The sequence below is a fragment of the Cynara cardunculus genome (assembly GCF_001531365.2).
Source record: "Cynara cardunculus var. scolymus isolate 2C chromosome LG 5, CcrdV1, whole genome shotgun sequence".
NCBI classification, from domain to species: domain Eukaryota; kingdom Viridiplantae; phylum Streptophyta; class Magnoliopsida; order Asterales; family Asteraceae; genus Cynara; species Cynara cardunculus.
The window spans coordinates 14,368,383-14,422,762 of NC_037532.1; the positions used below are offsets into that span (position 1 = coordinate 14,368,383).

General features: G+C 36.5%; 2 protein-coding genes across 5 annotated transcripts; one reads left to right on the top strand and one right to left on the bottom strand.

Annotated features, from left to right (window-relative positions):
• Positions 1–26,056: 26,056 nt before the first annotated feature.
• Positions 26,057–42,777, top strand: LOC112512635 (peroxisomal nicotinamide adenine dinucleotide carrier-like). 2 transcript variants are annotated; one of them, XM_025118698.1, is made up of 12 exons: positions 26,057–26,212; positions 26,294–26,380; positions 26,593–26,667; positions 27,302–27,432; positions 30,606–30,660; positions 31,213–31,365; positions 32,235–32,303; positions 32,387–32,494; positions 32,818–32,886; positions 42,320–42,374; positions 42,455–42,670; positions 42,707–42,777. In XM_025118698.1, the coding sequence occupies exons 1-11, from the start codon at positions 26,132–26,134 to the stop codon at positions 42,643–42,645; spliced, it is 1,074 nt and encodes a 357-aa protein (XP_024974466.1). In that variant the 5' UTR covers positions 26,057–26,131; the 3' UTR covers positions 42,646–42,670; positions 42,707–42,777. The 2 variants fall into 2 exon arrangements, with proteins under 2 accessions (XP_024974466.1, XP_024974465.1); XM_025118697.1 differs by having other exon boundaries at positions 42,455–42,666; positions 42,703–42,777.
• A 2,983-nt stretch (positions 42,778–45,760) lies between these two features.
• Positions 45,761–50,423, bottom strand: LOC112512520 (UDP-rhamnose/UDP-galactose transporter 2-like). Of its 3 annotated transcripts, none has more exons than XM_025118524.1 (6): positions 50,295–50,423; positions 49,990–50,193; positions 48,091–48,275; positions 47,052–47,252; positions 46,311–46,478; positions 45,761–46,208 (listed from the first exon to the last, which is right to left on the bottom strand). In XM_025118524.1, exons 2-6 carry the CDS (start codon positions 50,117–50,119, stop codon positions 45,882–45,884), a joined length of 1,011 nt encoding a protein of 336 aa, XP_024974292.1. In that variant the 5' UTR covers positions 50,120–50,193; positions 50,295–50,423; the 3' UTR covers positions 45,761–45,881. The 3 variants fall into 3 exon arrangements, with proteins under 3 accessions (XP_024974292.1, XP_024974290.1, XP_024974291.1); XM_025118522.1 differs by having other exon boundaries at positions 45,761–46,211; XM_025118523.1 differs by having other exon boundaries at positions 45,761–46,211; positions 50,291–50,423.
• Between the last annotated feature and the right edge of the window lie 3,957 nt (positions 50,424–54,380).

Here is a 54,380-nt window from a genome sequence, read left to right on the forward strand (position 1 = left end):
GTGTGTGTTCATATGGTTCTTACATTAACAAAATAAATCAACAAAATAATGAGATTTTTTGATTTTGTAACTCCCAATTAATGATATGGGAGTTACATAAAAAAGAAAGTTACCTAAATACCCTTTTTCCCTTTGTTCACATATGTTTTTTGAAATTGTAAATTTAAAAAATTAATTTTTTATCATGATTAATCACAGCCGTTTATTGTAAGAATCAATAGCCAAGATTGGTTAACAAAGTTAACACAATAATCTTGGTTAACATTTGAACCAAACCATATATATATATATATATATATATAATCAATTTGAAATATTTTTTAATTAGCATATTACAGTATTTAATTTTTCTATATATCTTGTTTATATTAATTAATATATTATATTATTAGGGATTTTTTTATTTATATTATAAAATGTTGTAATTGACGAAATTTTCAAATGTCTGTTTTAGTCATTTTACATTTTTCATTTAGTTCTCAGTTAGTTTTTGCCAAAAGTGATTTGTGTGTCAGTTAGCGTATCAGCCATTAGCTAGTATATTAGCTAGTTTGCCAAACGTATTGCAGGATTTTATTTCTTGAATTTTTACATAAAAGTTTTAAAAATTTCTAAAGTTTATAGCTTCACCCCAAAAATATTGTGGTTTCACCACAAGAAATATAGGGAACGTTTGGTTTAGACAATGGATTTGGGTTGAATTGGAATTTTTTACGACGATAATAATGGCATGGTGTGAATGGTGGGTTGAGGGTTGGGGTTGGATAGAGGTGGTGGCAATTGTGGCGGCGACAGTAGTGGTGTGGTGCGGGGGGTTAGAGGTGGGGGTGTGACAGTAACAATAGTAGCATAGTTGTGGTGGGGGAAGGGGTGGGCGATGGGTACGCGAGGGGATGGGAAGTGTTGGTTAAATTTTGTGATCCCAGCCGGATCTACAAGAGTTTATAGGTAACAGTTTGTAGAAAAGTGGGATGAATACAAACATAGCAGCTTTCACTTTTAAAAAACTTATATTGAAAAATAAGATCAATACAACTTATAATAGATTGTTTGCAAAAAAAAGGTAAGATACAAAACTTATCTAAACAATAAAAAAAAATACAAGTTACAGATTAAATAAATAAAAGACTTGCTACAACAAATAGGTTAAGAAAGTCTTGTGCTCTTTACTGGTTAGAGTGGTTTAGAGGGGAAGGGAAGACAACTGAGAAGGAAGAACTTCTTATCTATTTATAGCCATTTCATTAAATGCAATTTAGAAGGTACAAAACATGTGGCAAGCTTCAAGAAGTGAGCTTGTCATTTGTTGCAGATGTACAAGGTTTAGCCCTATATGAACAACGTCTTTTATAAAGTAGATAAGCATGCTTGGAGAAAGTAGAGTGACTCCATATAGTACTTTACTTTAAAAGGTATGGGTTTTTCCTTTGTGTGTAAGAGGACAAGACAAAAACTAATCTTGTTCAACAAGATTCATCTGATCACTGACACTGGAATAACGCTGAGGTTTCGTGCGTTTTCGCTGAATCTTGAGTAGATTTCACACTTGTGTAGACTAGCTTGTTATCACTGAAAACCACATCAGATCACAGACTTGCTTGTCTCTGTCTTCAGCTTTATCTTTGATATCGCTGAAGGTTTCGTGGTGTGAGTTTTGTCTTCCTGAAGGACACTTGTCTCTGAATGAATTACAATACATGTTCAACAATCACTGAACAGACTCAGTGATGATCGTTGAAGATGAATACAGAGATAGTACACTTCGATAGATAAAAAATATCATCATCAAATCACTAAGAGAGATGATCAACAATCTCCCCAAATTTGATGATGACAAAGCAACATAAAGAAAATTTCTTTGGTACAACAATAAAGAAAAGTGTCTAGTAAAATACTTGTCCCTTTTAACTGTTTTGGGATCTTTTTCAGTGATACAGTTTACTATGGAAATTTACTTTAATTGTAAAGGATTATAAGGAAAGAATAACTTATACAATATTAATAATTGAATACTGAAAGCATATTCACTGACTAGTTAGGTGTCAGCGAATGTAAGAAATAAAGAGAACTCTGTTAGTCCCACCGGATCTACAAGAGTTTTTAGGTAACAGTTTGTAGAGGGAGGAGGTGAATACAAACACAATAACTTTCACTTTTAAAAATTATATATTGATAAAGAAGATCAATACAAAATTTACAGATTGTTTGCGAAAGAGATAGGTTATCTAAACAACCTAAGATACATACAAAATTACAGATATCAATAAGAAAAGACTTGCTACAAGAAATAAGGTAAGAAGAAATGTGCTCTTATTGTTAAAGTGGGCTTTTCTCTTAGACAGAGAGTAGAGAGAGAAATAACTTCTTGGGTAAGTTTGAGTGAGGAAGATAATAATTGAGAGGAGAACTACTCAGTTATTTATACCCATTGCATTAAATGCAATTCAAAAGGTACAAGGCACGCGACAAGCTTTTAGAGGAAAGCTTGTCCTTTGTTACAATACACAGTCCTTTTGGCTGTATATGAACAACCCTCTTTCATAAAGTAGGTAAGCACGTTTAGGGTCAAAGGAGTGACTTCATACTGTACAATACTTAGAAAGGTGTGGTTTGTCCTTTGTGTATAGAAGGACAAGACAAAAACTAATCTTGCTCGACAAGATTCATTTGATCACTAAACACTGGAATGACGCCGAAGGTCTCATCAGTGTTCGCTGAAGCTTGCGTAGACTTCACACTGGGGTAGACGAGCTTGTTATCACTGAAAACTGCTTCAGATCGCGAACTTGCTAGTCTATATTCTTCAGCTTCTGTCTTAGACATTGCTCAAGGATATGTGGTGTGAGTTTTGTCTTCTTCAAGTATATCGGTCTCTGAGTGAATTAAAATACATGTTCAGCGATCACTGAACAGACTCAGTGATGATTGCTGAAACTGAATACAAAGATAATACACTTCGATTATTAAAAGGGATCATCATCAAATCATTGAGAAAGAGGATCAACAAACTCATAAGTACATGTACCATTTACTCTTTTGAGGAATCTTTTTCAGTGAACCAATCATATTATTGAAATACTTTACAAGGGAAAATATTATAACTGATCAATCGGTTTTGGTAGCCTTAAAACATAAAGCTATACACTGAAAGAAAAGATAAAGAAATACAAGATTTACAAGAGTGAAGGTTGACTAATCTAGATTGCTGAAGTTGATGTAATCTGGAACATCTTTTTCTTGCATCTTTCGTTTGAGCATTTCTTTCGAATTTTACGGTCCATCATCTCTCCACATAGATCATCATTCAGCCAAGTTCTTAGATATTCTAAGTGATCTATTGGGCAGAGATGGAACTTAGATACTCGCTGAAACCTGTATTGACCATCATAGTCAATGAACATAAGTTCATATTCAAGTTTCATATGCACTGTGTTCGGAATTTAAGGACCCTTTTCAGGCAGTGACAGATTCAACATCGTGATATCTGGCTTCATTCGATCCTTGAAGAGTTCACCCACTAAGAATTTTGTTTTATGCTCGTTTTGGTTGGATGGACCTTCTTCAGGGTCAAAAAGGTTCTTTCTTCGGGAGAGCTTCTGTAGTAGAGGAGGAACCTCAATGATCTTCGACACCTTGTTGAATAATACGTTCATAACTTCTTCAATGTAAGGCTTATGCTTGGATTTGGACTTTTGGATAGCTTGTCAAATCTCGGGCAATTCATAGAAACTGTACTGATTGAGGAAGGATGGATACTTAGTGACATCATCATTGTTCTCTTGGAATATGACCATTGAAATAAGTTGAGCACCATCTTCCATTCGACCACTGATAATGACGTTTGAGATCTTGCGTGGGCTCATCCTTGTTTTAATTCTTTCTCTGCACTAATTGAGGTCATGATCATTCAGTTTCAGCACCCGTTGACGTTTTCGTTTAGTTTTTGCTAAGAGTTGGGATTGAACAGTGAGTGGATCTTTCCTTTTGAATTTCCCTTCAGCAAGTGCCTGATCAACTAGAGTCTTGGATAACTCCAAGCTGTCTTTAAGTTGTTGGTGATGTTTTCTTCAGCTCTTGTTCACCTAGTAGGGATTCTTCACATTCAACTTGTGAAAAAAATCAAACTCATCACATCCAGAGGTACGAAGAGGAATTTTTACTCTAGATTGGTCGAGCTGACTTATCAATTGAGCCATCCTCAGGTCTTCTTCAACATCTGAACGTACAAGTTGTCTTGACGACTTCCTGGGTATTATATTGTTGGGTTTATCTTCATCTTTATCTTCCTCTTGGGTTTCAAAATATGGGTGACGGGTTGAGAGACCGAAAGGGTTTGTTGTAGAGAGATATAGAGGGATAGGGATAGAAAGTTCAGTTTCTAAAGAAAAAAGTACAAACCTGAAAGTGTCTGTATCCACAGATTGACTGATTGCCCCAAGAACTAGGGCGAGGTTGTATTCAACCACTCCTTTTCCTTTTTCAGAAGAGTGTTGGTTCCCTGATGATCTCTCATCCTAGGAAGTAGGTTCCCTGAAGGAGATTCGTTTAGATGGTTTTCTTGGTATGATCTGGACGCAAAAATCATTATTACCACCAAGATCAATAACGACATCTGGAATTTGAGATTCAGAATCCTCATCATCATCTTCATCACCAACATTTGGAAATGCAGAGGTGGAAGGATGAAGGTCTTCATGGTCAGCAACAGTAACCACGATATCATCAATGGCATCATCATCATTGATAGCTTCAAGGATATTCTCCTTGGCATTTTCAACAGCCAACTTATCCATATTCTTCTCCCCCTTTGTATCTTTTTATCCGGATACTTCTCCCCCCTCTTTGTCATCATCAACATTAACATCTGAGAGAGCGAGGTGAGAGATGAGATCTTGCAACTTTAGCTCGATGGAGGCAATTGCTTCGGCCTGATGAAGCTTGAATTTAGCGACTATGTCCAGCTGTTAATGATCAGATTTTTTGAAGGCAGGTTTAGGGACAAGTATTGGTTGCTGAAGAAGTTGGAAGATCCACTCAAGGAGCTCATCATGCCTGGTAAGTTGAGCCTAAACATCTTCAGCTTTGCTAGATAGTGCAACGACAATTTCAGAATTTTGTTGGACTTTTGTCTTCACGTCATTCGACATTTATTTTACTTCATGTACCTCAGCTTGGACAGCAGAGAGGCCATGAGTCAGATCATCCTTGGAGGGCTTCCCTGGTGCTTTTCTTCTATCTTGTCGAGGACAGTTACAACAGCAAAAAGCAACAGTTTGACATCCCCAGCCATGTCATAAGCTTCAGTCTCGGTGACTGGGGGTTCATTCTCCATAGGACTTGTAGAAAATGGAGAGCAATGAGCATAAGAGAGCTCATGGTTAGTAACAAAGAAAGAAGGGGAGGTTTGGTGTATACCTGAGGGGTCATCAACAGTATCTGAAGGATTACCAATAGGAACCTCAATTATGTTGTCATGAGGATAAGCAACATGTATCTGAGGAGTTTCAAAAGAAGCATCCTCTGGTCATATGGTGATGGCTTTACCAATAGTGGGGACAACCACTATGGGATCATCAATACGTGTAGTGGAGACCAAAGAAGGAGGGGAGGAGAGAACAGTTGAGAAAAGTTGTGGAGGATTAACAGTGGCAATGCTGGGAATCACACATTCAGTGATTTGAGCCACTTATATGAAATCAATAGAAGATATTACTGAAGAGGCAGGGAGGGTAACAACAGATGCCTCGGGGGTAAGGTGACATTCAATAGTTGAGATCTGTTGAGAGATCTCAGCTAGATGAGATGGCTTCCCCTTTGTGGCTTTCTTCATCCTCTTTGAGGGATTAAGATGGGCTTCAAATTATGTCCTCTTGCAAGAGGATATGGTGGTAGGGATATACTGAGGAGGGTTTGCCACAGTTGTAGCTATTGAGGAAGAAGAAGAAGAAGAAGAAGAAGAAGAAGAAGAAGAAGAAGAAGAAGAGGAAGAAGAAGAGGAAGAAGAGGAAGAGGAAGAGGAAGAAGAAGAAGAGGAAGAAGAAGAGGAAGAAGAAGAGGAAGAAGAAGAGGAAGAAGAAGAGGAAGAAGAAGAGGAAGAAGAAGAGGAAGAAGAAGAGGAAGATGAATAGGAAGACGAAGAGGAAGACGAAGAGGAAGACGAAGAGGAAGAGGAAGAGGAAGAGGAAGAGGAAGAGGAAGAAGAAGAGGAAGAAGAGGAAGAAGAAGAGGAAGAAGAGGAAGAGGAGGAATAGGAAGAGGAGGAAGAGGAAGAAGAAGAGGAGGAAGAAGAAGATGATGAAGAAGAAGATGAAGAAGAAGAGGAAGAAGAGAAGGAATAAGAAGAAGATGAAGAAGAAGAGGAAGAAGAGAAGGAATAAGAAGAAGAGGAAGAAGAGGAAGAAGAATAAGAAGAAGAAGAAGAAGACCTTCTCACGTTGACGCTTGTTCAGCTTCTGTACCAGATCGTCAAAAATAAGTTTGGCAAACTTGACGTTGATTTCTCTGATTACTGAGCAACCAATGTTCAGCGCTATACGGAGGAAGAAGATGAAGAAGAAGAGGAAGACCTTCTCACGCTGACGCTTGTTCAGCTTCTGTACCAGATTGTCAAAAATGAGTTTGTCAAAGTTGACGTTGATTTCTCTGATTACTGAGCAACCAATGTTCAGCGCTATGCGGCTAGCTTGATCTTGGCCACCTGTCTTTCCACCCATGCACTGAATAAAGTGTGAATGCAGATCGTGGACATCCTGTTCTTCTCAATAACTTTCAGAGACTTATTGAGGTTAGTGTTGGAGTCCTTCTTCAGAGGCCAGTCATAGCCAATATCGTCCAGAATTTTGATTATATGCTCAGTGTCTGGATCTCTGGCATATGGAATAGACTTGGGGAGGCGAAGAGCAATCCGAATGGTTGAGAAACCAAAACTTACTGTCATCTTGTTGATCTCACAGAAGATCTGGACAATAGAGTTCTCATTCTTGTCAGTCACCGTCTTAGCTTTAGTAGTGTATCAGAACTGCCTCAGTATATCCTTCACCATTACTAGTTCGAAGAAGAGAGCATATCCTAGAACATCATTTCTGGGGAACTTAACAGCATCTGAAAACTGGGGTTTGTCTGTAGAGATATCCAGAAGTCCAACGTGATTGTTGGGTTTGAAAGAGCATTCTTCAAGAGAGAAGTTCACGTTCTTAGCAGCAACCATTTCTGTAAAAGAAGAATTACAGAAAAATGGTATCGTATGCACGATTTCTGTTAGAGAAGCACTTTAGGAATAAAGTTTAAAGGATAAACTATCTTTTAAAAAACCAGAAGAAATTAGGGTTTTAGAAACGAGGTTAAAATAAATCAAGAGAAAAAATGATTTGCAAAACCTGTTGTTTGTATTTTAATAGAAAGAGAGACCTTTTTAAATAACAAACAAGTTTCATGAAGATTAACAACCAAAAATAAGAATTACAAACCTGTTTCTTGAAAGGACAAGAAAACTGGTTGAAGGTTTTCTGGGGGTTCTTACTTGCACAAAATATAGAGAGAGAGTATTTGTGTTCGCATAAAAGAAATATGTGAGGGTAAGAGAGATATATATAGATGAGATGAGAGAGAAAGAGGAGAGAGGAAATTGACGTTTCGAAAAGATGTGCAATGACTAATTTCTTTGCACGTCATTTTACTATGATTTGGTAGAAAATAAATGGACCGCGTGTGTTAGAAGCACGCGTGTGAAACCATAAATTTTTTTAGTGACGTTATAAAAGATGAAGATTCATCATTCTTTTCTTTTAAAACAAAAGATCACGGAATAAGGAAAGAGTTTAGTGATGGTTTTAAGAAAAAAAAAATATACCTTAAGAGTAAGATACATTTACTGAAGAGTTCAGTGATAGAGAAGAAAACACTAAATCATTTCACCTTTAAAAGAAGTTTAATCACTAAATAAGAAAAGATTCATTGATAGTTTTGTTTTAAGAAAATAAAATAAGATATACCTTAAAATATATGTACTCAAGAGTTCAGTGATAGAAGAAACACTGAAACATCTCTTTTAAAACATTTTAATCACTGAATAAGAAAAATTCAGCGATAGTTTTAAGTTTTGAGAAAAGAGAAGAAATAAGCATACATATCTTAGAGAGAAATATACGTTTACTTAAGACTTCATTGATAGATTAGAAACACTAAACTATTTCACTTTATATCACTGAGTATTGCTTCGAGCTGAAGAAATTAATCGTCAGCATTCAATATTCCAAGTTCGCTGATTAAAATATTAAATATTATTTCATCAAGAGGCTCTTTAAACAGAATAGCTAGTTGGTACTCAGTGGATATGAAGTGAAGTTCAATAATACCATTCATAACATGATATATGATAAAATGATATCTGATCTCAATATGTTTGGTCTTAAAGTGAAGTACATGGTTGTTTACAATTGCAATGGCACTAATGATATCGCAATAGATAGGGATCTTTGAGAGTTGAAGATCATAATCGCTGAGCTAATTTTTCATCCAAAGGATTTGAGCACAACAGCTTCCAACGGCTATATACTCAGCTTCAGCAGTTGATGTGGACACTGAATTTTGCTTCTTACTTGTTCAGCTCATCAACTTTCCACCTAGAAGCTGACAGCCTTCAGTGGTGCTTTTCCTAGCAATCTTGCAACCTGCAAAATCACTATCTGCATAACAATTAGGCCGAAACTTGAGTCTTTGTCATAGCAAAGGCCCATATTAGGAGTACCTTTCAGATTCCTTGGGTTCAGACTGATATCTTGCACATAGACAAGTAAAATACATGACATCAGTTCGGCTATCTATGAGATACAACAAGGAGCAGATCATTTCTCTGTAAATGGTAACGTTTATAGACTTTCTAGTTGATTCCTTGTTCAGCGAGATAGGAGGAGCCATTGGAGTCTTCATAGATGAACTGTTGGTTAAGTCGAATTTCTTCAACATATCCCTGACATACATACTCTAATTAATAAAAAATTCCTTTATTTGCTTGTTTAATCTGAAGACCTAGAAAGTAAGTCAGTTCTCCCATCATGCTCATCTGATATTCTTTCTTCATGCGTTTAAAGAAGCATAAACACAAAGAGGGATTAGTGGAACCAAATATAATATCATCAACATAAATTTGAACTAGAATGATAAGACCTTTGATATTTCTAAGAAATAGGGTCTGGTCAATCTTTCCACGAACAAAATTCTCAGAGATGAGAAATGAAGAAAGGGTGTCATACCAGGCACGAGGGGCCTATTTTAACCCATAAAGAGCTTCATCCAATCGATCGACATGATTTGGATACTTTGGGTCAAGAAACCCTGGAGGTTGTTCAACATAAACTTCCTCCTGAAGTTTTCCGTTAAAAAAAGCGCTCTTTACATCCATTTGGCAGACTTTAAAGTCCTTATTGGCAACATAGGCTAGGAAGAGTCGAATAGCTTCGAGTCTAGCCACTGGTGTGTAGATCTCATTGTAGTCAATGCGTTCTTCTTGCCCGTATTCCTGAGCAACAAGACAAGCCTTGTTACGGGCTACAATTCCTTGTTTATCCAGCTTATTACCATAAACCCATTTGGTGCCTATCGCGGGACAACGTACCAAACATTGTTCCAATCAAACTCAATAAGTTATTCTCACATAGCACTGACCCAACTTGGGTTAATGATAGCCTCATTGATTTTCTTGGTCTCAACTATAGAAAGAAAGTTGACAAAGAGACATATATTACCTAGACCACGACGAGTCTCAACATATGCAACACGTCTGAAGGTGGTTGCACCGTTGGTTAATATACCAAATCCCTTGGTATATCCTTTTTCGTTTCCTTCAAAGGTCACAGAAGGGTCTCTTTCATCTTTGTAGTCTGAGAGAAGGGTTTTGTCTCCAGTCATGTGTCTTGAACATCCACTATCTAGATACCAGATGTGTTTGACTTCCTGTAATAGAAAAGATATTAAGATTGCTTTGATACCCATTTATCAATGGGTCCAGCAGAGTTAGATGTGACATCTTTTTTCACTAACACTGAAAGCTCAAAGTCAGCAAGATTCTTCACTGAGCTTGAAGAAGAGATTTCAGTGGTTTTCTTCACTTTAGTCATTTTCACAACTTAAGTGGTTGATTTCACTTTGGCTGACTTTTTAGCCTAAGTTACTTTCTTTGCCTTGGATGGCGAACCAGATTTGGTAGCTGAAGGACACTTACTTACGACATGAGTAGTCTCACCACAATGATGACACTTCTTATAGCTGAAAGAAGCTTTAGGGCTAGAAGATTCGATAAGAAGAGAAGAGAGACAAGCTCCAATAATACCTTTTTCATTTGTTCGAGGAGGAAAAGTTGAGGGCTTTGATATCTTGGGTGAAAGATTCACTTTTAGCTTCGAGAAGATCTCTGAGAGCGTTTAGAGACCTTTGTCCTTGAGGAAGAATGTTTACAATCTGAAGGAATAGAACAGGTTCTATTCAACTTGTGGTCCTTCTTAGGAAGAGGAATGTTGACAATGGGTTTACCTTTGTCTTTGCAACTTGAACTAAGAGCAGTTCATTCAAGAAGAGTTTCAGTAGAAGAGTACTGAGAGGAAGAAGAGTCAGGAATAGAAGAGACAAAATTACCAAACTTAAGCATGGATTTGTCAGTGATACAATCTTCTTGGTCATAGAAAAATCCTAGACCACTTTTTATTTTGGCGGGGATCTGAGCGTTAATAGTAGCCTTCTTAGTTTTAAGTTCAACAATTGTTTGCTCACGCTCAACAATAGCCTGCTCGCAGTGGATGCTGATAGTTTGGTTTACAATGACCTGATCCTTAAGATTTTCTTCAATCTCAGTCAGCTCTTTGATCTTATAATGACATCTCTCTAATTGTTCTTGTAAAACAAGATTAAGTTTTTCAGCTTTGGATTTTCCAATCAGAGCATTGTAAAGGTCCACAATCAGTGTATCTAGTACAAATGGGCTATTAGAGGTAGAAGAGGAAGAAGAGTCATTTAGATTACATATTTGAGTAGAGGTTGACGGAGAGGGATCAATGGAGGATGATGTCATAGATGGTTCATCATTGACATCCTTGGCCATATGACAGAGATTGGCCATGTCTTCCTCGTTCGAGGATGATTCTTCAGATGAATCAACCCAGTCATGTTCTTTAGTGACAAGACCTTTGACTTTACGTTGGAGATTCTTCATTTTATTGTACTTCTCCTTCAGTTTCAGATATTTGTCATCTTTAGGTTTGAAGGAGGATGAGAGGTTTGAAGATGGCTTTGCATCTTTCTTCAACCTGCATTCACTAGCAAAGTTTCCTTTGCATTGACGGTTGTAGCAGTTAGTGTTGATTCTCTCTCTCATTAATTTGATGACGATCCCTTTTATCTATCGAAGTATATTGTTTATGTCATTCAGTTTCAGCGATTTTCACCGAGTTTATTCACTGATTATTGAACGGGTATTGTAAATCGTTCAAACATTGTTATAATTCAAAAAGACAAAACTCACACCATAGATCCTTCAGCAATGTCGAAGACAAAAACTGAAGGTTAGAGACCAGCAAGTTCGTGATCTAAAGTGGTATTCTGTGACTACAAGCTCGTCTACAAATATGTGAAGTCTATGCAAGATTCAGCGAATACTGAAGAGACCTTTTAGCGTCATCCCAGTATTCAACGATCAAATGAATCTTGTCGAGCAAGATTGTCTTTGTCTTTTCCTCCCACACACAGAGAACAAACACATACCTTTCCAAGTGCAGTAAAGTACAGAGCCACTCCATTGACTTTAAACGTGCTTACTTACTTTATGAAAGAAGATTGTTCACATACAGCCAAAAGCCTGCCATATCTGAACAAAGGACAAACTTTCATCCAAAAGCATGACACATGCCATGTAGCTTCTGAATTGCATTTATTGCAATGAGTATAAATAGCTGAGTGGTTTTCCTCTTAGTTATCATCTTCCTCATTAAGAAATTACTCAAAAAGTTACTTGTCTCACTATTCTCTGTCTAAAAGAGAAAGACTCACTCTAACAAGTGCAAAGCACATTTATTCTTACCTTATTTCTTGTATCAAATCTTTTCTTATTGCTATTTGTAATCTTATGCGTATCTTGGATTGTTTAGATAGGTTATGTACCTTATCTCTTCTGCAAACAATATGTTAAATTTGTATGATCTTCTTTATCAATATATAATTTTTAAAAGTGAAAGTTTCTATGTTTATATTCATCCCCCCCTTCTACAAACTGATTACCTATGAACTCTTGTAGATCTGGATGGGACCAACAAGTGGTATCAGTGTAGTGTTTGCTTTTTGTGTTGTATTGTTGTTTTATTGGTGTTTTATGATCTTTTGTTCTTTAGATAATTTATTCCTTTGAAAATAGCTTTGCCAAACACTAAAACCAACTTTCACGATAAGGGCTCTCTTGCCAAACTTCCCCGTTTCATCAGAGACAACTTCAATCTCTGGAAGAACCGGATGTCTCAATTCTTAGAAGGTGTGGATCTTGAGATCCCATACTACGTCAAGAATGGACCTTATGTTCCATTTGCAATCTCTCTAGCAGTTTCTACAAATGCTACGACTGTCATGATTCCTGAACGACAATTTCCAAAGCTCTCTCATTAATGGAGTGATGAAGACAAGAAGAAGATGGCTTTAGACACTCGTGCGAGGTCTATAATAGCCATAGTTCTTCCTGATGATGTCTATCACTCAGTAATGAAAATTAAAACCTCGAAATCTATGTGGGACATTTTATGTGTTCAATATGAAAGTACTACTGAAGTACAAGAATCGAGGAAGATTAATTTAGTAAGACAATATGAAAGATTTTCTTTGTGGAAAACTGAAACTTTGTCTAAAGTACATCAACGTTTGTCTTAACTTCTTATTGATTTGAGGACAGTTGGAAGAGAATATTCCAACTCAGATAAACTGACAAAATTTCTTGAATGTTTGCCAGAATCATTGGATCATTATATCATATGTCTCAAGATGTCCAAGGACATGTCCTCCCTCTCTCTCAGTACTCTTTATGGGATATTGCTTAATCATAAGCAATCCTATCAGCTGAAAAAGGATCTTCTTAAATAATCTAGGGAAATGAAAAGCTCCCCATTAGCTTTGATATCTGATAGCCCTTCAGCTGACCCTTCTATTTCTTCTATTCCTTCTATTTCCTCTAATACATCACTAAGTTTGATCCTTCAAACTTTGAGGGGTTGTCAGACATTTTTTTAGAGGTTGATGAGTCGCTGGCCCTTCTAACTAACTCTTTCAGGAGGTTTGCTTTAAAAGGAAACTAACGTGGCTCTCTTTCTTGGACCTTAACTGAAAAGCCAAAGTCAAACCCCATTGACAAGGCTTAAGTGATCTGCTACAACTGTCAATGCCAAGGTCACTTTGCTAGTAGATGCAGGTCGAAGAAAACTGCGACATCGTCTTCTAAGCCTCCATACTCCTTCATATCTAAAGATGATAAATATCTTAACTGTAGGAGAAGTACAAGAAGATGAAGAATCTTCAGCGTAAGGCTAAAGGTCTTGTCGCTGAAGAGCATGACTGGGCTGATTCTTCTAACGAATTATCCTCTAACGAGGAAGACACGACCTACCTATGTCTAATGACCAAGGATGTCAAAGATGAACCATCAGAGATATCATTCTCCAGTGATCCCTCGTCATTAACCCCTACTCAGGTATGTTCCCTGAATGAACCCTCTTCCTCTTCTTTTAATAGCCTATCTGCACTAGATACGCTGACGATTGACCGTTACAATGTCTTGAATGGCAAATTCAAAGCTGAAAAGCTTAATCTTAATCTTCAAGAACAATCAGAGAAATGCTATTCAAATATCAAAGAGTTGACCAATATTGAGGTAAATCTTAATGATCGGGTCACTGTAAACCAGACCATAAGAATCGAAAGCGAGCAGGCTATCACTGAGCATGAGATAGTTATTACTAAACTCAAGGCTGAAAATGATACCATTGAAGGGTGGTGCAAAGAATTTATCAAGGCCTCTAAGATCATCAACGCTCAAATCCTTGCCAAGATAAAGAGTGGTCTAGGATTTTCTTATGATCAGGAATAAAGTGTCACTTACAAGTCAATGCTTAAATTTGGTACTTTTATCTCTTCCATTCCTGACACCTCTTCCTCTCAGTACTCTTTCACTGAGACTCAACTTGAAAGAACTCCCTCGAGTTTATAATGCAAGGATAAAGATAAATTCATTGTCAGCGCTCCTCTTCCTAAGAAGGCCAACGAGTCAAAGGAACCAAGGTATCTGAACCCACTCAGAAACCTAAGCCAAAGCTAAAAATGAATCTTTCACCAGAGGTATTTAAGCCCTCAATTGTTCCTTCTCGAACAAATGAGAAAGGAATCCTTGAAGATTGTCCCTCTTCTATTCTCTCAGACCCTTCTAGACCTAAAATTGTCTTCAGCTATAAGAAGTGTGGTCACTGTGGTGAAACTTCACATATTTCTAGTAAGTGTCCTTCAACTACCAAATCTGGTCTGCCGGCTAAGGTAAAGAAAGTAGCCAAGGCTGAAAAATCAACCAAGGCAAAATCTTCCACCAAAGTTATGAAAACGGCTAAGGTGAAGAAGTCCACTGAAGCCTCTTCTTCATGCTCAACGAATACATCTACTAACCCTGAGTCTTCAGCGTCAGTGGATGTCTCCTCTAACTCAGCTGTACCCATTAAGAAATGGGTACCAAATCAATCTTAATTTGTTTTCTTTTGCAAAAAGTCAAAGGCATTTGGTATCTTGATAGTGGATGTTCAAAACATATGACTGGAGACAAATTCTTGCTCACTGATTACACAGATGAAAGAGGCCCTTCCGTAACCTTTGGAGGAAACAGAAAAGGATATACCAAGGGTTTTGGTATATTATCAACGGTGCAACCACCTTCAGATGTGTTGCATATGTCGAAGGACTGAAGCACAATATTCTCAGCATCAATCGGCTGTGTGATAAAGTTTTCATAGTGAAATTTCTTAAGAACTCATGTTACGTCTATGACAAAGATGACAACCTTGCTCTTACAGGTTCTCTTCTAGAGAGAGTGTATGTCATTAACATGGATTTTCCCTTCACTAAGAATAGTCATTTTCTCTCTAAAGCCTCTTCAGATATCAACTGGCTATGGCACAAATGGCTCTCTCATCTCAACTTAAAGAAGCTGAATGAGCTGTCTCAAAAGGATCTTGTCACCGGCCATCCTCAACACTCCTTTGCAAAGGAATCTCTTTGCTCAGCATGCGAAAAGGGAAAGTAGACAAAGGCTAGCTTCAAACCTAAGTAAGTCTCTTCAGTGACTTCTCCTCTTCAGCTATTGCACATGGACTTATTTGGTCCAGTCAACGTGCAATCTATAGCTGGATAGAAATATACACTTGTCATCATTAATGAGTATTCTAGGTACACTTGGATCTTCTTTCTCATATATAAGAATGATGCAGGTATACTTAGGTCTTCTTTCTTAGATCTAAGAGTGATACACCTGAAGAAATCATCTCGTTCGTCAGACGCATAGAAGTACTGAACTACATCAGAGCACAATCTATTAGGAGTGATCATGGTACTTAATTTAAAAACAGTACCATTGATGACTTCTTTGTGAACAAGGGAATCTCACACAACTTCTCAACTATGAGAACTCTACAATAGAACGAAGTCGATGAAAGAAGAAATCAAACAATCATTGAAGTTGCTCGATCAATGACCAGCAAATCTCGTCTCCCTACTCAATTCTGGGATGAAGCTGTCAACAGTGCTTGTTTTACTCAGAAGCGATCGTTGATCATTAAGAGATTCAAGAAAAACAACTTATGTACTCTTCCACAGCAGAAAGCCTTCTCACCGCTTTCTTTATATCTTTGGTTGTACTTGTTATATTCTAAATAATAGAGACCAACATGGAAAGTTCGATCCCAAAGCAAATGAAAGAATCTTTCTCCGATATTCTTTAGTGTCCAAAGCCTTCGGAGTATTCAACAAAAGACGACAGCCAATAGATGAATCTATTCATATCACTTTTGATGAGTCTCAATCATCTAACTCTAAACCCATCTATGAATATGATGAAGAGTTAGATAACTGGATGATATATCACTATGAAAGAACATGAAGCTTCCTTCAGCAATCAACCGAACGCTGACCCTCCAGAAGCTGACAATGATCCATTTATCATTTCAGATGTGGCTAGTAACGAAGTTGAATCCTTTTCATGGATTGATGTCGTTCTCATTGGTCACTTACCCCCTTCTACTTCAAATATTGACCATTCAGTCACTGAATCTCCTTCGGTCACTTAACCTCTTTCAGTTGCTTAATTGCTCTACGGGGCTCCTTTAGCAATCCAACCTATTGTTGAAGAATCTGTTGTTGATGCCTCATCTTCTATGCCTGAGCTCCCAATCTCAGAATATCATCTTCAACCAGCTCAATGATGGACGAAAGACCATCCAATTCATTAAATTTTTGGTGATCCAAGTGTAGGTATTCAGACACGACGTGGTCTAGGTAATATATGTCTCTTTATCAACTTTCTTTCTCTTGTTGAGTCCAAGAAAATCAACGAGGCTATCACTTACCAAAGTTGGGTCATTTATATGCAAGAAGAACTCATTGAGTTTGATAGGAACCAAGTCTGGTACCTTGTCCCGCGTCCATCTGACAAAACTGTGATAGGCACCAAGTGAGTTTATCGCAGTAAGTTAGATGAACAATGAATTATAACCTGAAACAAGGCTTGTCTTGTTGCTCAGGGATACATGCAAGAAGAAAGAATTGATTATGATGAAACCTTCTCACCAGTGGCTAGACTTGAAGTTATTCAACTCTTTTTAGCCTATGTTGCCCATAGAGACTTTATAGTCTACCAAATTGATGTATAGAGCGTTTTTCTAAATGGAAAACTTCAGGAGGAAGTTTATGTTGAACAACCTTCAGGGTTTCTTGACCCCCGATATCCAAATCATGTCTATAGATTGGATAAAGCTCTTTATGGGTTAAAGCAAACCCCTCGTGCCTGGTATGATACCCTCTCTTTATTTATCATCTCTGAGAAATTTGTCCGTAGAAAGATTGATCAGACCCTATTTCTTAGGAAAGTCAAAGGTCATATCATTCTAGTTCAAATTTATGTCGATGATATTATTTTTTGTTCCACTAATCTCTCTTTGTGTTTTCGGTTCGCTGAATGCATGAAGAAAAAAATATATTAGATGAGCATGATGGGAGAACTGACTTACTTTCTAGGTTTTCAGATCAAACAATAAGATAAAGGTATATATATCAATCAAAGTAAGTATGTCGGGGATATGCTGAACAAATTCGATTTAACCAACAACTCATCTATGAAGACTCCAATGGCGCCTCCTCTCTCACTGAACAAGGATCCAAATGGAAAGCCTGTAAACGTTACTGTTTATAGAGGAATGATCTACTCCTTGTGGTATCTCACAACTTGTTGACCAGATATTATGTACTCTGTTAGTTTGTATGCACGATATCAATATGAACCTAAGGAATCCCATCTGATTGTTGTAAAACACATATTTAGATATCTGAAGGGAACTCCTAGTCTGGGCCTTTGGTATCCTAAGGACTCAGGTTTTGACCTAATTGGTTATGTAGATAATGATTTTGCAGGTTGCAAAATTGATAGGAAAAGCACCACTGGAGGCTGTCAGCTTCTAGGTGGAAATTTGGTGAGTTGGACTAGTAAGAAGCAAAACTCAGTGTCCACATCAACTGCTGAGGCTGAATATGTTGCCGCTGGAAGTTGTTGTGCTCAACTCCTATGGATGAAAAACCAGCTCAGTGACTATGATCTTCAGCTCTCAAAGATCCATATCTATTGTGATAGCACCAATGCTATTGCTATTGCAAACAATCTTGTTCTTCACTCCAAGATCAAACATATTGAAATCAGATATCATTTTATTCGAGATCTTGTTAAGAATGGTAATATTGAACTTCACTTCGTACCTACTGAGTACCAACTCGCTGACCTTTTTACAAAGCCTCTTGATGAGACAAGATTTAACATATTAATCAGGAAACTTGGAATATTGAACACTGCGGATTAATTCCTTCAGCTCTAAGCAATACTCAGCGATACATAAGTGAAATGATTCAGTGTTATTATTCAAAAACTGAACTCTTGATGTAATGTATCTTTCTCTATAAGGTATGTATACTTATCTTCTTTTCTAAACTTAAAACTATCACTGAATCTTTCCTTATTCAGTGATCAAAATGTTTTAAAATAAATGTTTCAGTGTTCCTTTCTATCATTGAACCTTTTAAGTAAGTATATCTCTAAGGTATATCTACTTGTCTTTTCTTAAAATAAAAGCATCACTGAATCTTTTCTTACTCAGTTATTAAAATGTTTTAAAAGTGAAATAACTTAGTGATTATCTCTCTATCACTAAACCTTTTAAAATTATATCTTACTTGTAAGATATATTCTTTCTTAAAACTATTAGTGAACCTTTCTTATTCAGTGATCCCTTGTTTTAAAAGACTTATAAATTTTCACTGTACTCTTTTCATATCCAGTGATATTTTAAAAGAAAATGATAATAAACGGTCATATTTTTATGACACCATTAATTTTTTTATTTAAATGGATGTCAATACGTGTGTGGCCCTCTGACACATGCTACCCATTTGTATTCCATCCAATCACAGGATGAGGACGTGTAAAATTTTTCATCATTTGCACATCTTTTCAAGAGTCTTATTTCCCTCTCTCCTCTTTCTCTCTCATCCTATCTATAAATATCCTCTCATATTTCTCTCTACGCTTACAAAAAATTCTCTATCACCCTTTGCTCTCAAGATTTTCTGCAAGCAAGAACTGTCAAGAACTTCAAAAAACCTTCAACCGTTTTCCTTCTCTCCAAACAAGACAGGTGATAAATTCTTTAATATTTGATTGTTCTTCTTTCTCTTCGAAACTTTGTTTGAACATTTAAGAACATTATTCCTTCTCTTAAATACCAACAGACAGATTAAAGAATCATTCTAATACTTGATCTTAATTTAAGTCTCTAAACACTAAACTACTTGAAAACCCCTGATCTTAATCTGCATTTTTCAAAACAAGTTTTTCTTTCAAAACTTTTACATAGGGTGCCTTTCTAACAAACTGTTGTTACTTCTTCCTTTCTGTCTTACTTTCTTTTTATAGAAATGGTTGCCAAGAACGTCAATTTCTCCATTGATGAGATTTTCTTCAAGACAAACAACCATGTTGCCTTGCTGGAAATACCTGCAAACAAACCCCACTTCTCGGGTGCGACCAAGTTTCTAAAAAATTATGTCCTGAGCCATGCCCTCTCCTTTGACCCAATCATGGTCAAGAGTTCCTTCAGCAGTTCTGGTTCACTACTGAAGCGAAGAATGAAAAAGATAAAACTGGAAACATGGTGGAGAAGATCTTCTTCACTTTCAACAGGATGACCGTCAGTTTCGGCGTCCCAACCATTAGAACTGCCCTTCACCTCCCCAAAACTACACCATTCTCCAAGGAGCCATCCACTGAAGACATCATCAAGACCCTTGATGACATTGGCTACAACTGACCAATGAAAAAGGATACCAACGAGCCCCTCAAGTTGCTGAGGAAGATAGGAAAGAACCGCATGTTTGCGGTATGAAAATATCTTTTCTCGCACTTCATATAGTGCACGGGAGGGAAGACAGGTGGTCAAGACCAAGCTTCACACGTCGCCCTCAACATTGGTGTTTCAGTAATCAGGAAGCTGAAGGTCTACTATGCCCAATTGATATTTGAAGACCTGAATAAGCGCCAACACGAGAAGGTGGTGCCTTACACCAGATTCCTCTGCATGGTCTTCGCCAACAATTACCCATCTGAAGGTAATATGCCTATCTGTAGGCTTAGGTCTAGGATTCCAGACCACAAGTCTGAACCAACAAATATAAGCGTATTTGCTTCGATGCTAGAATTACCAATGGCACTTCCTCCCTACCCACTTCTTCCTCTACTTCTTCTCTTCCACATGTGGTTATGACTGAGCCAAACCCTCCTCAGTCTATCCCGACCACCACTTACTTATCCTCTAAGAGGACACACTCTCAAGCCAATCTTGGTCCTTCACTGAGGGCCAAGAAAGCCAAAAAGGGGCAAGCCACACTTATGACTATTACCTCTCAACAGGTCTCAATTATTGAAACAAGCCTTATACCCAAGGTGCTCTCTTTACTACCCACCCCCAGCTCTTCAACGATCTCTTAGACACTTTCGTTCAAGTGGCCAGTCAGCCAACCACTTTAGTGACCCAAATAAGTGAAAATGAGAATATCAGCTCACTGCTGAACACCCACTTTATCTCTCAGCCATTATTTCTTCTCCCTCTCACTTGGTCTCGATTACACATGCTGATGATTCATCAGTGGTTGTTCCCACTGATGATGAAGCACCCATCACAGGACCTCAGGTCACTCCTCTCAAGGCACTTCAAACAATTGACGCCTATCCTCATGAAAGCGCATGTGAGACCACCAGTGTCAATCCTTTAGATGGCACTGAGGACCCCTCAGGTACTTTGCCTTTACCCTACCCTTTAATTTCAACTAACTTAGAGCTTCCTCATGCTCAAATACTCACGCTCCTCCAGCAAGCCATCCCTGGTCCCTAAGCCCTCATTCACTGAAGCTGACCGATAATAATTGGACCGGGTGGCCGAGTTCAACCTCATGCAAGCTGAGGCACTCTCTAACCTTGAATAACACGTTGAAGAGATATCGCTGCGTCTTGATGATCTCACCTTTGTCTTGCTGATGACAAAGAGGGGGAGAAAGACCATCACATCCGAGCGTTTCCGCGACCGAATCCACTTTGAATTTGATAAATGCATTGCTTGTGAGACGTGAGAAAATTGTTGTGGAGAACAGTGATGAAGCCGTTGCTGCCGCTGAACCTGAACCACTCTCTCTAATCCCTCATGTTGAGGATGCCATTAGACCAATGATATTGAAGCTGTTGCAGATCCTGAGGATGATGATGATGTCGTGATAGCTCCAACTATTCACAAAGACCTTCCCATCACCTTTGCATTAGATGATGGTGATGAAAAAAGTGATGATGAAGATCTTCTTCTACCTGACGCTGGACAAGATCTTGGAGACAACGACGATGATGAAGACGACGACGATGACGACTTCACTATCCAGTACCATCCAAGACCGACTCTGACTCAGAAAGGTGTCTCCCCATAGGAATCAGTTTTCCAGGGGGAGAGAACCACCAGGAACCAGCACTCCTCCGCCAAAGATAAAGGAGTGGTTGAAGAAGGCAACCTAGCCATCATCTTCAAGAAGATTGATCCTACCAAGGTTGCACAGAGTTCCAGGTTCGTACCCTTCTCTTGTGAATTTGAAGCCTCCTCCCTTCCACTAAATGCACAAATGATCCCCTATGGTTCTCCAGATGAAAGGATAGCTGTTATTCCAACATCTGGAGCTCTCAACGACCAAATGATGACTCAGTTGAGGAGTCAACTCGACCAAACCAGAGTAAAAATCCTCTTCATACCTTTGGTTGTGGTGAGTTCGACTTCCTCACTAATGCTCAGGACAAAAGAAAGATGAAGAAAAAGGATTCGGTTAAGGCTCAGAATCAACTGCTGTCACAAGCTGACCGAGAGCATTAAAGAGCATTGATGCTGAAAGACCGTGACTTAAGATGGTGCAATGAAATGATCAAGAAGATAATAAGTCCCCATAGGATCTCAAACGTCACCATCAGTGGACGGATGAAGGATGGTGGACTTATCATCTCTATGGTCATCTTCAGAGAGAACCAAGAGGCTGTCACCGAGTATCCTTTTTATCTTGGACAATACAACTTCGATGAATGGCTGGAGATACGACAAGCCATCCAACACTCCAAGTCAAAACACAAGCCAATAATAGAAGACATCCTGAACGAGCTATTCAAGAAAGTGTCTAAGTTTGTTGATGTCCCCCTATGCCAGACAAACCTCTCTCAAGAAAAAGACACCTTTCAAATCCTGAAGATGGACCTTCCCATAGGAATGAACACGAGACAAGGTTTTCCTTCTAAGAAATCCTGAATAATCGAAAGAAGCCGGATCTCTCAAAGCTGAACCTGACACTACCAGTGAAGGGTCCTTACATACCCAACATTGTGCACGTGAAGCCTGAGTATAGATTAATATTCATTAACTATGATGGAGAATACAGTTTCCAGCGAGTATCCAAGTTCCACCTCTGTCCAATAGACTATTTGGAGTATCTCAGGTCTTGGTTGGACAATGACTTAGCTGGAGAGGTGATGAATCACAAGATCAGAAGGGAGATACTGAGATAAAAGAAGCTTGAAGAAGATGTACCTGGTTATATCGACTTCGATGACTTAGATTAGACATCCTTCTATCTTGTAATATCTTGTTTTTCCTTTCTTTATTTTCAGTGTATAATCTATATGTAATAGGTCTACCAGATACTGATGAAAGACTTGCAATATTTTCCAATGATTAATATACAATGAAATCTTTAGTGGCACTGAAAAAGATCCTTGAAAAGAGTAATAGGGATAGTTATCTATGAGTTTCAGTTCTCTTTCATTCACTGACAACTTTATAGTCAGTGAATATGCTTTCAATTTCAGTTATCATATTCATGTCAGTTTATCATTGAACTTGTAATCCCTTACAAACTTAAGTAATATATAAGTAAACTGTATCATATAAAAAGATCCCAAAATAGTTAAAAAGGACAAGTATTTTATTTGTACCTTTTTCTTACTATTATAACTTAAGCAATTTTCTTTACGTTGATTCGTCATCATCAAATAAGGGGAGATTGTTGATCTCTCTCTCATTGAGTTGATGATGATCCATTTTATCTATCGAAGTTTATTGTTTCTATCATTCAGTTACAACGATCTTCATCGAGTCTGTTTAGTGATCGTTGAATGTGTATTGTAAATCGTTAAGAGATTGTTATACTTCAAGAAGACAAAACTCACACCACAGATCCTTCAACAATGTCGAAGACAAAAGCTGAATATTAGAGACCAGCAAGTTCGTGATCTGAAATGGTATTTAGTTATTACAAGCTCGTCTACAAATGTATTATAGATCTCGCACGAGTATCTAAATCAATTTTCTTCTTGTCTTTGTCACTCGATTGATGAGGAGCTTCAGCATCGGCTGTTTAGGAATTGCGACAGTCATAGCAGTAGCAGGAACTGCTAGAGAGATTACAAATGGAACATATGGTCCACTTTCAATGTAGTATGGAATCTCAGGATCCACACCCTCTAAGAAAAGAGATATTTGGTTCTTCCAGAGACTGAAGTTATCTTTGATGAACCGGGGAGGTTTAGAAAAAAGAGCCTTCATCATGAAAGTTTGTGCTCGTGTTTTGCAAAGGCATTTGAAAGATAAATAAATTATCTAGAAAGAAGATATAATAAAACAACAATACAACACTAAAACAAACACTGTGTTTAAATAAAACTTGTTGGTCCCAACCGGATCTACAAGAGTTTATATGTAACAATTTGTAGAGGGGGAGGGGGGTAAATACAAACACAATAACTTTCGCTTTTAAAAAACTTATATTGATAAATAAGATCAATACTGATTTTTACAGATTCTTTGCGAAAAAGATAAGATGCATAACTGATCTAAACAATCAATGAAACACACAAGTTACAGATAGCAATAAAGAAAAGACTTGCTAAAAGAAATAGGTTAAGAAGGTCTTGTGCTCTTCACTGGTTATAGTGGTTTTGAGGGGAAGGGAAGACAACTAAGAAGGAAGAACTTCTCAACTATTTATACCCATTGTATTAAATGCAATTCAGAAGGTATAAAACACGTGACAAGCTTCAAGAGGTGAGTTTGTCCTTTGTTGCAGATATACAGGCTTTAGCCGTATATGAATAGTGTCTTTCATAAAATAGGTAAACATGCTTGGAGACAGTAGAGTGACTCCGTACAATACTTTACTTTGAAAGGTATGAGTTTGTCTATTGTGTGCAGAAGGACAAGACAAAAACTAATCTTGTTCAACAAGATTCATCTAATCGCTGACACTGGAATAACGTTGAGGTTTCATCAGTGTTCGTTGAATCTTGACTAGCTTTCACACTTGTGTAGACGAGCTTGTTATCACTAAAAACCGCATCAGATCACGAATTTGCTTGTCTCTGTCTTCAGCTTTATTTTTGATATCGCCGAAGGTTCTGTGGTGTGACTTTTGTCTGCCTGATGAATACTTGTCTCTAAATGAATTACAATACATGTTCAGTGATTAATGAACAGACTCAGTGATGATCGTTGAAGTTGAATACAGAGAGAGTACACTTCGATATATAAAAAATATCATCTTCAAATCACTGAGAGAGAAGATCAACAAAATTGGATGCAATGAGACGGAATTCAAATCCTTCAATTATGCAATAAATGGTAAATTCCTTAATTTGTGGATTTCAAAGGATGCAATTTTAATATGTGAACCAAACAAAGGAATTGATCATTCCAATTCATTTGAATTCTTTGAATTATGCGAACCAAACAAAATCTTATAGTTTCACATACAAAGACCTCAAAAAATTACATAACCCTTAAATTTTTATAATTTCACAAACTACTACTTTTGAAAAATGTATCAACGCCTAAGTTGTAGACATGTCCCAATTTTATGAATCCCCATGCCTTTGCTAGAAGTACTCACTTCATATTAAGAAAAATATAATTATATTATTTTTATAGGATGTTTGGTTTAGGCCGCATAATAAAAATCAAAATGACAGAATGAAAAATGGGATTTTTATTTCCTAATTTAAACCTAAAACGAAAATTTAGGCATTTCTCATATAAAACTAAATATTTCTTTTATTTTTATTTTTATTTATCTATACTATATTATAAAACATTTGATAAAAATTCTTAAAAACCATTTTTATGCATGAAATACTGTTTATTGATGCATATTACTTAAAATTCAAAATTACAAGTAAATTGTGCATAACTACAACTTATTAAAGTCTATGTTTGAATTTGTGTAATTAACTGCGGATAAACATAATTAAATAGATGATAAACATCTCATTTTAAAATATAAAAAATCTAAAATATGATTAGGATAATTATTGAGTTCTAACAGAATATTTAATTATTATATTTATACAAAAATATATTATTAAACTTAAATCAAGTTAAATTAAATTATAATAAAAATTTTGAATTAAAAAAATATACAAACAAGAACTTTTAAAAAGTTAATTTGATATTAATATTGATATGTTTTTTTGTAAATTTTATATGATATTTTTAAATTTATATTTTATTTAAAACCAAAACATTATCGCTTTCTCAAAACCATATAAAATCGTATTATATCGACATGAATAAAAAATAAAACGAAACATTGAAATAGAAATGTGTCTTGATGCATTGCATCAATACCCTTTCTAGTTATTAAATAATATTTATAACCAAACATCTTTAAAAAAGGCTTAATCATTTAAGAACTCAATATATTATGATAATTGTGAAACTATTACCTTAATGTATTGTTTTAAATGAATTTTTCTCATCTAAAACAAACATTTAATGTATTGATAAATATATATTTGTTTTATTATACGTCTGCTTCATATGTATATGGTTCACAATGTGAATTTTTTTTCACGTATAATTTTTGTTTCATAAAAAAAGTTGAAAATGTTTACATTATGAAAACAAATAAATGTAAAACAAACACATTATGAAAAAAATATGTTAATCAATATTTTAAATTCTGGTATTAAAAAAAATACATAGAATATCATATATTGAATTAGTTACTAAAGTTATCATCATCATTTAATTAGTTATGAAAAATGGTTAATTTATTGAAAAGATATACAAAAGTAAGTTAGATGTTGGCGCTAATCCGAAGTTGAAGTTGGAAGTAGAATTTTCTGTACTTTTTTGTTACACACACCACTCATACTCGTTATCATCATGCCTACAGAATGATGATAACGATATTTCATATATAGATATCAAAGACACTTTCTTCTAGGAACCGGTGACGGACTGGAATGTCTAACGCCGTCGTCAACGGTCTCGCCGGCGCTGGCGGAGGTATCATTGCTCAAATCATCACATATCCTCTCCAATCGGTACCTATTCTTCTCTCTCTCTCTCGGCTTCTTCTTTAATACTTGCTGCTAACCAACAACAATACAATTTGTATTTTCAAGGTGAATACACGCCAACAGACAGAGAGAATCGCAAAGAAATCTCGGTCTCAGGGATCATCTGGCGGTACACTTGTTCAAATACTTCAGGTTTATCTTTCATTACTTATTCTGCCTTCTACGATCAATGTCCAATCTGTGGAAAATTCATTTGAAAAAAACAAAGTCCGTTTTGTTTGAAATTTTAACAAGTTTCTCTGCTCACCTTCACTATATAGTATTCCTTTGTTCGTTGGAAAGTGGATTCCATGATTTAACGGAAGGGTAAGGTAACTTGTAAAGTGAAATTTTCTTTTCAACAGGTAATTAAAAGTGAAGGGCTTGGAGGACTATACAGCGGCCTTAAGCCTTCTCTGCTTGGAACTGCTACATCACAGGTGCTACATCCTGTGTCTTTTGTTTTATTGGCTTTTACATCCCAATTTAAGACTGGCTTTATAGCCTTTCCACATCACCCAGAAATTTCAGCCATAGTTAAATCAAATTTGCATATTTAGATGACTTATAACGTTTCTGGAACTCAGAATATTCTGTCATTTATGTAAAGTTTCACTTTGCCTGTGGATTTTTAGGATCATTGTACTTTTAGCTCCTTTGATGTATTGTGTATATATAGGCTGTTGATTGATACAAAGAGCAAAGGAATCAATTTACCTTCTGTCAGTTTCCAAAACAAGACATCCTTTTCAGCTTGCATGAATCTTTTCTTAGCATTTTTTTAGAATACAACCGCCAAAAACTAATCTAATAGTCTGAATTTTGGGAGCTTGTTGGTCATAAAATAATGGCAGTGAAAGGAAACATATAAACCAAGTGAGTGGGGCTTTGATCATGGACCAGGCCATAAGTGGGGAACCATATGCTGAGTATTTATTTAGCAGGGATTAAAACCCTTTTCATTTTGTTTAATACCCATAAACTACATGCGAGGTGCTTATTGCTTAATGCTTGTAATTCCTCATGAGTGTCACTTATCATATGATAACAACGATATTCTTTTGCTTCTGCCAGGGTATTTATTATTATTTTTACCAAGTTTTCAAAAATAAAGCCGAATCCATTGCAGCGGCCAATAAAAGAAAGGGTCATGGGGATGGCACGGTTGGCATGTTCTCCTGGCTTGTTGTGGCAGCTTTAGCCGGGTAAGTAGTTAGTTTTCAACACGAAATTTAAGATAGATATCAACATTTTCTCACTCTCTTACCAATTGTAAGCTGAGGAGACAATCGGCATGCCAATATGAGAGCTTATTCGCGATATATCCATTTCGCAAGTTCTATATCTGAGCATGGTGTTATACATGAATCATCATATGTGTACATCCAAGCAGAATGTTATTGCTGAAAGAAAAAAGTCGCCATTTGCTGAATTTGGCTTGCACTATGACGATCCGTTGTAGTGTGTAACAAAGTTTTTGAGCCGATGCAGTAGCTTACAACTAATTATCTGGTTAGTCATATGTCCTTTCCTGGTCTCGATGGAAAGACACATTTTCATATTATTTCCAATGGACACCCCTTCTCTTCTTACTCCTAAAATAGTTTGATGCGTCTCCTATGTCCATGGTCACTACCTGAGAAATAATAAAATTGAATCACATGTTAAGTGTGTGTTCTTTGAGTATTTGCATGTCTCAAAGGGCTATTGTTCTTACAGTCTAATCTGTCATAGATATTTTATTTACCCCAATGTTACAATAAGTCGGGTCCCTTCTTTGTATAGACCACTAGTAGTCCACCACCAAATCTAGTTCTTAGATCTCTTGACACCCTATTCTTATGCATTCTAGTATGGGCATCAGAGGGTGTCATACGGTAGAGAATTCGCTAAATAATATGTCAAACAACACCAAAGACAAGTGACAAAGACCCCACCTATGTTCCATTACTCACTTGATACACACCTACCGTCATATAGTGAGCTTGAATCACATACTGAGCTAATACCTGATACACCTATACTACCAACATATAAATCCTTATGATCCACCTATGCTTCTCTCAGTATTTCTTTGATAACATTCTGAAAAGGCATAAAGACTTGGACAAGATACCTCATCCAAAATTATCTTGCCTACTATCATTCTTAAGTGAATCACGCGTTTACAACATCTTTTTAAGTATATAATATTTACATGCAGCAAATGAAAATCCACACACAATCTCCACCTTTGGTGAGGTTGGAACCCTTGACCTCGAGCAAGGTTGGGTTAACACACAACAATTATTGATACCTATATTGGTTCCAAAAATGTGACGGAGGCACTTAATCACCTTGGATAGTTTAAAGCAATGTAGTAAGAGATGGATACCTTATAGAAAAATCATTGTTGGGATCCAGAACAACTTCCTCCAGGAGAACACAAGGCAAGTTGTAAATGGGTGTTTACAGTGAAGCTTAATCTAGAAAGTTCATTGCATTGGTTGAAAGCCTAGTTGTGAATGTTATTCCCAGGTTTATGGGATTTAGTATGACTAGACTTCTCTCTAGTGACGAAGATAATGTTTGTTCGTATAAGTATTACCCTTGTTATTAATCACAATGGCTCCCTTAGTTGGATATCAATAATGTCTTCCTTATGGCATTCTTGTAGTGGAGTTGTCGCCTGGGAATTTTTTTTAAATTGAGGATATGGCCTCAAAGGTTTGTCGATTGTGGCATTCATTATATAGCCTCAAGCAGTTCCTAAGAGTATGGTTGGGCAATTTAAGATGTTCTCCAAGGTTGCGAATGTGGTTGCAGAAACCTGTTGGCTACACAATGCACTTTTGGAGTTACAATGTCTTGTTAGAAAGGCTATACTAGTTTATTGTGATAATGTTGATGCAACTTACCTCTTTGGTAATCCCATACACATTAAAATGGATATCCACTTTGTTCATCAAAAAGGTTGCTTGCAATGAAGTTCGTGTTCTCCACCTACCTTCTTGCTAAACTACTTTCAATATGCTGAAATATTTATTGAGGGACCACCTAAACTACTTTCAGATGATTTTTGGGACAGCTTCAGTGTATGCCCTCCTCCTGCTTCGACTGCGGTAATGTGTTAGTACACTATTTAGTTGTAGTTGACATGAGGGACTGGCTGGATTCTTGGTGGGATTATGCTATTTTCTCATCCTTAATTTGTTGGTACACATGGAAGGGACTGAATAAGGCACTAGATGATGGACAAGTGCAATATCTAGATTATATTTAACAAAAAAATCTTGCAACACATGGTTAATATAATCAAGGCTCTACCTTTAGGGCAAAGAAGTATGTTGATCCGGATATTTATACAGGAGGGATTGCTATCAATTTCCAAATAGACATAAAATTGGTGGATATATGTGATGTGGAAACTGCCTCCTTATCCTTGGACTAAACTAATTTTTCATGGATCTTCTATGGGTAACTCCGGCATAGCATGAGCAGGCATTATATAACAGAACTGTGTAGGGTACTTCAATTATGCTAGAAGTACCAGAGTAGATACAGCTACAAGTTTGGAAGCAAACTTTTGGCTGCAAAATTTGGCATTAAGCTATTTAGATGGCAAGGGTTAGATTACTTAAACATTGAATCAGATGCAAATGTTGTAGTCCAGATTCTGCTTGGTGAATCCGTCTATCCACAGAGATTGTTGGAGACAAAGCAGGCAATCCTACAAGTATTGAGGTTGGAGTCCTTACACACGAAATTCATAACATCTTGAGAGAGGCAAATGCAGCAGTGAACGCTCTATCAAATTTAGGCACTTCGTCACCTATCTACCAAGTCGAATTCATGAATGTTAGCCTTGGATCATAAATAGTTCCCATGTGTTAGGAACTTAGGATATGTTACCAACTTACCGTTAGCTCAAGCTGGATAGATAGATGTTTAATTTATTTTTTCTATATGTTCTAGCCAGGCTACAGTGTTACAAGGGTAAGGCTGTAGCATCTATGTCCCCCTCATTATCTTTTTTCTATGTAAACAAAATAACACCATTATGTAAATAAAAGAAACAAAAGCCTTATTCAGTTAAGGTCAATGAATTGTTGCGTTCAGAGATTGAAAATGCTTCTATAAATGGCCTTTTTCTTAACTGAAGATGCCTCCATAGAATACCCTTACAGTGCTGCTGATGTTTGAAAGGTGGTCAAAGATGTTTTTCTCTTCTGAAAAATAAGTTTGCATTTATGGTCAGAAGAAGATAATCTAAAGCTTCGGCTTTGCCAAAATCTTCAATGTTTTCTTGCTTTTACTTGATTAAACTGTTACCTATCAGCAGTGATGCACAATTAATTTTGTTTGTATAGTATCTTACTACAAAATTCCTTGTTTTCAGGTCGTTGAATGTACTGCTAACAAACCCCATATGGGTGCTTGTGACACGTATGCAGGTATCCTAAGAATAAGAACTCACTCAAATGTTATTGTTAGTGTCCATTGAGGTGTTTATTATGTTTGTTGGTAATCAAGACGGGAGCTAGTTTCCATTCTGGAAGCGAGTCTTCCATAAGTTTTCATTGATCTCATCTTTAAAGAATACTAGAGTTTTGAGATAGATGTAGTTGTTAAACTAAAGAAACAGGATAAGGGGTTACACTTGTATATGGCATCACATACTTCCATTTTATGTCACTTAAGAATCCTGTCAAATGAAAAACCTTGTCGCTTGCCATGTGTCACATAGGTACTTCCTTTTAGCATTTATTTTCGTCAAACCACATATAGTCACCGATGGTTGTGCACTCCATATTGGTAACTTTGAGAAAATAAATGTGGCTCTATGATTATGACTTGTATCTTTTCATAGCATTGTTTGAGAATCTAATATGTATCAATAGTCTTCACCTTATACATGATATTTGGGGGATGTCTCTGTTCAGTTCCTTATTTATTTCATGTGCAAATAAATGTTCAGTTGATATCCTTTAATATGTGTTATTTAGACTCATACTCAAGCAGAACAGAAGATTATGGAAGCAAAGAAAGAAGCTTTGTTAAAGGAATCCTCTGAAAGCAGCTTGATAGGTTCTTCTTTGCACGATAAGTTGCGTGAACTTGATTCAATGAAGCCTAATCCCTATGGGACATTGAATGCGGTTGGTACTGTTAACATATCCATATTTTTAGCATCATGTAATGGTGATTCTATTGTGCAGCAGCCTCTTCTCAAATCGTGTCCTTTTGAAGTGGAAAGCATTAGAGAAGGACCCACACATTAGGGTCATAGTTGAGGAATAGGTGAAAAAGCACACTTAGGCTAGCTTAAATAGTTGGTGCTGTAACTTGATTACCAAGCTGGTGATGGTGTCCTGCTTCCAATTTGTTTAGGACATGATGAAGAAAATGGTTGCTTTTTAGCTCTTTTTCTAGGATATGAATGAAGAGAAGGCCATTAGGAATATGCATAAAACAGAGGACGGAGATGTCTTTTTCTCTTAGGCTCCGTGCACCTCTTATGTGCAAAATAAAAGGCAGCAAGTGGCTCTTTGCTTAAGAGACAGCCTCAGGACTATGATCTCTTCTTGTTCTCGTACAACTGCTGCTTCCAATTGTATTATTTATTTTAGAATTCTAGACTAAAAGTATGTATAGATGCTGAACAAAAGCTGACTTCACTGGGATGAGAACCACCTTTTAGATGCATCCTATTTTCTAGTTTAGCCTTGCAATTGAAAGCTATAGCTTCTGTTACTGACCATATATATAGTTCAATTCCTAGCTCTTCGCCGGGCTGCAATGGAATAGGGCTTGAAAGGTGTTCTTCCATGGGCCCATAGCCTGCTTTATCCACAACAGGCATTAAATTGAGGCTTCAGCGGATATGGGGAAAATATACCATCAGCCATACCTTAGTTCTATAAATAAACCAGGACATCAATTTGGTTATTTGATTTAACATTTTTCTCATATTTTTTTTCTCTTTATAGCATGTTTTCCTTGTATGAAAGTCTTCTGCAATTTGTAGGCATATGAGGTTTATAATGAAGCTGGAATACTAGGATTTTGGAAAGGCATTATCCCTACAATGATCATGGTTAGGCTGGTTAACCCTCAAAGCATAAGGATATTGGCATAAACTTATGTTACTGCTAAAAAAGAATGGAAATGACATGACAGGTGTGCAATCCATCAATTCAGTTCATGATTTACGAAAGCTCTATAAAGCACTTGAAAACGAAACGAGCTGATAAGAAGCAGAATTCAACAAAAGTTACTGCTCTGGAGGTAAAACAAGAACCTTGTGTAATATATTATACTGTAACTTGTATTCCTGAGCACTAATCATTATCATCATTCAGACTGCGGATATACGATTACTGAATATGGTCCCTTGTAGAAATCAGTATGGAAAAGTTTTTTAGTTTTTGAATGTGATCTTGGTCTTGGTCAAAAAGTATTGTCATGTAACTTTTAATCTCACCACTTCTATAACACACTATTAATAGGAATTTAGACTTATTAGCTGCCCTAGTTTTAAAACCAGCACATTTGATTATTAGTCTTGTAGACACTGTTTCAAGTTGTTCTCTTTTGCCATGTGTGAACAGGTGTTTTTAGTAGGTGCCATTGCCAAACTTGGAGCAACTGTAACAACGTACCCCTTGTTAGTTGTCAAGGTAATACCATAAATCAGTATTTTTTAAATTATGATTCAGTTTTCTTAGAGGATAATGAGGAGAAAACATTGTTCTTTGTGGTGTCGATGGTTCCTTTGCGTCAGATGCCTAAATGTAGTAACTTCCAACTTTTTGTAGCTGATACCGCTCTGCTGAATCAATCATTAAATTTCCTAGAATTTCAGATTCTATTATTTTGTTCTTAAGGGGATAACAACATTTGTTCCTTCTAGATGAATATCACTTGATAAGTTACATGGTACTAGAACCACTTTTCGGCGCCCGAACCCTAGACGCTGGAACCCTGGTAGCCGTCTCCGGGCATCTGCTGGAACCCTAGCAGCTTTCGTCAAGAATTTGCCAGAACCTCCTAGTCGTCACTGGAATTTTGCCAAACCCTAAACACCGTAGCAGGAACCCTTCGGAAACTTAGCTATTGCCACCGGAACCTCAGCCACCATTGCTGAAAAAAGCAGTGGTTGCCTGACCAAGGCACTGCTGCTGCCACACCTAGTGTTGCCACTGCTGAAGTCACTGCCGCAATAAGTGCCAGAGCCGCCTGCAACCCCCTGAGGACGTCCTGCCACCACTTGTTGCCTTTTGCTGTCTCCTGGAGGCTGTTTGTTTCAGATTTTGAACACTAATACTCTTCACTCTAGTTACTGTTTTTGTTCATGTTTTGGTTCATCCAGTTGATGATATAATCATCTGATTAAACGTATGTCATCTTTTGTCTTGAAAGGGCAGACACCTTTTTCCATTCTATTCAAAAGGTACTCCTTCACCAGACTCCTTAAATATTTGGATAGACATGATAAACTTGCAGCACTAGTTCTCAAGTCATCAAGTGTGTGTTCCTATGGTATTCACATGTCCAAAAAGGCTATCATTGTTATAATCCAACCCTTCGTAGATATTTTACGTGTGTTGATGTCGCCTTTAGTGAGTTAAGTCCCTTCATTGTCAAACCTATTAGTAGTGCTTCATTGTCAACAGATCCTGTTGATGACCCTTTTTCAATCTTCTGATGCTCCAATCTTACGCCTCCTAGTATCAGTACTAGCACCAAGCACCAAATGTTGCTATTCAGACAATACTAACTGATACTCAGTTCAAAAAGCTACAAAGATGTATGTTTGCACCACGAAAGACAAGTGCCTAAGAGCCCATAGTCCTTACCTATGCATCATGATTCTGGTGAGTCTCCCATTTCACCACTTGATACACGCATCTCATCGCCTACTAATATAATCCCTGACCTGATACCTCGTACACCTCTAGTCCTCTACCACCCCATATTGAGCGTTATGACCTACTTGGTTCCCCTCTCCCTAAGATATTCAATTAATTTCCTTCCAAAAAGGCATACACAACAACCATTGATGGTTATATTGTTCCTAGGAATGTGATCGGGGCTCTCAATCGTCGAGGATGGTTTAGGGCAATGCATGAAGAGATGGATATCCTACACAAGAATCATACTTGGGATTTGGAAAACTTCCTTGTGAAAAGCGCAAAGTAGGTTGTAAGTGTGCATTCATAGTGAAACTTGATTGCAAATGCTTATTCTTAAGCATATGGACTATGGCAAGACATTTTCCTCAAATGGCTAAAATGTTGTCTATTCGCATTTGTATAGATTTGGTTGTCATTACCCATTGGCTGCTCCATTAATTGGATGTCAAGGACGTCCTTCTTAATGACATTCTTGAGGCGTCAAGGGAACTGCCAACTGGGTTTGATTGAGGAGACTATAAAGGTATGTCGATTGTGACATTCATTGTATGGTCTGAAATAGTTCCCTAGACCATGGTTTCTTCTCCAAGAGTTTGGTATGACTCGCAGTTCCAGGATTATTCTATGTTCTTTAGACACCATGATGATCGATGAACCATACTAGTGGTCTGTGTAGGTGCATTATTATCACTTGAGAAGTTGAGATGATGGCACCCAAATCTTACACCTGAAACAATTTCTTTCTACAAGCTCAATTTCATGTTGGAACATGATAGGTATTTATCACTCTCACTTGTTTGGCTTTGTCCCAATAGGAGTAAAGAAAGTTTTTTTTTTATTTTATAAAATAAAATGCATTTGAGTTATTTGGTCCTAAGACTTCACGACAGTTAACTTTTCCGTTAACTTTCGGTTAACATTTTTTTGGTTATTTTTGGAGGGAAACCGAATTAGGTATGAACCATTGCACCTTTTCATGAAGGGTTGCACCTTTTGGGACCTTATAAATATTGGTATTTGTCTTTCTTTAGAAATATAATATTCTTTTCCATTTTCTTCACTAAATCACTCTATACCATGATCATGAGAAGGACTTGTAGGATCGTTGCCTACGGTTCTTAGATTCGAGGAGGTCCTGGGAGGGAGTTAGCCTAAATCCATCAACGACCTAGTGGGGCTAATATTCCTTAAGGATAGTGATATAATCACGTCCTCGTTTTTCTATCCATATACTACTACTCAACAAACTTAAGGAATATTTTCATGGATGCTTCAAGTACAATGCTAAAGATTATCTGTCAAGATTCAATCAAACTTGACAGAATGGATGGAATGAATTTTACCCGTTGGAAGGAGAAGATGAAGTTTCTCTTAACTGCTGCAGAAGTATATTACGTTTTGGAGACACCACAAACTGCTGTACTGAATCAAGAGGAGCAAAGGCAACGTGAAAATAATGACATGTTATGTAGAGGATATATTTTACAAACCCTCACTGATCGGCTGTATGATCTCTACATACTTATTACATCTGCAAAAGAAATCTGGACCGCTTTGGAGGAGAAATACAACACCGAAAAGGAAGGAGCAGATAAGTTCATAACCTTTACATTCTTTGAATTTACTATGAAAGATAATATTTCAATCATGGACCAAGTCCACGAATTTCTGATTCTTATTTCCAAATTCAAAAATCTCAACATAGAAATTCCTGATAAATTAGTGGTTGGGGCAATCATTACCAAAAAGCCCGCCTTTTGGAGGAATTACTAAAAAAAATTGATGCACGCTTCAGAGGATTTCTCTTTAGATCAAATTCAAAAACATTTACGAATTGAAGAGGGAACTCGTATTCGTGAACGGAATTTGGATGGTGCATCTACTTTTAAAGTTAACTATGTTGATTCCGGAAAAAATCGAGGCAAGAAAAGAAAGGCAGATTCATCCTCTTATACAAACACTTGCAAGGAATCCAAAAGGCCTTTATTTGAAATCACTTGTTATAAGTGTGGTGAAAAAGGGCACGTGAAGAAATTCTGCAAGAATTCTATGAAGAAAGTTGACCAAGGAAACAAGAAGAATGGAAGTGGAGAGGCAAACATAGTTGAATTGTCAGAACCTACGACTGAACTCACTGCTATGGTTTCGGAACTACATATCTCCATGATTCAAGAAACGCATATTGCATCTTTTACCTTTTCTGATGATTGGGGGTATGATTCTGGTCAACGGCGCATGTTCGTAACGACAATCTCTATTCAAGGACTACAAGGAATCACAAGAAGGACTGAAGAGTGGAGAGTATTCATATAAGTTGTGTAAAAGTGGTATAAAAGTTGTGATAGAATCTGATAAAGTGATTCTATCTAAAGCTGGTGTGTTTGTAGGCAAAGGCTATTTTGCCGATGGGATGTTCAAACTAAGTATCAATAAAAAAAAAATTACTACTTCTACTTATATCATTGACTCTTTATTTTCTACAAATTTTAATATTGAATGTTCATCTTTTAGTTTATGGCATCATAGACTAGGAGATATAAATTACAGAACAATGAAATGCATGTCCAAACAAGGAATTATTTCTTATAATAATGATCACAATGAAAAGTGTGAAATATGTGTTCAAGCAAAAATGAAAAGAAAACCTTTTCCGAAGATTGATAAAAACACAACAATTCTTGAGTTAGTCCATTCGGATATATGCGAATTGAATGGACAACTAACTAGAGGAGGAAATAGATATTTCATAACTTTCATTGATGATTGTTCTAAATATACTTATGTGTATTTACTAAAATCTAAGGACCAAGCTTTTGATGCTTTCAAAAGATATAAGGCCGAAGTCGAAACTCAATAGGGCAAAAATATTCAAAAACTAAGAAGTGATAGAGGTGGAGAGTATTTTTCCTCATAATTTTCTTCCTTTTGTGAAAGTCATGGTTTAATCCATCAAATGACGGCTCCATATACACCACAACAAAATGGTGTAGTAGAAAGAAAGAATGGGGTTTTGCAAGACATGCTTAATGCTATGTTGGTGAACGCAAATCTACCAAATAATCTGTGGGGTGAAGCACTACTCACGGCTTGTCATGTAAGCGATAGAGTAATCTCAAAGAAACTCATAGTAGCTCCTTATGAAATCTGGAAAAGTAGAAAACCTAATATAAGTTATTTCAAAGTTTGGGGATGTTTGGCCTATTATAAGGTTCCTTTACCTAAAATGTCAAAACTTGGACCCAAGGCTTTGAAAAGTGTATTTGTGGGATATGCAGAAAATTCAAAGGCATATCGCCTTTTAAATTTAGATATCAATGTTATTGTTGAACCAAGGGATGTGGAATTTTTTGAACATAAATTTCGACATGATTCAACAAAGTTGGATCAAGTTGTCCCACAAGGTACTCCCACTCCAAAATTTGTTCTAATAATAAGAGACAACTACTTAAAATGTCTAGCGCACCTAGAAGAAGGGAAAGAGCCAAAAAAGATATAAATCTAAGTCCAAATTTTATTAACTCTCAAGCAAATTGTGTTTCTAGTTGAAGGAGATAGGAACAATAAAGTCTTGAATAAAATACCTATTCTTCTACATGTAGAAGATGCACCAAAAACTTATCGGGAAGCTATGACTTTTAGAAATGCAGCATTTTGGAAGGAGGCAATTGATGACGAGATGGATTCTCTTATATCCAATAATGCCGGGGAAATCTCATATTTACCTCCCGGTTCCAAGGCAATTGGGTGCAAGTGGATATTTAGAGTTAAGTTAAATCTTGATGGTTCTGTTCAAACCTTCAAGGCCAGACTAGTAATACAAGGTTTTAGTCAAAGACAAGGAGTAGATTACTTTGATACATATGCCCTGGTAGCTAGAATTACTTCTATTAGAATACTCTTTGCCTTGGCTTCTATTCATAATTTACCTATACATCAAATGTATGTAAAAACATCCTTTTTGAATGGGGACTTAGATGAAGAAGTTTACATGAGACAACCTGAGGGATTTATATTGCCCGGAAATGAAAATAAAGTATGTAAACTGAAGAGATCCTTGTATGGGTTAAGACAGGCACCTAAAAAATGGCATGAGAAATTTGATGCTACTATACTTTCTAATGGTTTTTCTCATAATTCATCTGATAAATGCATTTATTCTAAGTTTACTCAAGAATATGGTGTTATTCTATGCCTTTATGTAGATGATATACTTATAGTTGGAACCAATATGCAAGGTATAAATGAAACTAAGACGTTTTTGTCTTCATGTTTTCAAATGAAAGATTTTAAATGAAGTAGATACCATATTGGGCATTAAAATACAAAGGCATAGTGGGGGTTATATGTTAAATCAATCTCATTACATTGATAAAATTCTTGATAAGTTTCTACATTTAGACATTAAAGAAGCAAATACCCGTATGAAACATCATGTAAGTTAAGTGAGAATAGTGGTAGAGCTATAGGACAACTTGAATATGCAAGTGCCATTGGTTGTCTTATGTATGCTACTCATAGCACTAGACCGGACATTGCATTCGCAGTTTGTAAACTTTCAAGGTTTACAAGTAATCGGAATAAGGACCATTGGAAGGCCATTGGTCGGGTTCTAGGATATCTTAAAAGAACCAGATTTGTACTATGGAGGTTTTCTAGAAGTACTTGAGGGTTATTCGGATGCTAGTTGGATTACGGGTGGAAGTGACAATAAATTCACAACTGGTTAGATTTTCACCCTTGGTGGGGGTACTGTTTCTTGGGCTTCAAAGAAACAAACATATATTACTCATTCCACCACGGAGGCTGAATTTTTGGCCTTGGCTGCCGCAGGTAAGGAAGCAGAATGGCTTAGAAATATGCTATTGGTTATAGAGTTGTGGCCACAACCAATGCCAGCCATTTCTTTAATCTGTGATAGTGAGGCAACCTTATGTAGGGCCTACAATAATATTTACAATGGTAAGTCTAGACATATTAGTCTTAGACATGCTTATGTGAAACAATTAATTTCTGATGGAATTATTACTATTGTTTATGTACGCTCTTGTAGAAATTTAGTGGATCCGTTTACAAAAGGTCTTCCAAGAGATATGATTTTTGGAACTACAAGAGATATGGGTTTAAAACCCATTGATTGAAGTTGGCAATAACGGAAACCCACCCTATACTCAGGTGTCGTTTACCAAACGCTTACCGGGTAAGCCCTTACCAAGTCAAACTACCTCACCGGATGAATACGGTAAAGACCAAGAATCTTACCCGGTAAGAGTGCGACAAGGACCAAGAGTCTTACGCGGTAAGTAGGGCGACGACTCTTACTACGGTAAGCGCTTACCGGGTAAATTGTTGCATACGATGTCGTTTTGGTGGACTAAAAGCTTACGCGGTAAGTAAATAATAGTGTTAAGTTTTACCGGTAAACACTTGCCGGATAAGTGTTTGGTAAACGGCCCCTTAGACTTAAATCTACTTATAGGTTAACAAGTTATTGATCCCAACGTAGACATTAGTTCACTAAACTAATGAATAATTTATTGAGGGTGAGTTTTATACTCTTAATGAAGTACTCCTTTGGTAATAAAAGGGGATTCACCTATATAGACACAAGGAGTGGTGCCGCTCCAGTATAAAGCAAATGTTTTGCTTTTATGGGTGTCTATGAAACTGGGACGAGCACATGGCCATAATAGTGCTCCCTTATTCATGATCATAAAAAGACTTGTCATGTGTGTTATCTTTCCGAGTCTCAACTTATGGAATCATGGCTCAAATGCTTTAAGCCGCCTTAGATTCTGCTGGACTATTTGAGAGGTATACACTATGTTAAGGTTCAAAGCAAAAGCTACCTTGATTTAAGCATGAAAGTCGGATGCTTGTGATAAATCCTAAGTGGGGGATTGTTGGAACATGATAGTCTTTATCACTATCACTTGTTTGGCTTTGTCTCAGTACAAGGAGTGAAGAAAGTATTTTTATTTTATAAAATAAAATGCATTTGAATTATTTGGTCCTAAGACTTAACGACAGTTAACTTTTCCATTAGCTTTCGGTTAACATTTTTTCGGTTATTTTTGGAGGGAAACCGAATTGGGTATGAACCATTGCACCTTTTCATGAAGGGTTGCACCTTTTCATGAAAGGTTGCATCTTTTGGGACCTTATAAATATTGGTATTTGTCTTTCTTTAGAAATCTAATATTCTTTTCCATCTTCTTCACTAAATCACTCTATACCATGATCATGAGAAGGACTTGTAGGATCGTTGCCTACGGTTCTTAGATTCGAGGAGGTCCTAGGAGGGAGTTAGCCTAAATCCATCAACGACCTAGTGGGGCTAATATCTCTTAAGGATAGTGATATAATCACGTCCTCGTTTTCTGTCCATATACTACTACTTCTCAACATTTCAAGTTACAAATCTTCGATGGCTTTGCTACTTACGTGGGATAGAAGTATCCTGTTCTCGCACAGGATTCTTCTATCTCAGCAGAAATATGTTCTTGGTTCTTACTGAGTGTGGTCTATTGGGGTGTAAACAAGTGAACAGCCTGATGGGCGTTATAGGAAAACTTCGCTCGTTACACAGGAACTTTTTCCAAGAGAGGAAACCATATGAAGGATCTAGTCAAATACTATTGTTGATACATGTTGATGACATGATTCTATGGGCATTGCTTATGTTAACAAGTTTTTGATCCGATGTTTAGTCTTAAGGATCTTGGCATTTTGAAATACTTCGTTAGGACTGATGTTAGTATGCATTAGAGATCATTAAAGGATGCAGGTAGGGGTGTGAGCGAGTCGAGCTTCTAACGAGCTACTCGAGCTCATTTATCTTGAGCTCGAGCTTAATAATTCTCGAGCTCGAGTCGATCTCGAACACAAAATAAATCACGTTTAACTTATCCAGCCGAGCTTCATAACACCAATGTTTGACTAGGCTCGTTCGAGAACTCGATTAAACTTTTCGAGTCGAGCCGAGCCATTCAAGAAAATGTTTTTTCGAGCCAAACATGCATATATGTTCATAAAATCATACAATAAAAATATAAAATATATCAACCTCGAGCCGATAATCGAGTTAATAGATCATGAGTTTGAGCCCATAAACAAGCATCGAGCTCGATAATTCAAAAAATATTCGAGCTCGAGCTTGAGCCCTAAATTAAAAAAGTTATTCGAGCTCGAATCATGCTCGAGCCTGGTATTTTTTTTTCCGAGCCCAACTCGAATAACCTACTACTCGACTCGACTCCACTCGTTTATACCCCTAGATGCAGGGCTGTTAGAGCCTCCCCAACTGATAGGCCAATGGAGTGTAATTTACGACTGTCAAATAAGAATTACTAAATGAACTAGGGAAGGGCTCTTGAAGTTTGCCCTGGCTAAGGATTGTTCTTTTCCCCAATAGTGAATTTGAAGCTTAGGGCTTTCAGTGATTTAGATCGGTTAGGATGTCTGCTTACGAGCATAACTATAGGGTATGTTGTGTTCTTAGGACCAGCCTTAATCTCATGGAGATCAAAGTGACAAAAAACAGTATCCCTTTCTTCAGTCAAGGCGGAATATCTTGCAAGGGTTGGTACGTGTTGTGAATTGACATGGTGGGTGCTTGCTTAAGGATTTGGGCATCTTGCTTGCATCCTAAGCCAACTTCGTTATAGTGTGATAACCTGTAGCTGCCAATCAACTGTCATGGGCACACCAGATATATGGAGATGGACTGCCATTACATAAGAGACAAGATAGAAGATGGCTATATGGAGACAAACTTTGTGGACTCTGCAAATCAGTTAGTGTGTGTGTTAACCAAGAGATTTTCTTTCCTATGATTCACAAGTTATCGACTCTCCAACTTGACTTGAGGGGGAGTGTCAGAAAGGAAAGTGTTATTGTATCATTTTCCTATTTGTCGGTATTAATTCCATATCAAACTAGATAGGGAAACTATCGATGGTACAAGCTATGTTACCTGATACCGTGGATCTGTATATAGCCGTAGCTTTTGTATGTATTGCAGAGTTGTCAATAAAAATTGCATTCAACCCTGAATCACATTCTCCATATATTATCATCACTCTGATTTTACAAGTACCAACAAGGGTTTCTAGTGATAGTCTATAGCTTGTCCCATATTCTTCTTGTACATGAAATCTGCTTGTAATTAAAACTTGAGCTCATTTACTTATGTTGACAGTCAAGACTTCAAGCAAAGCAAGAAATCAGCAGAAACAATTCACTGAGATATTCAGGTAGAAGTTGTTTTGGTGTGGTTCTACTTGGATTTCATTTTTAGATGATATTTTATAATTATAATATGAATCGTAATCAGGTACGATGGATGCAATTGTAAAGATGATACATTATGAAGGATTGTCAAGCTTCTACAAAGGAATGAGCACCAAGATAGTACAGAGTGTATTTGCAGCCTCTGTACTTTTCATGATTAAGGAGGAGCTTGTTAACCTTTTTTCAGTATTATTATTAACCATGTCAAAGTCAAACCCACACCCCATCAAGTAATACAATCTACTTTCCTTGTACATACATACATACATACATACAGACATACATACATACATACATACATACATACATGTTATGAATAATCTATCCATCCTTAATTAGTATGATAGATGGTCATTAGTTTCCTGTCTGGGTTGTTTGCTTATCTCTTAATAGTTTCATTGAGAGGCAGTCTCTAATCGTTAAGAGGTGGATCTTGTTTGGCAAAAAAGTCAGTCTCTTAATGGTTCTAAAAACCTTCTGAATGATTTTGTATAATGAGTCTCCCTTAACCATTCGGTGCCCTAATTTCGTTGTAAGTAATTACCAAATAATTATATTTCATTTTGCACTATATAATAAGAGCCTTTTGATCATTCTTATCACTTAATTGTTTTGCTCTAAACCATTTAGCGACTACCAAACAACCCCTTATTATTGTTTTGTTTCTCTACAGTCTACATATTTACTATAGGCATGCATTTCAGTTGCAAAGAGTATTAGAAAGACATGCTCATTATTTTACCCGTACGGTTTGGGTTGGGGTTGCACTTTGGTTTGGTTTGGGTTGGGTAGGGTTGGGTTGGGTTAGGTTAAGTTTTTTCAAACAGCAAGCATCGGGTTGGGTTGTTCAAATGTCTTCAACCAGATCAACTCAACTCATGAGCACCTCTACCTCTAATATGATATAGTCGTTAGTAAAATGTATTACCGTTATTTCACATCACATACATTTGTATGCCCCATTTTGTATTAGGATAAGTTTATAGCTTTTTTCATAAAAAACCATTAGACAACTTAATTTTTTAAATTAAATTGTAAATTAAACTTGACATTAATTCAACTTAAGGGGCCGTTTACCTAAACACTTACCCGGTAAGCGCTTAACGGTAAAATTCAACTCTAGCGGATAACCCCAATTTAGGTTTAATAGTACATCCCAACAGGGGACGACCATACTACCCTATTAGACAACCATCCCCTTCTCTTTTCTTTTTCACAAATAAGAAGTTCTTATTTATCGGGTAAGATTTTAGTCTACCAAAACGACATCGTATGTAATAATTTACCCGGTAAGCGCTGACCGTGGTAAGAGTTGTCGTCATCACTTACCGGATAAGACTTTCGGTTCGTGCCTTCGCTCTTACCTGGTAAGATTATTGATTATTTTCATATTCATCCGGTAAAAAAATGTGACTTGATAAGCGCTTACCCGAGTAAGCATTTGGTAAACGGCCCCTTACTTGATTACACCAAGTGATCCTTGATGTTCGTTGACTGAAAGCTTCGTCTTGTATCTAGGGGTGAACATGGGTTAGGTTGGGCGGTTTATGACATTTTTACAACCCAACCCAATTATGGCGGTTTGGGAAATCTCAACCCAACCCAACCCAACCCATTCAAAAGTATAACCCAACCCAACCCTTGCGGGTTAGGGTGGGTTGAGTTGGGTTGGCGGGTTACTAAAATTCATAAAATTGGGAAATGAAATATTATAAATAATATTAAAAATATACCCGACAAAGTCATTCGTTATTATAATCATCCAAAAATATATCTAAATCCGCAAGTCTTGGAATCAAATTTCAAGAGTTTGATACGAGCAACAGACTTCCCATTTCCATATGTCAAAGTATGTGTCCTTGGAAAGATGGTCATAATTCTTCTTAAACATTGAGAGCTACAGAAAGCGAGAAACATAACTTTTAGTATCTGCAACATGCTATCCTTTCAACCCCCTATAAGTAACACAAAAACAAGTCCTAAATCTTGATTACAAATATCACCTTATGACTATTAGCTTTCTAATCTTATTAAATTTATGGACAATTTAATAATCCATGGTATTTCAAACCCGCAAGGGGCTAACTAGCTAAAGCCGTAAGGGACGGACCGACGGGATAAAAAGGATTTCGGTTATAGTTTTCCGTGCGATGGCCCAGGACGAGGCGGTACTTGTGATATTTCGTCTATTAAGGAGGATTCCCCGAATACCTGAAATAGAGATGATCATAGAAAATGTGAAATATTTGTGCAGAAATAGCTAGAACTGAATGCGGAAAGTATCGAGTTATTTATATCGTGGAATGAAGGAATCTTTGAAAATTGAAATTGTGAATTGTAAATTTGTGATGGAGAGAAACTTAGAAAGACGTAACTTGAAGCACGGACGTAGGGACTAGGGTTAGTGTTTCTAATTTATATTTCTGTATATCTCCTTTCGATGAATGCCCGGAAGTGAGTATTTGGGCACAGGTTTTGGCGGTAAAAAAAAATTCTCGTTTGGTCCATTTTCCTACGAACAATTTTTTCAGATAGAATCGAACTTTCGATCGATCCGGAATAGATTTGTTTCTTTATTGAATTGGTTGGTACTATATTAGCTTTTATTATCTTATATCATCAGGGTCTTGAATGGAAATGGAAAAGAGGTGTTTCTAATTTATATTTCTGTTGGATCAACACTTAAGAGGTTTAGGGCTTAAAGGTTATTGGGATAAGGGCTTAAGACCTTAAGGGTTATAAGCAATACAAATTCCCAAACACTTCCTTAATTTTTGTAAATATCATATATATATATATATATATATATATATATCAAAGATTCATATATGAATGTAAGTTATAATTTATAAATTGTAAGTACAAGTTACAAAATAAGATTCACATGTAAAGCTATGTTATGATTCACAAGTTCAAATATAAATATAGGTTAGAAGTTGTAAATTTATCACATACAAGTTACCATTAAAATTCACGTATGAATCTATGTTATGGTTCAGAAGTTCACATATGAACCAACATACAAGTGATTATCACCATTTGATGATGATTCCTTAGGATCATAAGATCATTTGTGTTTGCTTCCATTTCAAACGATCAATAAAATAACATCGATGTTCATATTCGTAAATGAGATTTAGACAACAGAGATTATAGAGTTATCAATGATTTCATCGTGGAAGATTGGATCAAAAAAGTGATCATTATCAATATCCAAAAACGATTACGGAGAAAATAGAAGATATTTGATTTTTCTACATAATATTTTAATAAAAGTGCTTAGAAATCAAAATTCTAATGTAATATATGAGATTGAATCTCATACATACATAAAACCATGCATGCATAATAGAATTTGAGCAAGGTGATTCAATTCAACAATTAAGTGAAGGAATATAAATAGCTTGTGTTCATTGTACACTGTACAAATGACAACTGAAATAAATATCAAAAATATAATGTTAATTAATCTATTTAGATTCATGACCAAGCTCATAATCCTTGATAGGAGGCTGGTTTTTCAATAAATTTAATTCCTCTTGGGTTAAGCTTAAGCTAGCTGCTGCTTTTTCAAGCTCCACTGCCCAGCTATAAATAAGCATGCCAGCAACTGCAACAAGCATCCCCAAAATGTTCTTTAAGCTCAGCTCCGAATCAAATAAGAGCCAGCCCAAGGTCAAGACACACACTGTTTTCATATGACCTAAAACCTGGAACGAAACTGCTGAGAAACGCCCAATGCAAAGGTACTGGCTAATGTTGCAGAAAACTGCCAAGGAGCATGAAAGGAGTATGAACAACTGCAATTTCAACCAATTATTAGTATTAGTATTATAGCACGAATATTTCACAAAAAAAAAAATTCCAAAGTCCAAACGGCTTTTAGTTCTGACACTTACAATCGCTCCAGAAGATATGGTCCTCATGTAACTTAATACAAAATTTCCACTCAGATAGTAGTCGATAAAGGGACCAAATACAAGAAGCGAGAGGGCCTGAATTGGAGCCGTCTTACTCAACAATTCAAATGATCCAACCGAGTACTTATTTTGCAATGACCCTATCGACTGCATAACACATCACAAATCTTTCTCAGATAACTAACAAACAAGTTCACTTCCAATGGTGAGGACAGTGTCTGAGTTTTTTTGTTGCATTTGCCGTATATAAAATATGTTATATACTTTAAAAAAAATTCACTTCCAAATATCCAAAAAGATAACATACAGAGATGAGATATACTAAAAAGAAAGCATGATGAGAGATACAAACCCATGGGAATGGCAAGTTCTAGTGCTGAATGGAAGACTAGTAAATATGCCCCTACTGCCAGATAAAAGAGAATAGTGTACCCCTCTAAGACAAAAAATACATGGTAGTATGGTCAAAATTTGGGCGAGAACTATATTTCATCTTCCAAAGCAAAGTGCAAAAAAAATCAAGCCATTAGTTGAGACTATATTTCATCTTCCGAAGCAAAGTCCAGAAAAAAAATTCATAAAGACACTAACAATCAGAAAGGAAACACTCCCTAACGGTTCTGTCCGGCATTTAAAATTCATAAAACCCTACCCCAAACAGGTAAAGCCCTGCACCACACTAGCCAAATTAAAAAGATAACTAAACGAGCATGCACTTACAATTTGTTGCAATGATGTCGCCACAACTGCTACACAAGCGCATATAAAGCCTTTACCATTAACTTTGACGTCAGTCACAGTGCAAACACCCACGCCGATAACCACAACCAGAACAGAAATTTTAACTTCCTTTGAGTAATGCTTATTGTGAAGGATCCATTCCATTACACATACCACCGGAATCATGCTTAGTTTCGATATCTACAGCACATAAAAGACAATGTCGCTATTAGCTACAATACAAGTGGAAATTTTCCATGCACCACCCATAGGAGAGGGTGGGTGTATGGGATAAGGATTTTTTGTTGATAACTCTAAAACTGGCCTAGAATGGGGTGGCTTGAGAGATTAGTACGAGTGATTGTAATAATTTTCACATATTTCTCTCAGAAGGCCCTTGTTGGAAAAACGTAATTACTATAAAATCACAACAATTTAGCATATTTAGTCATTTACATACAGATTTGTATGATTACAGATGATTGTAATTTATGGTTTGTTCAAAAATAAATTTCAGCTTTTTTTTAATGAGGAATTGCATTAATTTTCCATTCTCCTTTCTCAATGTCACACACATACATATATAGGGAAGGTCTAAATCATCTAATAATCAATGGTCAATATTAGAGTCTCACGTACGGGCAGCTTGCCCACAAATGAGCTGGAGAAGGTACATAGAAAAGAAAAAGGGAGAGCACAGTACAACGGTCCACAATGCATGCAGTCCCCTCTGAGAAAGAGTGAAAAGGTCTTGCTAGCAAAACAACAGCCACTCGATCTTTCAGTTAACTTATAAAGTCAGTCTTGTTTCACTACAAAAAGAAACGAAATTAATCGCGCAAAGAAGACGAAAATTACCACTAACATCTGCAATAGATAGAAGCTTATCATATACTTAGATTCTAAAACATAACTCCTAGTGAAGGACACAGCTCATATATTGATCTAAAACATAAGCAAGTATCAAGGTGGAAGCATAAAAGATTCTTTCAACTTAATAGTAATATATGTGCATGGATGGTAATTTAAGAATCCATACTTGGTAGAATCCGACTGAATTTAGCATGAGGCTGAAGTTCATCCCAGTGATGGACATGTTTGCAACAATTGAAAACCAGAGGAGTTCCCACAATGGAACATGCTTTGATGCAGTGTAGCCAGTAGAATTTGATACAAACCCCACAAGTGCAGTTACAGCAAAGTGGAATCCTGTTAATGTTGTGGCTGGAGAAAAGCAAAATATCACACTAAACCCAGTTAATGAGAGGCATCTATGAAATAAAATCCTAATTTTCGTTGCACAATCACAAAGTTCAGAAACAACATTTGGAAAATTTCAGAGACAACTATCATTACATTCTGACAGATGACCATATAGCTATGTTGAATGCAAGGCACCCTGATTCTCCCATACCCCTATCAGGCAACAAAATTACACCATTGCACATAAATTTTTGCTTTTAGTTGCCTAATTATAATCATAAATGGCATCTAATAGAGGTAGAATTTGGGTGCTTCAATACCGAAACTCCAACTTCATAAATCTTCACCACAACAAATTGTGTTTTCAATGCCTCATATTAGCAGAGGAAAAAAAGAAGAGTGATTACATCAATTGTGCTGAGGAGATAAATTCCTCCCTCTCGAGACAGGACACAAGATATTGCAGGACCACCATTTAAATAACTACTATACGTGGAATAATGGAACATCAGCCACTACCTGATCTAAGGACTATAGAGCTCCAATTAACAGCAAATCAAGACACATCATTCTAAAACTATTCAACTCCGTTATACATAGATGCATACCAATCTTCTCCTACAGATTATCAAAATTTTGTACCTTCAACAATGAGTCATCATTTGACTGCAATCACTAATGACCCTGTTTCATCTAAATCCTTCTATCTATGTCCATTGTGGTAAACTGATCCACACACATATTGTGAACAAATGAAACCATCCATATGCTCTTTCATACAGTGTAAGTAAGGGCATTCACAAATTCTGATCAAGTAAATATCAAAACAGCCAACTGATATCAAGTTCTAGGTACTATGTCGCCACTCAAATCGCCATCAAACAGGTCTCAAAAGGTTGCAACTCAAATTGAGGACAATGATTATTTCACAGAACATGGAACGAACGTCACTATGTAAAGAAAATCAATTAGGCTAAACCAGAAAGAAACTCCAGAAACTCTTTCTATGAGAAGCAAGACTAAATAAAACCTCATGTACAGAACATACTCTAAAGCTATAGCAACCTCAAGAAAGATCCTCTTATGATCTTATCCCCGGTTTAGATAATGCTTGCAGTAAAGAACTCCATGAAGCCAAGATAAACTTAGAGAATGCAATCCACTTCCTTCATGTGCAATCCACAAACATCTAAAGCTTCACATATAGATAACATATGTCATTGCTTATGTTCAGTAGTGCATATGCCTATAAATATTTTTACCAAGTATAATCACTAAAGATCTGTGACTACTCTTTGAAAAAAATAACCATGTCAACCACCCAAGTTGAGATTTCGGAAATCTAAACTGCAATGAGCTAATTCTGTTCTGAGCAGTTGTATTGATCCATTTCAATGAAGGCGATGCAAGAAGAGAAATTACAGGGCTTGGAAACATACTAAGTGAAACCTGTTGCTCTCATGATCTAACCAGAACATACATAAATGACATCCATACACCATAGACAAGCAGTTGTGCCTAACAAATCAGTTATGAATAACAATTAACATTCAAATTAAGTGAGTTGATCATCAGTAAACCCATATACCCACCAAGAAGACCAAACTTTCCATCCTTTATCGAAACCCATCACTCTGTAAAGATAAGGAAACAATAACAGAAACTGCATATCTAGAAAAAGCAATGAATTAAATGGAGAGAGGGTTTTGGTGATGGGATTTATAGACTGACTGACCGAAGGTGAAAGCATAACCGGTGGAGGACATGAGTTGTTTGTTGGTCATAATGATTCCAACAGAGCTTATAACATTCATAGCCCATGCACCCACATCAGAGACGGGTGAAGATTTCTTCTCGTTCTCCATTTCTCTCAGTCTCACACAAGTGTGTAGTCAAATCCTATTGATGAACCACAGATTTCGAATCGAGATCTGTGACACTGCAAATAGAAGAAAAAGGGGCAAAACTATTTATAATTGAAGGGGAAAACGTAAAGAAAACGGCGATTGGGAAAAATTAGCAAAATGCTCAACAACCTACTTGCTTTTTAGTGATGCATCTCGTTTATTGGGATGGGTATGCAACCCTGACCTGATGATGAAGAACTGAAGATGGAAGCATCTGTGAAATGCAAAACCCCCCCACATTGCTCACGTAAGGTATCAACCACTGCGATCTACATGTCAATGCACCTACTTCAAATTCAAATATCTATCTACATGTACCAGTACGCTGTAGTTTTTTTTATCAGCTATACTATAAATTATTCAATTAATTATGTTATAATTTTTTATAATAAATATGCTAAAAAAATTGCATCCAATTTAATATTAATTATATTAATAAAATATTATTCATTTCTCCTATTCAGTTAACTTAAAATAAATTTAATTGATCGGATATGATTAAAATATTATTTCTCTTTTTTTAACAAAAGTTTTAGAGATTTCTTTGAATTTATAGATTTTTATAATCTCTCTCATTTTTTATCCATTTTAATATTAAAGATGGTATAACTGTTGGAGCAACAAAAATATTAAAATATTATTTTTCTTAGGGATGGTGATTTGCCCCGATCCGGTGGAGAACCCGGTTCACCCGACCCGAACGGAGGCGGGGATTCTCCGCTAAAACGGGTCCCGGGGACAGGGCCGGGATCCTCGGTAGACTCAAACCGGGGACGGGGCCGGGGACAGGGGATGTTACTCAAACCGGGACCGGGGTCGGGGCCGGGGATCCCCGGCATAATCAAACTAAAGCATATTTTTTACCGGGGATTGACCGGGGTTTACCGGGTTTTGACCGGGGATTGCTAGAATTTGACCAGGGACGGAATGATAATCCCCTTACCCGCCGGGGACCGGGGCCGGGGCCGGGGGCCGGGGACGGGGATTACAAAACCCGCCCCGTTGGTCATGCCTAATTTTTCTTCAATTTAACATAGCCGTTGAAAATGCTATTAAACAAATATTTTCTTTCACTCAAAACTTGAGCCATCAAAAGTCAAAAGCATTTTATTAATTGATACCGACACAAATAAATAAAATAGAAATGTATTATATGTAGAAATATCATTTCATTGTACAACTAAGATGTATAAGTTAACGTATATCATTTATTTTATTGATTTATTTAAATCGTTAACTATCATTGTAATTTGAAATTGACCAATATTTGTTTTCATTTGCTTACACACACCGTCCTCGGTCTCAAACGGTCATTAACTTCTCAAGCATTTTTAGTCATTTCTTATTTTTTTTATAATTGATGTTCTTGTATAAATGTTTAAAACTTATTTACAAATATTTCAAACATTTTTAAGAAGTACTAGAACGATACTCGTGCAATATATCGGGACACATCTCGATTTCAATGTTTCATTTTATTCTTTACATATTTCGATATAATACGGTTTATTATGTTTTTGAGAAAGCGATAATATTTTTATTTTTGAATATTATATTTGAAAAATATCATAAAAAAATTAAAAATATATATATCAATATTAGTATCAAATTAACTATTTAAAAGTTATAGTTTTTTGTAATTTCTTTAATTCGAAATTTTTATTATAATTTAATTTAACGTAACAAAGTAATTTAATTTAGGTTTAAGGTAATATATTTTTTTATAAAAATAATCATTAAGTATTCTGTTCGAACTCAATTATCATCCTAATTATATTTCAGATTTTTTATATTTAAAATGAGATGTTTATTCTGTATTTGATTATGTTTATCTGCAGTTAGTTACATGAATTCAAAGACAGAGCTTTAATAAGTTATACTTAAGCACAATCTACTTGTAATCTTGAATTTTAAGTAATATGCATCAATAAACAGTACTTCATGCATAAAAAATAGTTTTTAAAAGTTTTTGTCAAATGTTTTATAATATAGTATAGATAAATAACGCTACAAAATCATACACCCTCTGGCTATTTCAACAAGAAAAGCAATCAATTCTGAAACAATGAACGATAATGAGCATTTAATTTGGATTATGTACGGGAGATGAACACATGGTCTATTTAATCATTACAACTCCAAAGGTTACAATAAATACATTCAAAATTCTAGCATGGCCAATGGCAGGTCGAGTTTTTGGTGTTATGCAATGGGAGGATAAGGCGATGGAGGTGAAGAAGAAGAAGAAGAAGAAGAAATAGCAAGGTTCTAAATAGTGTGAGACATGACGTGGCGGAAAGACCAAGCCTCAAGCTTTGGAAGTCATGACGAAGTTATGGTGTTTTTAAAAGCGTGACTTACGGTGACAAATCTCTATATCATATATAATATTATATACATAAACATAAGTCTTCCTCCTATTAATCAATGATAATAAACAATTTAAATTAAATTATAGATTAAAAATTAGCACATTAAAAAGATAAGTTAAATCAAATATCGTATTACTTAAACCACACATTACACCATGGTGTGCCTCAGGCTTCACGTGACATGAGACACAAGTCGTGAGCCATGACACATAATGATGTTCGTTGTGGCCAGCGTTTTTAAAGAGTGGGAACTAGGGGAGGGGGCGAAGAATAGGAGCAAGTGGGTTTTATTTGTTTTTAATGCTTTAACTGTTTGTACACAAGTTTTACATACTTGTACATTTAAAAAAAATGTTTTAAGAGGACCAAAATGGCCCTCACGTGACTATCAGGTGAAGGCATTTAACGACCGGCTTAAGGCCCCTTAGACGCAAGGATGAATGGTGTGAGCAACTTAAAAACACCCGATGTAATTGATGACGCATGTGACTTAACATGTTCACGTTTTTGATGTACATATGGATGATACTTCGGTGGCGATAGCAGAGATCAAAGGGGGTTTGATTGTGCTTTGTGTAATGATGCTTGGGATTGTACTTAGGAATGTGTGGGGATGGCAATTGTAAGGTAGAGTGTGTGTATATACATATATGGGCCTAATTAAATGAGAACTAATTAGTTTATGGTAATTGTGAGATCCAATCTTAACCATAAATCAATAGATAAATTAGGGAATATATAATTTTGGTAATTTTGAATTAAAATTTTAATGTAAGGACATTTTTGGTATTTTAAAACTCTCCTCTCTTCTCTCTCCGACTATCGTCCTCCGGTGATACCACAATGGTATTACAATGCATCATATATATATATATATATATATATACACATGTGTGTGTGTGCTTGGGTATCACATTGAGGTCGTTTGTGTGGTCGATCAGATATGTAACACAGTGGTATCACAATGCATCTTATATATGCTTGGGTATCACACTGTATCTTTTATTTAACAGAATCAATATTTTTAGGTATCACAGTGGTATCACCGGAAGACGGTGGCCGAAGGACGAAGAGATGAGAGATGAGAGATGAGAGAAAATATCTAAAATATTCTTGCATTAAAATTTTAATTCAAAATTACCAAAATTATAAATTTCCTAATTTATCTATTGATTTGTGGTTAAAATTGGATCTCACGGTTACCACAAACTACTCAGTTCTTCCTTGAATAGACCCCTATATATATATATATATATTATATAACTCAAAGAATTGGTTACTCAATTAAAAATTTTGTTTAACAAGGGATTCATTAGACCCAGCACTTCACTATGGGGAGCTCCGGTCCTTTTTTGTTAAAAAGAAAGATGGGTCTATGCGGATGTGTATAGATTGAGAATTGAACAAATTGATGATCAAAAACAAATACCTGTTACCAATGATCGATGACTTGTTTGATCAGTTGGTGGGAGCTAGTTATTTTTCAAAGATTGATTTAAGATCAGGATATCATCAGCTCAAAGTCAAAGAAGAGGATATTGCCAAAACAGCTTTTCAAACCAGGTACGGACATAATGAATTTTTAATTATGCCATTTGGTTTAACTAATGCACCTGCAGCCTTTATGGATTTAATGAATCGGGTATGTAAAGAATATCATGATAAATCTGTTATCGTATTTATTAATGATATTCTCATATACTGTAACACCCCCGTCCCGCGTGGTCAAAGACGGGAGATGCCACAATTGGAATAAAACTAACATGCTATATAAAACAGAGAGGCTAATTAAAATTTATCAAAAGATAATTACATAACCACAAACGGAGATAACGTATCTCAAAATA

Bases quoted from the DNA above. Each gene is read 5' to 3' on its own strand.
- LOC112512635 (XM_025118698.1), top strand. From the start codon at position 26,132: ATGTCTAACGCCGTCGTCAACGGTCTCGCCGGCGCTGGCGGAGGTATC. The intron at 32,304-32,386 runs GTTAGGCTGGTT...ATGACATGACAG, and splicing joins TTATCCCTACAATGATCATG to GTGTGCAATCCATCAATTCA. The intron at 32,495-32,817 runs GTAAAACAAGAA...ATGTGTGAACAG, and splicing joins CAAAAGTTACTGCTCTGGAG to GTGTTTTTAGTAGGTGCCAT.
- LOC112512520 (XM_025118522.1), bottom strand. From the start codon at position 50,119: ATGGAGAACGAGAAGAAATCTTCACCCGTCTCTGATGTGGGTGCATGG. The intron at 48,276-49,989 runs GTCAGTCAGTCT...GCTTTTCTCCAG, and splicing joins CGGTTATGCTTTCACCTTCG to CCACAACATTAACAGGATTC. The intron at 47,253-48,090 runs GTATGGATTCTT...TATGTGCTGTAG, and splicing joins ATTCAGTCGGATTCTACCAA to ATATCGAAACTAAGCATGAT.